Genomic DNA, 72089 nt, shown 5'->3' on the forward strand with positions numbered 1-72089 from the left:
ACAAGGGTGCTCAAAGCCTCCTCCAGCCTGACCTTGAACACTTGCAGAGATGGGCACCCACAACTTCTCCAATCAGTCTTTTCTAGTGCCTCACCACCCTCACAGTAAAGAATTTCTTCCATATATATTTTTTTAATATTAGCAGAACTTACTGATTTATTGCACAGACTTATTTTTACTGACATACTACTTAAAATAATTTGTATTAAGTATTCTGTTGGCCCTTTCTACACAGTATACTATCACATACAGCATATCTGATCTCAGGAAAAAGCTTTGTGTCAACATTTACAAGTACTTGTATAAGTCAATTAACATCAATACATCACAACTTGTGAATGACTTACAGGGGAAGGAAAGAAATCTGTCTTACAGAGTGGACAGCAATTTGCTGAAAGCATACTCAAAACTGAAAGAGTGAGTCAAGGCCAAGGTAAAAGTATCTACAGAAATTACTTTTCTGGAATTTCGAACTAAGGCTTGAGTCTGTATGAAACCCACTTATATTTATGTTATGACTTGAGTCAATATACTTCGCCCAATGAAAGCACAGCTTGTGGAAATGCATCCTGAGTACTAAGAAAATGCTTCTCAGAGACTAACAGAATAGAAAGAGCTCTTTTGAAATAGGGAGTGTATGTCTTTTCTGGCAGAGGTCTAACTTCTGTTGCCTATTCTAAGTTTCATAAACAAACCCCTAGCATTCATTGCGTGGCAAGTAAAATTTCAGGGTAACCAATGCAGAAATATGTAATCCCTACAGCTGTGGAAACCCTTAAGAAAATGATACACCTATAGGGTTTCAAAATGTTGTAAGATGCACCCTCACACAGGTGCAGAGATCTGCATTTTATCAGATATGTAAAAGGAATACCCTCTCTTGAACTCTGTCAACCAGATAAGCCCTCCTGCAGCAGCCCATTCCCATTGTTGCACATAACTGAAGCGTGCTCAAAATGCCTACAGCGAAATGGGTATTACACTGATTCTAACCTTTGGTGCTTCTCTCCTAGCATCCTTAGGGAGCAAGACCCAGAGTCAAGATTTTGATCCCATTAGGCACCCATTAGTCAAATTATTTTAGTTTTTATAACATATTTTATTTTCTACTCTTTTTCAGAATTCTCACACTCCCTTTACACAAGCCCAAACAATTGAAATATTTCTGTTGTCTTAGAAGAACAATTTCTTCACTTCTAATGGTCTCCAAGTTTTGCTTCTGACAGTACAATATAATAGTAATAATAGTAGTAGTCTTGAGAATGCAATCTCTACCTCTTACAGAACACCTGTGCTCCTGAAGAAAGCAACATCTAAATTCATATTACACATAGTTATAAATTCAAGTCTCAGAAGAGTTTCCTATGGGTTTCAGGTATAATTTCCACCAAGAGGTGCCCATAAAACATTGAACTAGTGCAATACAAGACTGGAAAACTTGACAGCTCTCCAAAAAAATGGGACAGTATTCCAAAAAAGTATACTGTGCTCTCCTGATTGACCAGCGTACTGACGTTCAAGTCTGAAGCCTCAACACAATCCTCAGTGCTCTCACTCAAGGAAGAGTGTAATAAGAACAAGTAATCCTAAATTAGTAATATAACTATAGGAATTGTTTTTTCTAATGTAAGAAGCCACAGCACACTTCAAGTTCATGTTGTCATTATATAATAATTTGGTCTTCCAGAATGTGCAAATACACATTCACCATCACAGAGTGCCTAGAAACTCACATGAAGGACTTCCATTCACTAGGAGTTCTACAATGCAACCAGGAGACATCCATCTCTGTTGTGATAGAGATGAAACTTAAAAGTATAAGTGGAAAATATGACAAACACAAAGGTACTGCTTGCAGATTATGGAAAATCATTTTCAAAAGCTGCCAAGGATTAAACATCTCCAGATGCTGAGGAAAGAGCCCATGCATGAGTGACTTGCTCAACATCACATACAGCACTCAGTAGCCTTGAGAGGTGAAACCAGACCTCCAAAAACCCCTTTGCTGGCCCTTTAGCATCAAGAACATCCCTTCTCTCCATTAATGTTCCAGGCTGTCATTTATTACACTTGGGTCACCCCATATTTTCAGCAGAGTGTGTCTCAAAACACTTTTTCACTAGATTAATTGTCATCATATTGTGTCTTACAAATCCTGTAGATGTAAGGCTACAAAAATAGAGGAAAAAGGTAATAACATGTAGCAAATACAACAAGATGAATGTTTCCTTTCCCCTCCCTTCCACAGAGACATTCTTTCATTTCCATGAAATGAAACTGACCTGATGCACTTATCCACAGGTTCATCAGTTTCTATGCAATTTTAAGACACACTTCATTATTCATTTGAGTCACTTGGCTGCCCTCTTGAAAACTGTCTGTAGTATTTGAATATTAATTCCATTTCCAAGAGTTCTATCCATGTTTTCTTCTCCCTTGTGTCTGCTTGGGCAGATCATTAATTAATGAATCACTACAGATAATACGTTTATATTTAAGTACTCAGTGATGCCGATGCCTGAATCTATTCATGAGGAAAGCCTACATTTTGCCTTTTTGCCTAGTGAATTTCACTAGGAAAGCCACTGTGCAGGCACAAAACAAATCAGGGTTGATTTTATTGCTTTTAATTTATTTCCATTCAGACTGAAGAAGTGTGAGACATCTGGTTAAACACAGGCATATGGAACAAAGGTGTAGTTACAAGCCTCAATAGACTTTTTACAGTAACATTCATAATTTGACAAGTAGTAAATAAAGCTTTAAGCAAGGCAGAAGATACTTTATCTGAAGGAGTACTCTAAGTTTATGCCAGTGGAATAGCATCAAATTTAACTCTCCTACTGCTCACACAATGAGCAGAATCAAATCCTAGATCTCAGAAGTAGGCCACTAAAGCCAAAGTCTTATTTACATCTTATCACAGTTCATTTTAAAAGGTCTCTGAATAGCAGCTTCTCTTGAAACATCAGTTATTTAGAACTTCAAAGGAAGTGAAATACTGAAAGTTTCAGATTACTGATATTAGTTCTCTGTCCATGACAGGAGCAGCAAAGCTGAATAAAGAAGCTGGAATATTCAATGCCAATTAAAAAAAAAAAAAAAAAAAAAAAAGAAACCACAAAAAAACAAAAAAAATCAGAACTAGGGCATGTTTGGACCTCCATTTGAACAATGTCAAGGCAGTAAAGTCTTATATCACCTAGAGGTTACAGAGAAACTGATTAGATATTCAAATTTCAGACTGGATACTGAAAAATAGAACAATTAATACTTCATTTTCTCTTTACTAAATGCAGTCATGGCCTGCCAATCTTAATTTCAAGCCCAAATGATTTTAGAACCATAACAAGAGAGCCCATAATGTATTTGATTTGTTTATACTTTAACAATTAAATGAGGGGTTTATTATTATTTTCAGCAGATTTCTAAAAATTATTTTGTTGATATATTGACAAGGGTGAAGAAATATTTAGAAAAACAAGATGTCTAAGCAAAGAAAAGTCAATTCCATTTCCTCATATTTTATGCAAACAAATTGCCATAGGTAAAACTTTTGGGATTTTTCTCTGTCCCAGGGGAACCAATGGATTAGTAACGCATGATATTGAAAACAGTCAACAGATAGTGAGCAGTAACTGTGAAACTGTGGAAAATCTCTTTGGTATTTTGCTCTTTAAATCAGATTTCACCCAGATGCTGGGTGCAATAGTACTGCTTAGTTATGTACAAGTCCTAAAGTAGTTCTAAATCCTGTGGGCTCTCTGATGAGAAGGCAGAGAGCTGTAATGTATTCTACATTCAAAGGTTTCAGTTCAGCTCAGGGTTTCAGGACACAAGATGTCCTGGCTACGTTTTCCTGGCTGTGAATGCAGCCCCTGCACTGACAGATAGGATGGGCAAGGAGGGACAGAGAGCAGGAGTCCAAGGGCACCCTTCAGTGATTACCAAGACAGAGTAAACAGGAGCAGTCAGGAGACTTGCAGCAAAAATACAGCTGTGAACCTAAGCAATGTGCAAAAATAGGTATGCCAAGGGCCAATGTCATCCAAATTTTTTCAGAGGACAGGAAAGCACTTCAAAATTTACACAGAAAAGTTTTTTTCCTGTGCCCTTGCTTTACCATTTTGACTCATTACAACCACAATTTTCAAAAGATGAACCAGTACACAGACTGTTGGGGTTTTTTAGTAATCCAGATACTGCCTTATCATTTAAATGGCATATGCTCAGATTAAAAAACAAATTACACAAAAAGAACAGCGTTAAGCTCTCTTCTTTTCAGCATCAGAATACAGATGCTCTCTATGAAAGTATATAAGAAGTTTTCCACTTCTTTTTTTGTTTGGCAAAGCAAAAAAAAGTTTTTTTGCTTTGCCAAACACCATTTTTATAAATTTCCCTGTACAATAGCCTTTTTCTAACAACTGAAAAAAACCCATACACACAAAGGTAGCACTACTTGACAGACCTTTTTCTTTTCCCTCAAACACAAATATAGGAACATATGGGATTTGCTACAGTAATACAAGGAGTAATTTTACCACTGCTTTCATTATATCTTCCTGGGCACAAGGGTATAAGAAGGAAATGGATGTAGCTGCAGAACACAGAAAAAGAAGTATTTTATTACTCACATTTTCATTTCACCTTTACTCTTACAAATCATTCAATAATATGAGATGTTTTTGCTAACCAGGCTGCCTAAAAGCCAAGAACTGGTTTCAATATTTTGTCTTGGATGAACAGCATTACCTATGTGCCATATAATTCAAGTCACAGAATCACAGAATTGTTAGGATTGGAAGGGGCCTTTTGGAGATCAAGTCCAACTCCCCTGCCAAGGCAGGGTGACCTAAAGCAGGCAACACAGGAACTCATCCAGGAGGGTTTTGAATGTCTCCAAAGAGGGAAACTCCACAACCTCCCTTCAACCTGTTCCAGTAATCTGACACACGCAGTGTGTAGAAGTTCCTCCTCATATTGAGGTGGACCTTTCTTAGTTTATGGCCATTGTTGTCATGGCCTGTCACTGGGCACCACTGAAGACAGTCTGGCACCAACCTCTTGGCTCCTGCCTTTGAGATATTTGCATGCATTAATGAGACCCCCTCTCTGTCTTCTCTTCTCCAGACTAAGCAGGCCCAGCTCCCTCTGCCTCTTCTCATTAGAGTGATGCTCCAGACCCCTCATCATCTTTTTGGCCCCTGCTGGAGCCTCTCCAGCAGCTCCTTGACTTTGCTGTACTGAGGAGCTCAGAATGGACACAGCACTGCAGATTTGGCCTCACCAGGGCTGAGAATAAGGGGAGGATCATCACCCTTCACCTGCTGGCCATGCTCTTCCCAATGCACCCCTGGATATCATTGGCCCTCCTGGGCCAAGGGCACTGCTGGCTCATGGCCAGCTTGTCATCCCTCAGGACTCCCAGGTCCTTCCCAGCAGAGCTGCTCTCTATCATGACAGCCCCCCAGACTGTGCTGGTGTTTGAGGTTCTACCTCCCCAGGTGCAGGACTCTGCACTTTCCCTCACTGAACCTCATCAAGTTTCTCCTCACCCAAGTCTCCAGCTGATCAAGGTCCCACTGAATAGCAGCAGAGCCTTCAGGTGGATCAGCCACCCACCCTTTTCAGAACAGCAACAAACTTGCTGAGGATGCTCTCTCTGCCTTCCTCCAGGTTTTTGGTGAGCAAGTTGAGTAAGACCAGATGCAGTGTTACTCCCTGGGGAAGGCCAATGACAACAGGCCTCCAAATGAATTCTACTGCACTGATCATGACCCTCTGAGCTCTGCCATCCAGTTCTTGATCCCCCTCACTCTCCATTCATCTACCCCATGTTTCCTGACCTGACCTATGAGGGTGTTGTGGGAGACAGTGTCAAAAGTCCAGGTAGACATCATCCACCGCTCTCATCGACCCACTCTGCCATGTCAGCACTGAAGGTTATGAGAAGTCAATTTACATAATAGCCAAATTCTGCTGCTATTACTACACTTCCACAGACACATATGGGACATAGCCTCTGATCCACACAGTTTGCAATCTTAAAAGACAATATGAATAAAGATAAGTCCTTCAAAATCATATGAAGGGAGAGAAATCAAGCTACAGATGTAAGAGTGTGCTGTATGAATGACTTAAAGCCGCTGATTTCTGCCCCTCTGCCAAAGAATAGCTACGCATAGCATAGCAATTAATATGTTTCTATTATCTGTTACTTTTTCTTTCTTTTTATTTTTTTGTTTTTACAAAATCTCTGTGTAAGTCTCCTTGCTTATAGTGAGAAGGATTTGTGCTTTCATGCCAGCAGCCTTCAACAAAATTGTCTGCTAGTGTGAGCTTTTAACAAATTTTAATAAGGATTCTTGTAATCAATGTTATCTTGACTAATATGACTGTAAGAAGATTTAATGGCAAAAAAAAAAAAAAGAAAAAAAGGGCTGGGTCAATTTGACATTTCATTTTCTACTCTGTTACCACTCCTTCAAAAATCTCCCTATCCAGACACTTCCTGATTATCACTTTTTCAGAAATAATAAGGATTAGGTAGAAACCTGAAAAAAAAAGACAAACATTGCAACTGCAGGGAAGGCTCTGTGTGCTAGGCAGAGTTTTTAATGAGAATTGACAAAAAAGCTCTCTAGAAATATTATAACCTGTCACTAATGGGAAAAAAAAACCTTCTTTATGTCCTTTATTTTTATTTTTTTTCTCCCCACAAAAAATTAAACCGTTCTAACACTCTTAAGAACATCTTCCATTAAAGAGACTAGGCATGTTAGGAACAATTTGCCAGGGCATGAAGCCCCAAAACCCACTTTAAGTCCTCCCTTTTGAGTATCTATTGTTTCTTTCCTTTTTAATTTTCCAATATTATCAGTGCTTCATTGTCTGAGTAGTACCTAGGATTTAGTAATTCCTCAGGCCTGTGGGATGCACACCCTAGATATTTCTAGGCTTCTGATGCAATTTGGCTGTAGAGTACTGTTAAGCCACATATAACCCAAAACAAAGCACCAGAGAAAGAGGTGCCTCCTTTCACATCCAGAAATCTTATTATTTGAGCATTTGCTTGGCACACAGGAGGCCAACGTGCTAATTCCTTTTTCTGCTTGATCTGTGACAGAAGTCTGTACTGAGGTCTGTGTCAGTGCTCTGAAGAAAAGCTCTCTCATGGTCTGCCTCTGAAGTTGTTCTGTTTTGTAGGAAACACGTGGTTACTCAGGGAGCAAGAGAGAAAGCAAAAGGAGAATTCTGTAGACTGGTTGTTAAGGCATTCACCAGAGAGACTCAACCCCTTATCTCTATTCTGATAAATATTTCAGGATCTTTTCTCTCTTGTTGAGTCTTGTCTACTTTGTATAAAATCCTTAAATATTATTTGAATTGGGATGAGTATCCAAGTATCTCAACTGTGCTTATCACCAGCTGCAGCAATATTATCTCTTCAGGCCAGTAAGTAGCTGACTGCTTACCCAAAGCAGAATATTCCCTACAAGAGGGGCTGAATGAGCCTAATTCTAAAGCCCTCATGGCCCCAAAGCTACAATGGTTTAAGAAAATAGATGCTTAATCACTTTGTTATAATATAGCCAAAAATGTTAAAAATTGTGGTATCGTACATTGGAAGTAGATGTTTGAGATAGAGACAAAAAAGAAATTTTCTCCTTTTTTCAGAAAAGTGCTGATTTGATCTAAATGGTATCAACATCACGAAAAAAAGAAAACTACTTAACAGGTGGAAATGGCACTTGTTTCTTAAGAAACAGAAGGCCCCAGGTCACATCTTGTCTCAGCCACTGCCACAGTTCCTTAAATCTATTTTCATACATGCTGCTGATAATTCTGCTTGCTGAAATACAATTGTCTATGCAATCGCATTCATTCATGTTTTAACAACAGTGGCTGGCTTGGTAAATAATGGAAGTGTGGGTATTGTCCCCATCAGCTTCAGCAAGGCTTTTGACACTGTTTCCCATTGTATCCTCACACAGAAGCTGATGTAGTATGAGTTAGATGTGCCTGTACTGAGTGAGGCTCAGAAAACTGGTTGAATGGCTGGCCCCAAAGGGTGATCAGTGGCATGAATTCTAGTTAGAGGCCACTAACTAGCAGTATAACCCAGGGGTCAGTGCTGGGTCTGATCCTTTTAAACACCTTCCTAAAATAACTGGATGACAAAGGCAAACTATACCCTCAGAGTGTTTGCTGATGATAGAAAACTGGGAGGACTGGCTCGTACACTAGAGAGTTCAGCCATCATCCAGGGGGACCCTGACAGGCTGGAGAAATGGAATTACAGGTATTTTGGGAAATTCAACAAGGAAAAGTACCAAGTCCTGCACCTGAGAAAGAACAATCCCAGGTAAATGCTTGGGAAAGGAACTTGGCAGAAAATGACCCAAAAGATGGGAAGGGGACTGGAGCTTATCTCCTGCAAAGAAAGACTGAGAGAGCTGGCAGAGCTCAGTCTGGAGAAAAGAAGGATCATGGTGGGATTTCAGCAATGTGTACAAATACCCACATGGAACCTGTGAAGAGGAACGGAGCCAGGCTCTTTCCAGTTGTGTCCAGGAGGCCAGATGACCAGAAGCAATGACCAAAACCTAGAAAACAGGTGGTCCCATCTGAACATCAGGTAACACTGTTTTACTGTGATGGTGACTAAGCATTGGCACAGGTTTCCAAGAGAGATTTTGAAGTCTTCCTCCTTGCAGATACTAAAAAAATATCTGGATGTAGTCCTGGGCAATCAGCTCTAGGTGGTCCAGCTTGAGCAGGAGGATTGGAGCCCATGAACCCCAGAGGTCCCTTCCAGTCTCAATCATTCATATGATTAAATACTATATGCTCATCATATGTAACAATGTTCTTAGGGTGCATTGGGCTCCTTATCACTGCATTGGCCTAAATCCCATAGCAGATGCCCTCTCAGGGATTTCTAGTGCATTCAAGTGCCTTGTGTAGCATCTCATTCTGAGATGTGGGGATGTCTTAATTGTCCATGTGAATTTTATATACAGTTTTCTACCCAAACGAGAAATCTTGTAGGAGTTCAAAATCCTTGTGTGCTTTTTACATTTTATTTATGAGTTTCCAATGTACTTACAGATCTGGGAACCAAATTTACAAATGACATAAAAACATCTATTCTCATAGCCCTGCCACTTTGCTAGCTGAGAAGTAACTACTGTCTCTAGGGAGTGCAAGGTCTTGTATCTAGCTCAGTGTCAATGACCACCTAAGACAACCTGACCAAGGTATCTGAAAGAAAGATACCCTTTAAAACACATGAAAAATACATAAATTCCTATCCTCTTGGAAGCTAATTTGTCACAAATTCAGAAAGAGCAACAAAACACTACATCTTCCATTAATGTTAAAAGAATTAATAAGATTTTGTAAATGTAGGTTTATCTACTGGGCAACTTTAAATGCAGATGTGTCTATCTATACTGACTCTCATTAAAACTCCTAAGAGAGCACTTCTGTTTCCCTCAGTAAATCAAATATTCACCAAGCTGGACTCACACTGTGAGCTGCAGAAGACTTTCAAGTCCTTCCCTTTGCTGTTCTCTGCATAGACACCAGCTTCAAGCATACTCTTGGTTCTTAAAGAGGAATAAATAATTAACATGATGAGTGAAGTATATCCACCTGGAAAAATAATTCTTAAAAATTAAAGATTTGGGAGAACAAAAATATACCAGACTTGCTGAAGGGTGCTTTTCAGAGGAGACTCAAAGCCAAATCCGAGCTGAATCCAAAGATTCAAATAATAAGTCTTTACCAACGTGAAGTAATGCCCTTATTCTGTCCAGTAGCGAGGTGACAGCCAGGATGAAAGTGAGTGCACTCTGTTTACAAATACTCAAAATCATTGTTCCACCATCAGCTCTTTTCTGTGTATCTGCACTTCTGAAAAGATCAAGTGTAGGTTCTCTAATCCTTCCTTTGGCTATTTGTGTCCAGGTTGAAAAAGGAATTAAAAGGCCATATTTAACCTGTCTCCTGCCTAGCCAGGCTTGACTTAAAGCTTCAGCCCCAAGAACCAACGCTGATGCATTTGCATTGCCTTGTAGGGAAATGTTGAGTCTGAGCAAGGGCACTCCCTCCTGCATTACCCCAGACTGGAGAGCTGGGCAGCTCTGAGAGCAGAGCCAAGTACAAGTCAGCATAAGTGTGGTGGGTCACTGGGTAGAGAGAGAGAATTCCAGTCCTGGAATATGCATGGACAGGACTCAGTATAGTTATTAGGCCCACAGCATGCAAATTCCTATTCCAGTGAGCCTAAATCATAGCAAGGAAGGCAATTAAGAAAACAGAGGAACTAAAGCAGACTCTCCCAGTAAAGAGCAGGGAAATAGAAGCAGAATAATGTGCAATAAAATTTTATATCATCAGACCTGCAGACTTTAAAACCAAATTTAAAAAAACCTCCTAAAACTTATTTGATGTTAAGCAGTGTTTCTACCAACACCAGTATTGCAGATACGTTTGTGAGATTTCTTTTTAAGCATATTCTCCCTGGAAATAAAATGTTCCTATGGCAAGAAGTGAAGTGAAGAGAGTAGGGTAATCTGACTTAAATATAACACTGGTGGGATTCAGTCCAGCCCAATGAGGGTCTGTCTTTGACATGCTCATAAATTCACCTGGATAGCTGCAGCCCACACTTGGGCAAAATAATTTTGCTGTCAGTTGCATTCCACAAGAGTTTCAGCATGGAACAACATTTTCCTGTCTCAGTAGAAGCTTCAATTAATGATTAATTCAAGGATACAAATATGCTCTATTTGGTAAGGACCAAATTGCTTCAGTGTTGGACAAAATACTATCCAGGAAATTAGGAAGAAATTTATAGAAATTTTAGGAAGGGCAGTCAAAGACTGGGAAACTAAGAACAACATCAAAGCCACCTCTGTGGATACTTTAAACTGTTACTGTTCAGGCAGCAAGAAGACACAGGCAGAAACCACAGCTGTGTTGAAAATTCCACGTGAAAGTAGATGAGGAGTAAAATATGGAATACTAACAATCTGTGAAAATTTCCTCCCCCCCCCCTTCCTCCTCCACACTCACATTTCTTTTAATCTTTTTTTGCATCTTTAAGTAAAAAAAGAAGTCACCTACTAGGTAGAGGTTTGCACTTGTAATTCAGTGCTCATTATTACATATTGATGGCATAAGGAAAACAGGAATTTTAACCATTATACAGTTCATTGCCCTATTAATTGTGAATCACAAATACACAGGGTTTAAATGTCCTTTTGTCCTATTGCAAATATGAATAAAGAAATAAAGAAAAATTTATCCCTCTCTAATTTGTCACTTGAGATCAAAAGACCAAATAGGAGAAATTTATTAGGGCAAATAATATATGTAGAATGAATTAATACTACAATAATTTGCCTTGTCTAAGAAATTGAATTATGGAAGCTGTGCCTTAATTTGTAAAAGAAACTGCAATAAATGATATGAAATCTAATGCATTGATCCACAGGAAAAAATTAATTTCTCCTTAATATTAAAAAATTTCAAAGGTTTTGTTGTAATTCTAGGCAAGGTAAAGAATGAATACTCCTGAAACTGAAGTAATTATGAATCATGTGCTGAAAGTCTTTAATGAGAATTTTAATGCACTTCGAGAAAAGAAAGAAATTGACTGAGACTTTGTTTCTTTAGAGAAATGCAGCTAAGATTTATGCATTAGGAATTGATGCATTTATCTGAAAGAGGATATTTTATTTTGAAAAACATAATGACCTTTAAAATGTTTTCCTGAAAGTGACATCAAGGAATCTACTCCTACCTGTTGATCATTGTCACCATGAAACCATAAGTTTATTGGTCACAGTCAGGGGTCAGCAGGCCATTGTCCCAAACAGTGGACAAGTGTTTCATGCTAATAGCACTTTATACACAGTTCAGCACCTCAGGCCATACATCAAGGTCAAACTCAGCCAAGCAATGGAACCCACCTTAATTTTGAATATGCACACCAGTATCTCCCAAATCAGTGGAGCACAGAACTAACTCCACTATGTCTTCTGTTTCTTTGTCTGATTCTAGTCTAAGTCCATTTTGTCCTCTATGTCTTCACAGCATGGTTAAATTCCAAAATAAATTTTTCCTTTCAGGTTCAAAGATATAAATTTTTAAAAGGATATTTAGCTAATTAAGGCCCAAGCCATTTGAATTAAAACATACTAGATCATTTGGAAATTAAGTATACTCACCTTTCTTTCTATTATAGTCCAGCCATAACTACATAATTCAGAATAGCAATATCATGAATATATATCATAAGTATCATTATTACAATTAGTAGAACCTAGTGACATATAGCTCTAATCTTATGAAATTTTTCATGTTTAATGCTTCTTTAAGAAATATCTCAAATAGCACTGCAGATTTCCACATAATTCCTGAACAATCCTTTTAATCCTGTTATGAAATAAGTATTTTATACATATTTATCTAACATCACAAACTTGTTTCACTTTCTTATTTTAGAATATATTCACAGACTTAAGATGCTATTCTAAACTCTTCCCAGAACCTTATGCTGTAGTGCTGCAGCAGAATGCAGTTAAGTTTCTGCAGTATGACTTCAGGGTCATCACACTGAGGCTGTTTCAAGTTAAAAGAGGAAAGACTTACAGAAACAACAGGCCCATATGCATTTGGTTCTACTTCATTTTTTCATATTCAGGGAGAAGTCCAACTCCAACTAGTCCATTCTGTCCATCTGTGCCATGCACAATGTGCTAGGATTGTGAAAAGAAAATCACCACCAGATTTAAAATCTTACCCACTTAAACTATTGGTGAGCTACTTCAGTACTTCATATATTTTTCTTAGAATCATATGTCACTCCCCACTTCATCAGAAATGCTGTGTTTTCTTCTAAATAGAACAACTAATTCTGGGATATGAAGTTCTTTATAGGTGAACTGTGCAAAAACACTGTCTATCATAAATATCCAGCCAGTAACCTGTATTTAAGTCTACAGCCTGTCTTTGTAAATTCTCTCCCCAGTTTTCAGTTTTACTGTCTTCAAAGTCTGCTTCTTCAGAGAGAAGCAAACTCAGTCAGCAATGGATATCTTCCCCAGAGAAGGGAACCATTCTTTCTCATCATTCAACAAAACAAATAAGAACTTGTCTAAAGAGTTTCCTCGTAAGGAGCAGGGGATGATGCATCTGAATGCAGATATGTACATTCTAGAAGAAAAGTAGAGGGAGATTAAGAACAATCATGCAATTTGGTACACACAGAAGTGACACTAAAAAGCTACATGAGCATATTTGTCACTTCAGGAAAAAACATACCAACAATTACAACAAAAGCTTAAGGGTATACATAAGGAATCTTTCAGGCTGTACCAAGAGATGTTTAGACATAGTTTCTATAATTGGTGTAGTAACTGCAGTTTCATAAATAAGCAAAATATATTATTTCTTAATGCAAATGAAATTGCTTATACTTTCGGGATCCTTCTGCCTCATGCACTTCAAAATATTTTTACATTATAGTTGCTTTTTACTTCCTTCCTCCTTGGTGATTCAGTCATACTCTTTCCATCCACCAATACAGCTGACAGATCATGACAGTTCTTGCTGCTGTTCCTCATGAACTGTTGGTTAAATGCTACTGGCTCCTCACTGATTTATAGATACTTTAAATTATTGAAGCATTCTTTTACTTGCTGCTTATTAAGTCTATTTCCTCATATTTCCAGGCCCTCATTCCCATTTATCTCACTTAGCTGACTCCCATATTCTTTCTCTTCTCCCTTTGTGTGGAAGACTGAAACAAAGTGGATGCTGAGAATGTTATCTATCTTCATGCAATCTATTATTTAGATTCTTCATTTTAAAGAGACTGGATGACTCAGGGGAATTTTAATTGGATAAAACTTTCCCTGCTTGGTTGCTGGGTCATGTCTATTATAGGTCACCAGTGACTGAAGACTGGCCTCTGCATAACAATCGGTGATTTCAGGTGTTCACAAAGATGATGGAGGAATAATTCAGTGCAGATCAAAAGTGTTCTGCTCAGTCAGACCACTTGCAGAAAATCTGAATGGAATTTCTAATCATATCAATATCAGGTGAATAAAAACTAGCCACATAGACAGAGCTAATTGTATTTTCACAATGGAAGGGTCTTGCTAAATGGAAACAGGAAATTAACTTTTCAAATAGGATGAGGGACATTCAGGCAGTATGTGGGTGATCAAACCAATATCATCTGTGTTGTATTTTTTTAATATATAAAAAAAAATATTTACAACAGCTGGAGGTCTGAAATCTTTGAAGTCTTTTGTACTAATTTTTAGAAAAAGTGAAAACAAGGTCTCATTGCAACACAAGGCAACACCATGACAACATTCAGTTAATACTAAAGTCCTTGGGACATACAGAAGAGATCTTTAAAGAGAATGTGAGATAAAGTTGGGCAGGTAATTACAGGTAGACAAATGCTGTGAGGCAGAATCACAAGAGGAGAGCACTCTGCATAAGAACACATATTCAAGCTTGGGGAGAGGAAGAATCCAGAAAGCCTGTTCTCAAATCTGGTTTTACTTACACATTTATTTGCATGATAATTTTTCATAAATTCAGTTTTGCTACTGAACTTTCAGGTAGCTATTTTCCCTGCAAAATATTATAACACTGAAATTCAAATATATTTGTTCTGTAACACTTTTGTTACATTGTCTTTGTTTCCCATACACACAGCAATAGCACACTCTTACTGTACACTGCTGTTTGAAAGCAGAGTGGAAGCAGCCTTGACCTCATCTCTTTTAAAAGTACAGAATCAGTGAAAAAAATTTACTCATCCCCCCCCCACACACACAAAAAGCCAAGACAACAACAAAAACTGAGATGACTGGAGATGACCACATGAGTTTTCTGAGACAGAATAAGTTTCATGAGTACCAATCAAGATATCATTCAAGAGGCATTTGTCTAGAAAGGTCAATGCAGGATGTTGAAAGTGCATTATTTAACAGTTAGAGTAAGAAATAGATATCATGTCAGTATATACTAACTTCTGTGACAGAAAAGCAAAACAATATTTGGTGAACAGATGCAGTGAAATTGCTAATGCTAAAAATGAGTGTACTATCATTGTACCCACTAGTCAATCTTTCTTAACATAGGAAATGGAGGATTTTTTTTTTTTTGAAAACAGATGTTTAATCCCTGCAGGAGAAATACCGTCTTTCACATGGGTTGCTCTTTACAAAATATTGTATGTCTTCTGCTAATAACAAATTTAGGCTTCTACTATAATAAATTTTTCTTTTAAAGTGCTTTAACTATGAGTATTTTCTCAAAGGATGTTACAAAGACTCTTATCTTTATGGCCATTCTAAAGGCAGGGGAACAAGGCATGAAAAGATGAAGCTCCATGGCCATTGTCCCCCATTGGTCATTTTAAAGTAAAGCTTTCTAGAACCTATACTCTCTTAAACATCACTTCTTTAGAAGAATTTTTCATTTCATTCCCATCAACTTTAGAAGCAAGATGGTGATTTTTTAAACATGTGTTTTACAGGAAAAAAAACCCACAGAAAAGGAACATAAATATCAAAAAAAGATAGCCTGGAGCAATGAACCCATCATCCACGAGTAATGACTTATTAAGAAGACAGCACAAGCACTTGTGCTTCCCCACAGCACAAGGATATTTATCCCCCAGAAAATCAGTTTTCAGTACTCATTCTGTTTCACAGGATGTTATGGTAACACCAGAGGATGCCTGCCCAGTTTGAGGAAGCAATTTGCAATGGAAGCTTTCAATTACCTCAGTCTTTGTAAAATTAGAACCTTTTGCAAGGTTTAAAGAAAATAAAAGTAGAAAGGATTTGGGTGAGATCAGAAGCAATGGCACAGTGAAAATGTGAAGCCAAGGCTGTGACTGGTTCTGTTTGTCATGCTTTCCTTGACAGCCTTTGTATAGTAATCCTGGCCAGAGCTCTAATTTAGATAATTACATTATTTTAGCTAAATTTCTCCCTCCAGTTTCAGTTGGCTGGGAATTTTCTTTCTTTCTAATATGAACCACATGCAGAGTTAAACTGAGTAGTGTTAAGCAGCTGCTGCATTTCATTCCAGGCAGGTTGCCATTGATGGATCTGGCTGTATGACATTGAGGACTGCTGAACTAAGATGTGAGTACATGGAGTCAATGTCCAACCCCAATGAATCAATAGCAGAACTTACTTACCTTAGCTACAGTTAAGGTAGGATTTCACAGTTCTGTGATTACTACATACTTTGAGCAAGTCACTGAACTTCCGTTTCCCTTTCTTATGCAATGTATATATTCCCTCTGGTACAAAAGCTTGTGCCTGTGTTGTGGTAATATTCTAATACAGATGGAGTCCAGATCTCAAATAAACATCAAGGCAAAAACAGATTGTGCCTATTGCACTGAATTACCAAGTCCAGAGAAATTCCTAAATTCAAATGTGGTTGTACACTATGATCCACTGAATATTTTGCCAGAGAATTCTTTAGAGTTCTCAGTCCTGCTGGACCATCAGAAAGGCAGAAAAACACAGTCAGTTGCTACCAGCAGTTAAGGTTAGCTTCCAAGACCCCATCAAAACCAAAATGATCCAAAGAAAAAATTGATGCAAGAGTCTTGCACTACCACAAGAAATCAAAGGGAACTCCATCTGTTTGGATGCACCTGCCAAATGGAGAATGTCCACTTTTAAAGACTCTGTGCTCTTTGGCCTGAGAGCAAGCAGCACACCAGGAGGCAAACGACACAGGATTCAGCTGGATGATATAACCAAGTGAACAGCAGGTAGATGAACACACTGCTGTGCAAAACAAAACACCAAAGCAAAGGCAAATATCAGCCTCCATAGTCATAAGACTATGGAAGAAGGGAAGCAACACAAGAACAGAATAGGCATATTTAGACTATTATTTAGTGCTTGTGATCGCGGGGTGCTATTTCAGGGACTTTAATCACCATTGAAAGAAGCTTGTAATCAAGCTAAGTCAAGTTAACAAGGGGACTTTGTTAACTTGAGTACTTGCCACTTTCACAAAGTCCTGCATTTTTTTCCAGGATTAGAAGGGTTCCAGGAAGGGAAAGGAAGCCCTCTGGGCTATAACTAAATCCCCTAGGGTTGTAAAACAATGAATTCATAAAATTATAAGGACTTTTAAAATCTCTAAACCTTGGGCATAGGAGGAAGAACAAGTTCACTGCCAGATCAGCTTCACTATCCAGGCTCAATTGAGAAAAGAGGGAAAGAAATGTATAAGTCTACTAGAAAAAGATTGGAAGTGAATGAAGCAGACTGATTGATTTAGCTTTTAGTGCGGCAGAGTGCTACAGTTGGGGCTTTCCCTCTTCCCTTCAGGCTTCAGATTGCAGCTACTTGTGTTAGTTGACTGCCTAAAAAGCAAACTTTCTAATTTAGTATGGATTGCTAAATTTATTATTTTTCTTTAATTTTCCTCTTTCATCCCTATTCATAAATCATTAGCCAGCCTTAATTGTTCCAACTTCTGCTAAAGCAGAATACAAGCATCTTTCATCCTCACTATATGAATTCATTTGGAAACACTGTGTATTTGCTAGTTTATTTTTGATCTTAATGCCTGCTCACCTCCTTACCTGTCTGTCTTGTACTATTCTCCCTCAGTGTAAACTTAGTATGTTGTTTCTAAAGGAATTTTATTATAAACAAAACAAACCAACAAACAACACTTCATAAAATATGTAAAGCTGTTCTAAAGATCAATAAAGTACTTATGCATTTATCCAAAGACAAACATAAGCAAGACTACATCACCAAATAGGAAGATGATTTCCAATGTCATCACCTTCACAAAAATAAGTTTGTCAAATTTTTCAAAACATATTGTTTTATCTATACTGAACACATGTAGTGAACAGTCTCTGGTATGGAAAACTACATTTGACATATGAAAGATGGTGGAAGGAATATTTTTCCTAAGGCTATTATTTGCAGAAAACCAAGAAACAAAGGCTTTCTTATGTCCAAGCGTTTAAATGAGCTCACAATTTTCCTATGCACAGTCTTCTATTTTCCTCAGAGACAAAGTCAATTAAACAGCTGTGTGAGACACTAATTAAAATGCCAAAAAGTGTCAATAATGACAGTCAGATGTAATACAACATGCAGAATCCTAGACAGTGCTTAGGAGTTCACTTCATCTCTTTATCAGAGAGGGCTCTATTTTTGAAAGAGAAATTACATGTGGGACTTTCTAAAAACACAGCTGTCTGGAGTGGGAGAGACTGCTCGTTTACAGCGTCCCTTCAGACAGAGGCTTTCACCCAGGGGGACCATGGGGAGGTGAAGGGTCCCAGGAGTGGCTACTGGAATGCACAGCCAGATTTGTACAGTCCCTTATGAATCCTTTGAGATAACTCCAAAATATTTTAAATTGTTCACTTGAAGTATGCTCTTTTTTGGTTTTTTTTAGAGCAGTAAGGATTGATTTTCAGCTATGCTAAATATGAAGATCAGTGCTGAATGTCAAGACTCCTTATCAGCTCCTAGAGCCAGGACATGATACATGGGTCTGAATTTACAACATCCAAAATGTCCTGTTGATTTCACCTGTATTTTCCTTCCATTCACTGGAAGGAAAAAGAACCAGGTTACATCTCCAAATAGTTCTTAGATGAGATTTTAAGCTCTGTGTTTTTTAGCTCATTGCCACCTAAAATTGTCAGCAACTAAGTCTTAAGGATGTGCAAGTCTGTTTGGAAAAGCTGCAGCACTATAAATCAATCTTTGATTATGTGGTTTGTGTACCAGGAATTTGTGCTTTTATTTAATTTGCAGGCAGTCTTCCAAATGTCCTAGCTTTCTCTCCCAAAATTTATGGGAGTTTTGAAAACCAGTTTGGCAACATTTTTCTAAGCTTCAAGGAAGAAAAAGTAATTATTTTTATACTTCTCTGAATGATCAGCAGAAGCCCAGAAGCATGAGGCTACTGTAATACACTGCCAAAACCCATGATTATCAAGTAATGAATAAATCTCTTACTTCTCACTGTGCACTGGATATTTTGGCCTTGTTTTTTCTTGCCATAAAAAAACATTGCAAAAAGCAAAGATTGATGTCCCTTTTCCTGTTCCCTTGGCATCAGAATGAATCATGACCTTTTTCAAATTTTGCACTCATCCAAGATAAGAATCTCATACAACTTAGAGCTTTCTCTCATGAAATTTTGATGTGACTAGTGGTCTCACAGGCCAAGATCATCCCCATAAAGCATGGGCAGCTCCCAAAATCCACATTTCATTGCAGTCTGCTTAAAGAGAGGCCCACACACTATACCCCACAGTAAGTGTTACCATCATTTTCACTAGGAACATGTTTCACAGCATTTTGCTGGCATAGTGCTTGTGGTAACCAACTCACAAGGTCTTCTAAAATTTAATTATTCCAGTATAATAAATCTAAAATCTTCAAAGGAGTAAAGTTTACTAACCTCATGCTTTGTCAGTCTATAATAACTATGTTAAGTCCTGAGAATGAATTTTTTTAAAATAAAAATTAAACTGGAATTACTGGGCTAGCTTGTACCCTCTAGACAGAAACACAGAAGAGACCTGTCAAGCAAAAATCAATGCTGTTGTTTTTTACTTCACTAGATATTAGGAGTATGAGATCCACACAGATAATGCCCGTGGATAATGGATTGCCTGAAGGCAAAAGAAAAATGCTGAAGTCAAAATTATAAGACCCAGTGAAGGCTTTGGTATGTTATGATTTGGCTGTACTAGTATGAACTTAACTGGAAAAACATCATAGACTGAGACTGCCTCAGTATTTTTGTTGGTGACCTATGCATTAAGGAACCTGCATAGACCCCCGAATTCTCAACAGTTGTAGCCACATGGAGAAGTGGAGAAAAAAGAAAGCCTGGGAGCAATGCAGCCAACAAAGCAGCTCAGCAGCTTCCCCAGACCCCATGGTGGGTGTAGCTAACTTGGTACAGAGTCAAGGCAATATCCATCCTCAGGTGGAAACTCAGTCTGAATGGAAGGAAAGGAAAATTTTACTGACGACTTGCTACCTGTTGCTACTCTTTCTGCTCCCTTAAAGCCAACCTTTAGAAGTGTGTAAAGAGAAGTCTGTCCTGATGTTTTCATAAAATGCTTTATACAAGATATATGGGTACATTTAGGAAGAAAAAAACATTTTTGCGTTAATTTCCAACACTAAACAACCTTACATGTTAAATGAAAAAACTAAACCACCCCTCAGGGAGATTTATCCACAATTAAGCAGGTAATTATTTTGGAGAGATAGTTGACTGTAAATGTAATGTATGCAAATTTCAAAAACATCACTGTTTGCCATATTATATAATATGACCTATTGCGTTACCAGATTTTTTTAAGCAGATTGTACAGTGCTTTTACCATCAGAGGTATCATTCACTGCTATTCATATCCTTAAATTCATTGTGCAGAGATGTCTGTCGGTCTATTTGATATAATACAGTGTTTCAAAATTTCCCATTGTTATTTTATGAGTATAAATTTTTTCTTAGAATCCATTAATTTCAATTATAATAATCCTTTAAAAAAAAAAGAGCAGTAGTTCCAAAATGTTTACCATCTTCATCTTAACTCCCTGAGTAGTCTATGCAATGAACCTTCAGAAGATCTTGTTTGAAAGATTATTAGGAATATAAAATTTCCACCTAATAATTTACATGGGTTTATAAAACAGAAGAAAAAAATAAACATTTTCTGGCACCATAGTTCTGAGTTGTCCTTAAAAAAATGCAAAACAATATGTCTTTTTAGAAAATCAAATTGGGTGAATTTAGCAAGTAATTCAGAAGGCCAGTTGCTCAAGACAGACCACTACCTTCTCATTTTCTTCATAGCAATATTAAGAATTCCCAGCTTGTCTCACTGATGATGATTTTATATGGTTGGAAAATGACCAATGTCTTCTGAGGAGTTGTGGAATGGGGAATGTTGTTGTGAATAATTACATTCCATACCTTTGCTGCAAAACATGGTGTCTTTTCTTTTTTGGTAGGAATAATTCATTAATATGCAAGACAGGTTTTAAGAAAATACTATACTTACTCCTTGTTCAATTGATTTATTTTTGGACACTTTAATAGCAGCCTGCATATATTCTTGCAACCTCAACATGATAAATTTGGTTTAAAGACTCTTAATAGACAGGTATTGCAACATTAATTGTCTTTGATACAATTCTATCAAGTCAAAAGGCTTTACCAAATCACTTTATAATTTAGAAAAGGAAATTAATTAATCAGAAACATATCAATGTAAGATCAATCAAAGAGAATTTCATGGTGGAAGCAAGAATTTGCCATGACAGAAATTTACTTCCTTCTTGATATCTCACCTAAATGTTCCCACTGTGCTTGATCAGTACAAAAGGAAATAATGCAGGAAAACTTGGTGACAACCAGGAAGGAAGACAGAAATTCACAGATCTATCCCCAAATGCTGGGTAACCTTACACTACATTCAGAATGATCACATTTAACATATTTAACATTCAATTTAAATACAAACTTGAAGAACATAATTAAGTTAAATGCACCACCGTTTAATATTCACAAAGACAATCTTTTTATTATACCAAAAAGCTTATGTTTTCAAAACCAAAGGCAATTATAAAAAGCTGGTTAGGCATTTTGAATAGCTAATAAATATTCATTCCATTCTTCCAAATTACTGAAATACTGCATCCTATTTATCAATTTTATGAAAATTATTTTAATGTGCAAAGAGATAAAGAAAACTTCAAATCTGAATTGTATTTAAATATTTTACTTAAAAGAAACAACATAGCTTTCAAAATAAGATGAAATTTCAACAACTGAAATAAAAGCTCATCTTTAAATCAGCTAAATTAAATCAATACAAAAAAATACTACTGGGATTTCATAAAGAGCTGTAAAGAGATGGCTGGTTATAAGCCCTAATGAAGATGTGATAGCAAACAATGAAATTCAGGATTTGAGGCAGATATCAAATATTTTACTTCAGAATAAGTCAATATGTGTTTTCTAAGTACTCAGAGCTATGCTGGCAGCAGCTCACTGCAGTTGTGCCTGCACTGCACTTTTGTCAGGGTGAATTCAGCATGCCAGTCATTCCATGAGATTTTGCTTGTAGATATATACAGACTTGACACCCACCATATCAAGACATCTAATTATTTGGGAGCCAACATGGACCTTCAAGAATACAAATACTTTAGATGTTCAAAGTCAAACTGGTCAACTCCAATAATTCTCATTTTTCATACAATATGAATACTTTCACAAAAATGAGATTGACCGTTAAATATGAAAACATGCATAACTCAGTCAAGAGAAGGGATGTTCTCTTGTGCCTTGCCAATGAAGAACATGCTGAGGGTCTCTATGGAAGAGAAATATGAGTCTCATGATTTTAGAGCTCTGGCTGAATTGACTTACCAAAAAGTACTTCAAGGCATGTAATTTCTTAGTGAAACAAGCAAATTAGTGCCTTGCACATCTTAAATAGCTCTCCAACTTTTTGTCAGAAGTAACCTGCTGGAAATGAAAGACCTTCATGTTTCCTAAGAAGTTGCAGAAGCCTGTATAAGAAACTATAAGGACACTGCATAAGGATTTGGAGTATGGCTGAGGCAGCCAAAATTCTGTCAATATCTGTGGAGTTCTCAGTGCCACAAAAGAATAATACTTCCATGCTGCCAACAGCATCTGCATTCAAACTGCTCCACCTTAAAGACCAGTCCAGTGCTGCATTCCTTTGGGTGACCACATACTTGAGCCAGAATGCCAGACTGACCCCATGAATCAAATTGAACCAGACATTTTGATGCAAAGTTGGACAAGGTAATTGGTTCTCCTCCAGTAAGATACTGGAAAGCACTTTCAAAGCAGGAAGATATTTCTAAACACAAAATAAAAAGTATTGGATAGCGGAATGACTTGCCCGTTCTAATCTAATAAACTCAAATATCTATTTTTTAATGACAAAAAGAAATCTTATCCCATTTTACCTTGTCTTTACAAGTTAGTCAACTAATTAGAAATTCTGCAGACATAAGCAAGTGAAAAAGATGATTTTAAACCTTCCGTTGTGACTTACTGAAGTCTGAAGCATGTCATCCTTAATTAGAGCCAGTTAGAGAAAGAAACCCTTAATTACTTTAGTATATAAACTTTTCAGTATCTGTAGACACACTTTAATAACATCTGAATTTTATCTTCTCTTAAAATCTGGAATGTGAAACCATATCTGAACATATGACATGGTCTTTTTCATATCAAAAACTAGTAATATGTCAAGGAGCTTACAGGAGTTTTGATCTCGGAAGCTTGCAGAAAGAGTAGGAGTATCTAGTAGCAGCCTAGATATTTCCAACACAGCCACTCTAAACCAGCCAGTCACTCATCATTAATGCTGCAGCAACCTGTACATCTCATGTTGACATATCAATCAGCAAAATAATTTGAGGAAATCTTATATTCATAAAATAAGGTATGAATCATACAACTTACTTTTTTTTTTAATCTTGAGAGGTAAAAGCTGCATTATAAGCTCATAACATGAGACCATATGAGAAATTAATTTTAAATAAATATAAGGTCCAAAATAAATTAGGTGCAATTAACCCTTTATAATATTTCCATTTATCTCTTTCTTTCACTTCTTTCCCAAGAATAGGGGATTTAATGTTGTGCCTTACCTGCCTTATTCTATTAAGAATTATTTGGTATGATGTGTCCCAAAATTGTACAACTATAATATCATACCAGGAGAATGCAATTCCCTCATCAATTAGATTGAAAGGTAGATCTTTCTGCCTGCCATTCAGTAAATCAAATTTGTAGTATCAGCTTCAGCTAATGATTTGGGACCTGAGGGTGGTATTGCTCTTTTACTTTAATTCTGTTTTTTGGTAAAGTCATGTTGCCCATTATGCAAAGGTACAAAACTTATTCTTTGTCTCTACAAAACTATTTCTTACATTTCACACTCACAATTTCTTTTTTACATTTTAAAACTCTTTCCCATGACTACTGAACCATTATGTTAAATTGCGTACGTGTCTTGCACATGATATTTGGTCTCTCAAAGACTTTGATTTTTTTCAGAAATAATTGCTTGACTTCACACCTGAATCTGACATATTTTTCAATGCCCTGTATTCCCTATTTGCAGCCTTTGCAGCACAGACACTAAAATCTGTTATTGGTTACAGAGATTTGGAAAATACTCAGACACAATGAATGATTCTGACCATGTAAAATTTTAAAATTCAGTGGTTTAGTGGTTTTGCATGTGCAGTTCAGTCTGCAGAAAAGATTTTATTATAGATAGTGAGTCTCACAGAATCATGGAATGGGCTGAGTTGGAAATGTCTCAAAGATCATCTAGTCCAAATCCCCTGCTGTGAATAGGGACACTTTCCACTAGACCAGGGTGCTCAAATCCTCATCAAACCTGGCCTTGGTTTGGTTCCAGGTATGGGGCATCCACCACTTTACTGGACAACCCGTTCCAGTGTGTCACCACCATCTGCGAAAATCCTTTCTTCCTAATAGCTAATCCAAATCTGCCCTCTTCCTGTTAAAAACGAATCCCCTTGTGTATCACCATGGGCCCATAGAAAAAGTTCCCCCATGGTTTGATAAGCCCTCTCTCAGCACTGGAAGGCCTCAGTGAGGTCTCCCCAGAACATTCTCCTCTGCAGGCTGAACCCTGGTGCTGCCTCATCCTGTCTTTGTTGGAGAAGTGTTCCAGGCCCCTCCTCTACTTCCAGGCCTCCTCTGGACTTGCACTAAGAGGTGTCAATCTTGGCTGTGCTCGGGATGCCCGAGCTGGATGCACACTGCAGGTGGGTCCCACAAGGACAGAGCTGGGGGCACAATGAGCTCTCTCACCTGCTGCCCACCCTGCTTTGGATGGGCTTGGCCTATGGGCTCTCACTGCCCGCTGCCAGGCCATGCCCACCTTTCCATCTGTGCAAACCTCCAAGTCCCACACCATTGCATTTATCATTTCCTCAAACATCTCTCAAACGTGCAAAGTGAGTTAAAATTAACAGCAAAATTCTTTACTGTTTATGCAGCACCACGTTAGACTGTAAGCAAGCTGAAAAGATGAAACTGAGACACAGATGGGCACTAAAAACCCAAATGCTATCTGAATCATCTGTTGCATGACAACATACAGGTGCATGTATGGAAAAGAATAACACTATGGTAAATATAAACCTACACAACCAATTTGTTTGGGTGAGATTTTTCAGAAAATGTTCAGAATGTCCTAATGTTCAGAAAATATTTCAGAATTTTTCTTTTCTTAAACATGCTTAAGATAGATTTTTTTTCCCCGTTCTTTAAAAAATTTTCAAGTCTATGCAGCAGCAATGACCTCAGGTAAGGGACAAAAACCTTACTGATGACTAAAAAATTCATTTATTTCATCATGCAATTCAACATTAAATAAACTGAACACAGGAACAAAAGCAGGCCCTGGTCCTGCATAGATTAATGACCTTTCTTAAATATAGGAATATGTGAACAGTCATTAGGGTTACTCACTTTAAGGTAATTGAGACATTTAAAATTTAGAGGCTTCTTTAATTTTTCCACAATTTAGTAATACTACTCATGTGTCTGCTTCAGACATTAATTTTTGCTGAAAAATAATTCCATGCCTATATCTTAAAACAAAATCTGATAAAAGTAGAAGGATCAGATCATGCCACAGACATTGCAGTGGGACTTCTGATCCAGTAAAAGTCCTTACTCAGAAATATAATACAATGAAAAAAATGTCATGCAAATAAAGTAGAAACTGATTTCTAGTCTTCTCCTTTAGCCCACTACAGATTTATGTTTTGGTTTTTTTCTTGAATTAAACACCTAACTAGAACAAAAATATTCATTTCTTTGCAAGAAGAACAAAAGACATAAATAACAGATATTATGTCCCTATAAATAAACTAGTCAAGTGGCAATTAGTTAATTTATCTTCACTACTGTGTACTGTAACAGCCTTGTGATTTAGCTTGCTCTGCAGGGCTCACAGAAGCTTGGTTTTCTGTCACCTCATGGAAAAGCAATGATATCTGAGTTCTTATCTGCTTTTTCCGGACTAGGTACATTCCAGCTTAAAGCCAGTTGTTTCATTTGGAACAAGGAAGATGGGATAGGATAAAGGATAAAGATTTCTTATGCTATGTTAATCTTTCAGTTTTAAAAATAAACCCAGGCTGTACCAGATGTCTATTTCTGTGTAACATGAGTTCATTTGTTTATGGGACATTTTTGCAGTCAGGACTTTCTTGAGCAGGAAACTGATCATTCTCAGCAAAGGGCTAGAAACCCATTCAAGATTTATTACTGAGAATGACTTCTCAGTTACACACCTTCATATAATCCAGATTTTGTATTCTGTGACGGAAGAAGCAGAAAGTGAATAGAACCTTTTGGTAGCTTAGTTCTTTTGCCTGGTTGCTCAGAAAAAGTCTCAAAATGTTAAATTTCCAGTCTCATGGGGTGACAAACCACCTCAGCCAGAAGTACAAGCTGAGCACTGGAAGGACTTCCTCTTCTCCAGTGTGTCCCTGGAGTAATGATAAACATTCATATTTTGAGCAAAAAGTCCCACAGCCATCCCGTCCCCTATGAATTCCTCTAGTCTTAATAAGACATTTTATGAGAAAACACCTCTATTTGGCCTAATCTATGACATTTCTGTCTATGAATTTCTGAAATTTTAAGTCCCATCCCAGCCTCTCTATGTTCACCCTCCAACTTTCTAGCAGATGTCCAGGGCTGTGAACTAAAGCCACAAAGGAACTTTAGTGGCTGATTGGTTTTCCTGAGAATTTGTTTAGGATTACCACCTGTAACACGTCTGGGTGCCAAAGCCCAAGGCTGCAAACAATTCTTATGCTAAGTAAGAATAAACAGCGAAGCAGGCAGGATGCTTCAGGTGTTTTTCTCACCCCTTTCTGGATTTCTCTTCTATCAAGCTGCTTATCATCACAAAGATAAAGGAAATTCTATACAGCACACTGCAGCGCTATAGGGCAAGAGTGATTTATTATGTAAGAAATTATTAAAGTTCCCATACTTTCTGAGTGTTCTCTCATTTGATAGTCATAGAATGATAGCAAGTTTTGAATTTCCCTTCCCAGTGAAAATTCTAGTTCATTATTTGTGATAAAACAAGCATAATGTTGCCATTCAGCAAAGATGATGAGAACATTTTAGTTTTGTTTACTTGTTCTATTTTTAAATTAGCACTGACATGCTACCATATACTGCAAAGCAACCGACATGCTGAGATAGCTTTGTACAGCAAAGCAGAAATCAGAGAATTGTACCTTCAAACTAAAACCAGCCAGCAGATGACACAGCATCATCATAAGTGGCTGAACTATGGATTAACTACAGCAGCTCCACTACTCCTTACCTTATGTCCAGAACTGTGCCTAAGATTACGATGCATCTATTTTGTAATAAAATTTTGGTTTCACACTAGAGCTTGGTTGAGAAAGATAAATCCATTTTATGGAGGAACTTGGTATTTCGCAATTTGATTTTGTCCCTATTAGCTCAAACCTACTGTCAGCATAACTGTCAGGGAACCTATAAAGGGAAATGTTAAAAAAAATCTAAAGACTATCTGAAGCCATCCCAGGAAAAACTATAAAATCATGTCTTCCCAACCAACAGAAAAATTTACTGCAGCCAAGCAGTTTTGCTCAGCAGAAACAGATGCAGCAGCAACAAAGAATTAAAAAAAAAATACTTCAGAGAGGAAAAACACCAAAAAGATAACGGTGAACAAAACAGACAAAAATAAACCCATGAGACTAATAAAGGAGCATAATGAAATCATTGAAATGTCAGTGCTAAATAAATCTAAAATATCAAAAGGCAATTTTAAATGATTGAGAACCAAAAATTCTGTATAGGTTATGTGTAGGTTAGCTCCTTGGAGTAAATAGTAACAGCTTCAATAATTAAGGAACAACCAAACTGTGCTCATTAACTAGGTTTTTTTTTGTTCTTGGAACAAAATAGGAGCCTGTATCGAGCTCATTTGCTGTCAATGACAGGACAAACAGATTACTGTCTGTAAGTGTACTTGGTAGGAAGCATTTTAAACACATTTCACAGCAAGTTGGATACAACTGTGTTGGATATTTTCTCATAAATTGATATAATTGTGATAGCTAGGAACTTTTTATATCACTAGTATTTCTTTAAAGTAATCCTGGAAAATGGAGACAGGTCCAGAAAATTGTAGGAGCACCATTCTCAAAAGGTGTAGGAGTATTAGGAAGCAATGAATATCAGTTAATGTTGTCTCAAAGAAATAAATTTAATCAAACATTGATGGCTTTTTTTAAGGATACTCAACAAAAGGTTATTGATTCATTATTTAGAATCACAGAATTATAGAAAGCTATAGGTGGGAAGGGACCTTAAAGATCATCTGTTTTCAAACCCCCGTCATGTGCAGGCGCACCCTTCACTAAACCAGGTTACTCAGAGCTCCATCACACCTGGCCTTAAACAACCCCAGTAATGGGGAGCCCACAATTCCTCTGTTGCAGACCTGTTGCAGCACCTCACCACCCTCACAGTAAAGAATTCCATTCTACTCTCTAATGTAAATCTACTCTCTTTCAGTTTGAAGTCATTCCCCTTCGTCCTATCACTACATGTCCTTGTGAAGGGTCTCTCCACAGCTTTCTTGTAAGCTCCCTTTGGGTACTGAAAGGGATTTGATTGCTCAGGTCTTCTTTGGTTATAGCAGATTTCCACAAGCCATTTGACTCATTATCACATGAATCTTGATTTTAAAAACCTGCATGGAATTTACAGAACAGCTATTAAAATGGTTTGAATACCAAAATCACTGACAGAATTTGAGACACTTTTAATAGGAAGATATTGATGTAAAAAAAATTTCAAGCATAACCTCAGAGGTTGTATCTACTATATGAGTACCTGTGCTTGTACTCAACTGTGTGTATCACAAAGTGTGCACATTTGTCCACCCTCTTTCCTCAGCACCTTTTCCTTTGCTGGAGCATGCTCCATCACACCAGCTATCTCACATACCTCTGTACCTCACCCCCAGACCCTTCTTGCAGACCTGTTCCAGGTCATGCTAAGTTCTGCTGTTGCTACTGAGCTCAGTGAGGAACTTCTTTTGGCCATATGCACCCCAGAGAAAGGATTAGATGAGCTAGAAACAAGTGCTCTGAGCAATAAAAAATCCATCTTCAATAATGGAGGAAATCACAGCCATCCTGAATGCCATGGAAATCAAGCTAGGCTTCAGCTGCTGTAGCAGCCAACACAACATCCAGCAAATTTTCTTTTAGGCGAGTATTGTTCCAGAGGAAGTTGCTTGGAAGCTACTGTTGAGACATTTTATTTGCTAGATATGAGATAAGAACAGTGAGAGGTCTCAGAATAAGGAATATACCTCTCAAAACATGTCCTACAATCTGATACCCTTCTCCCACTGGGAGCATTTTTGCTACAAGGCATCCTCCAGGGTATAAAATGAAATGAATCATGAGTTGCAGAAGTTTCTCCTTTGACTGTTTTCTAATACTAGCAGACATAATAACCCATTTGTGTGAGACAGTTCTCAGCCCTCAGAAGCATAGGGTGCCATCATGTCACATCCCAGGAAAGACTGTGCAAATGTGCAGATATACAGGAAAACTGGAGATCCCTTGGGAGAATTAGATTTTCCTCAAGTCTGCAGATGATAGACACCTGTCTTTGGATTCAAGGTTTTTTTTTTTTTTTTTCTGCCAGACTCAATTATGTTCAACATTAAGGGTATTTTTCTATCATTTTAATCTTGAAATATCATTCTATTACAGTAAAAGCTTTATTAGAAGGAAACCATAACCAATATTCAGGCTCAGATTGAACCAGTACTACTGCCAGAAATCCTAACTCCAATAGTCCCTGGGACATTTCAGGGACCCTGCATCTCTCTCTGATACATGAAATCCAAGGAACTCACAGAAACAAATTCAGGCTTTCTTAATTCATTTTTTACTGCTCTGTAAGCAACTAAACTCAAGAGAGGTCACTTTTGTGTGTCAAGCCTTACAAAAACATCAGAATATGGGCTCATGGGCTATTCTGCCAGAAAATAATAAATGAGGAAGGAATATATGAAAAAATTACAACTGGGAACAAAAATTCTTATTAATAGAAAGATTAAAAGCCTTCTAAAATGACCCAGACATATTTAAGATATATCTACTGATTTTTATGTGATTCAGTAGATTCTTATTATCTTTCTATTGATTTATTATCAGATATATATTTACAATTGTTACTTTAAGTATTCTCTTTGCAATGGTTGAAGATAAAAGCATGGCAAAAGTAAAAATTTTCTAACCTATATTGTACACATATTGAAACAAACACTCAGCTTTTATTTCTCAGTATCCACAGTTCAAAGGGTAAAACCTTGCAAATGCTAAGATTTACCATAACATTAAAAAACTTTAGGCATCCACAATAGGTATATAAAATATTGGGTTTATACTGGTAAAAGAGACTTTTCCTCACAGAAATTTCCTTTTCTTTATGCATAGCCAGTACCCAAACTTTATATCTCAAGCTGACTGGAATGACTAGGTAGATCATAAAGGAAGACAAATTATTTTTTTCCTTTTTTTTAAAGTAAATCATAAGGAAACGAGCAGCATAGATTACTCCATTTCCTGGCTAATATCATGCTGCAGGTACAAAAGCCATCATTATTGTGATGCTGATAAATTGCACTTCCTAGCCCAGAAGGTCCTTCCCTTTATGAAGGAGCACTTGATGAAGGGAGCCAAACCCTCACAGCCAGAAAGGCCACTCCACAATAATAATTTTGCCCATCAAACACAAGGCTCTGTCAGCTGCACTGAGCATCACCTGCAGTCTGATTGATCTCCATTAGCATTCCCCCTTGTTTTAATTTTCTGGCATTTTGGCTGCCTTAACCCTATCATGTAAAGCTTTTTTTTTGTCCCCCCAATTCACCCTGCTGGTCAGATAGCAACATAAATCAAAAGATATTTGTGAAACCTGTCAGAGCTTTGGCAGCTCGCACTTTCTCCTTACATTAAAATTGTTTACTTTGATTTTATAAAAGTTCACAATGACAGCTGCTACAAAAAGCCACTTTATATTTTCCTCATAATAATATTTTAACACACTAATAATATGCTACTGCAATAATATGATGGTTAGCATTTCCGGAGTGACTGACTGATGCCAAATTGAATATCCATCTAAATCTGATATGCCATGAAGTAAATTCACAATCCATAGTGAAAGGATCTCTTGTTGAAGGTCATCATATATTCTGTGCTCATACTGAACATCAGTATTGCTGTTTCAACACCTGCTGTGAAAGAAAGCCTAACAATCTCTATTTTACACACCTAAAGTTATCAATACCTGTTAGGAAAGTGTAAGTCAAAAATAGCTGTGATCATCTTTTGAGATTATTCTGAAATATATATATAAATGTACATATATACATACATTTTGCCAGTAATTAAATGAAGCAAATGTACTTCTAAAATCTTTTTATTCCCCCTCCCACATGTACAGATGTAATTTTTGTTCCTTTCTACCATGCTTCAACATGGAAAGAAAGTATGATTTAAAAAACTGAAAATTTGGACAAATGTCCCTAATATAAGAAGTTGACCAGTAATAGACACAGAGGCAACACAGCAGGCATTATATAATTATTTTTCAGAATAATTTTCAATTCTAAAGATCTGTAGCACAATTCCTCAAAGCTTTTTCTTCCTCAAGTCTGCCCAACCACTTTCAGATGTGAGTCACATTATAGCATCCACAGTCACTGTTGGCAAATAATTAACTATCCATGCAGTAGAATCTGCATACTACTTATTCTTTTTTGTCTTTTTTTTTTTTTTAACCTTAGCAGCTACTAGTTTCAATGGATAGTAGTAGGGGTTTGTACTGAAAGAGACAGAGAACAATTATTCCCAATTGCTCCAGATTTTATAAGCCTTCATATCCACTCAATACTTTCTGAGCCGGAGACACACTAGTTTATTTAATTAATCTTCAAACAGAAATTATTTAACCTCTCTGATAATTCTTATTTCCTCTTTGCATAACTTTATTTCTTTTTTCTTCAAAGAGTTTAATGAATAAACGCTTCTGAAAACGCCAGAAGACTGAAGACTGGTACAAATCTTTTATTCCTTTTTCAAAAAGTTCTGAAGTTTGAGCTAACATTTTTAGACTAAAATTCTTTTCTTTTAGCACCAGTGTGTATAAATTAAAAAAATATCCAGCTCTTAGATGTAATTGCAGAGTACGTAAGAACCTGTGACAAAGTTAAAATTAGCAGAGCCTTATTCACATCCTTGTACTCTAAACCTTTAGAATGAATTCCTTTTGGCTCTGGAAGTTCATGCACATAGCAGCAATAGACCTCTGCTTTGAGAACTTTCAGAAGAAAGAAAACTAACAGGCATCAAAATTAAATGGTCTGCCCAGGTCATATTGTGCCCAGGTCTGTGGCAAATTTAGGATTGAACTTCAACCTTCTTTGGGCCAAACTAGTAGCTTAACCAGGTCACCATCCTATCTGGACAATGTTGTAATAAATAAAAACCTGGCAGATTATCCAGATAAGAAATTATACAATTTCTGTGCTGAAGTCAAAATAGGTGCCAGTGACAAAATACATAGATGACTTAAAAGGCTGATCAGTGGTTAACATTCAAAACAATTTGCAATTCATACAGTTCTGCAAGTGACTTGCTGCTTATTGTCATTTCAGGACTTTATCTTCCTACTGTTACAAAAGGGATTACAAAATATAGTGAGAGGATTTTTCTCTAGAGCATGACACAGCAGAAAGCATCAGGACTCCATCAGAAGGATGTACAGGAGCGATTTATAATAGCAACACATTGCTTTTATAGTTTTTCAAGATATTTACATTTACTTAACTGTCGGGAGTTTAGTTCAAGCATGGCTTAAAGAAAAAGGCCATGAAGCCATGCAATTGACAGAAAAGTAACAGGTAGCTGTGAAGCAGTTCCAAAGCAGTTCCCAGACAGACTTCTATAAACAATTAGACTCTCTCAGGCATCATTGTATAAACAATAAGGTTCTCAGGCAGTCTTCCCATAACAAGTGTAACACCCTCTCTGGGAAAAGATGACACCCTGGGAACAGATGTGGAAGTTTTGGGAACTGTTCATATCACAGTGGGAACACTGGTTTTGTTTTGTGTAAGCAATTGTCGGTATTGTAAAACAAAAGGAGTGGTTAGAGTTTTCTCTGTTAGCCTATCGTAAACCTGGATTTTGGAATATGCATGAAGTTAATTAACACTGTTATTTAAAGTGACTGATCAATCAATAAATCTGAGTTCGATGCATTAAAGGATGGTCGTCTCCCCCTCACTTCAACACTTAACAGACACATTCACTGCCCATTGGCCATAAGAAAGAAACAAATTTCTCAATAGGTGAACAAGGAGCCACATCATTCTGTGAGCCAGCTAAAGTCCATATCTTTTAACTTTCTCTCTTCCATCACATTTGTCATAGTGATAGCCTTGGTGTCTTCCTCAAGAGAGATATGGGGCTTTCCTTATCTTCAGGAAGTCTTTGCTGGCTCACAAGAACAGCACAAAATGCCTTTCCTACAATGGGCAACAAAAAAATGCTGAATTTTTTTCAGATGTTGAAAAATACAAACTCACTCAAGTATTAAGTGCTTTGTGACAGTTACAGAAGGGCAAAATAATATTAAATATAAAGATGAAAACACTCTCAAAGGGAGATATTACTTGGGCAGTTACAACTTTATAGAGACTAGCTCACAGAAAGCAGTTGAATACCTGCTGCTGAGAGGTCATGAAATATCTACAAAATAATAAAATCTTCTATTTTTTTCCCAACATTTTTCATCAGTTAAACAACCCCCTGAATATAACCCTCTAAGAAAAAACAAAGAAAAACTCTGAAAGCTGTCTCAAGATAAAAACTCTATATTTAGCATCATAACTCTGGAAATAGTCTGCAGTAAAGCCATAGGCAAGACTTAAAATGCTTTGTTTGAGGGAGTCTTTCACTTACAGCTTCACTGAGCTACCACTCAAATGCAAGTGCAATATTCCTCTGCATATGTAACCTTTTATTTGCAACTCCAGGTGCAAGGGACTTTTTTAAACCTTTCGTGGGCATGCATCTGTTTGTTTTCCTGCATGTACACTGACAAGCCAGATTGGGTCTAACATTAAGTTCGCAATGTTCCAGGTGCTACTCTGACATCAATAATAAATTATTTCCAGAACAGAACGTCAGCCCTGGTGTTTTAAGTCAGGATCCTGCTTAAGGAACATACTGGCCTGGGAATCAGTAACCTTGCAGCCAGCTCAACACTCACACCAGGGAGCATCACCTCCCAGCCAAAGCCAAGCAACACCTCACCACAGCCCAAGCACCATTAGTCAACAGGACCCTTTCTCACACCTAATGCCTTCCCAAAACCAGTTTCAAAGCAGACATTTACATAAAGTAGCACAGTCTCCAAGCTTGTATTAACAGCAGTCCAGACAAGTGCGAGCTGTTTACTTCAGTGCAATTTATGATTACTGGCACTATAAAAATGCTGTAAATCTCTCTAAAGACTTTCTTATAATTTATCTCTATTCACTGTGATGTTTTTCAGATAACATCTTGGGACAAAAAAAGAGTAAAGACAGACATGTAAGAAAAAATATGGTACTAAAACAAAATACTGATTACAATTTCAGGCACACAATTCGGTTAAAATTTTGTTTCTATAGCAAGTGTCCTTAATTTAAAAGTTATTTAGCCTTCAGCCACATCAGTAGTTTAGGAGTTTGGGTTTATTTTAATACAAAGTATTATTTTGATTTGCCTCAGGATTAATCTAAGAGACATTACACAGAATTGTTGGCTCCTTCTATTTAGTCAAAAAATTTTATCCCCATACTAGTATTACTCCCACAGTTAATTAATGTTGGTTTTCCAAGAGAAAAAGCTTCAATTAATCCCCCCATATTTACTACTGACAGTGCCAACATTTCAGAGCCATTGTCAGGCCTAAATCAGAAGAAATATCAGGCTTAAAGGACTATTCACAATCTCTTTAATCTTTCTGCTTTTCTACCAACGTTATTAACAATAGTGCAAAATACCATGGTGATTTTGTAAACACAAAGTTGGCCATTAGATACTAAACCAGACTGTAACCATGGCCTTGAAATGGGAACAGGATTCAATATTGCATTAACTCAGACTGAGTTAAATTGAAGTGGAATGTACTAAAAAAAATATATATATCCAGTTCACCAAATGAACCATTCTTTCCAACCCTTCATTACACATTTATTTTCTAATATTTCTAACTTTTAATTCTATTAGCTGTTGAAAACTGTGGCCAAAGATCAGACTGTTGTTACTTTTTACATTAGGTTTAGGCTTCATTTTAAAAGGGAAAGTTATATTTCAAACCTTTTATGCCATAATTCCCTTCCTGATTTTTCAAAGGGGAATGTACTTACATAGCTTCTATTAAATTTTTAATAAATTTATGTCCCACAGGTAAAAAACATTTCTTTGGGAATTGGAATAATTTATGAGATAATTACAGACAGCAGAGATAATGTATTTTTCAGTCCACTAATTTTCAGATACTCAACGAAAGAGCAAAATAAAACTCAGTAAGGCAAGAAACTGCAAATGACAGGTGAAAAAGGCTTGAAATGTCAATATGTTTTGTTATGACTTATTCAATTCAGTCCATCTGCAGTAAGTGAATTATAATGGGAATCAAGAAGACACCAAGACTTTGAAAAGCTTGTTGAAAATGTGAGTTATCTTTTAAGCTTGTTCCCCCTATTAAAGGAAAGAGTAACCACTGGGGAAAGCGCTCTGCACAGCCACCTAAGCCTCCCTCTGAATCCTCTATGTGCCTATACACACTCCTGTTTATGAGCATGGTAGTCAACACTTTCCAAAGCAAAGTTAGTAAATTCACACCCAATCAGTACTCTGCTGCTCTGGGACTGATCCATGCAGGGGAGAGGCAGTCCATGTCTGCTCACACTGTTTGAGCAGGGGCAGCAGCACAGGCTGGCTGGAGGCCAGCTGGTGTGAGCTGGCTCATGTCCCACTCCCCAGCACTCATGGGCTCTGCAGTACAACTGCATAATGCTCCATCCAATTCTCCTCTGGGCCTTCAAAACAATTACTGTTTTGGTAATTTTCCATTTCAAAGTTCCCAAAATAATGAAACAGTACTTCAAACTTGACAGAGGATTGTTTTAGGAAGGTGCTGTTTTTTTCAATACTAATCTGATATTAAGGGTACTTGTTTTCTGCCCTAGAGCAAAGCAGGTAATGCACACATTTATTCAGCTTATTAGCCCTTCTTTGCAAAGTTAATTAGGTTCTGCTTGTTTAAAGCTAACTCAGATATAACTTTTCAGTCACAAGCTAGGCCACGTTGACAGAAATTAAAACAAGGGGAGAAGTTATTATCCTTCCTATCTTTTAGCACATATCTTGCACTGCAGAGACACTGGTTGCACATACAGGGCAGAAAATGAAGCCTTCTAGTACTGTACAACACTCCCTTTGGGCAATGGTTATTGCCAAAAATGGCCTTAGGGAAAGGCTTCTGTAGCATAGATCTGTATCTTGGCCTTCCTTCTACTGGGACACCTCTTCCCCATTTGTAGAAACAAGGTTATGACCTTCATTTACCCATTCTCCCATTTCAGTCTCTGAGGACCACCACAAGAAGAAACAAGCAAACAACCTCTGTTGTCTCAGAAGATTTCCAGACAAAAAAAGGGAGATAGGGAAAAAAAAAAAAAACAACAAAAACCTCCAAATGAAGCCAAGGGAATTCCTGCATCACAGCAAAAGTTGTAGTTAGGATGGCTATGATACACAGAGCATCACCATAAAATTTTAGAAGGCTTCAACCCATCCAGAGTAACACCATACCACATCAGAAAGCTTAAGCATCTGCTCATACAGAGTATCATACCACCTCAGACAACTGCAAATATGTGCCCTTCTTGTTCTTTAGCCCAACCTTTTATAATGCATCAACCCTCATGCTGATGCACGGCACCTGTGTGCCTCTGTTCCCTTTGTGGTTGGTCAGTGCCCCTGGGCCCTCCATGGCTCATTGCTGTCAGTGCTGCTCCCCTGCTGCTCACAGCTGTGCCCACTGGGGATGAGGCTCAGCCCAGCCCCATCCCAATCACCACAAACTGTGTGCTCACATCACTGCATGAAGGATTTTGGGTGAGGAGAAAAGGGAACCAGCCAACCAGCCTGCACAGCCTGTACTGTGTGGATGTGAAAGGAGGAACATCTCCAAGAAAAACAGAAGAAAATAGGAAAAGCTGCAATATGAATGTGTGAGTATGACCTTCCTCCTTTGTTCAGCCATCTGCTGATATAAGAAGTTTGGAAGTTCATGGTGATAAGGTCCCTATCTCTTCAAGAAATGTGACTGAACTACATTGGTGGAACTCAAGAATCTCCAAGATCCTTCTCACAGTACTGTTTCTAAGGGCATAGAAACTCAACCCAGAAGATTAAACTTGTTATTGTCTTTGCTAGTCCCTGAAAGTACAACTCTGTAATTCTTCCCGTTGTTCATAAATATCCTTTTTCTCCCTTTGAACTATTTATTATTTAGGATTTAGTTTATTTACTTACCTGCTGCAACCAATATTTTAGCCTTCAATATCATTGTTGTCTACTCAGAGAATTATGTGCAGGGAATATACCCAGAATTTATATAGGTGAATATGGTACCCTTTATCTGTGAGAGAAGGATCCCAGAAAACTCACTAATAGCAAAAGCCCTGGAAAGCTAGACTTTTCAACATATATTAAGGGAATGTGGAAGCTCATCTGTTTTAATGTGCTTAGAGACATACAAATGAGATAGGATACTTGAAATTCAGATACCATTAGAGTATTAAATAAATCCTAATTAAACTGGCGTGATTTGGAAGTAAATGCACTAAAATTAATATCACTATAGCAGAGCAACTGAAAACTGAAGCATATTTTCAATAATTACTGCCAAAAATTGCTTTCTCTGCATCTCATTTTGTACAGATTAGCCAAGCAGTGAAATACAGGAATCAAATATAATCAAATATATCCATTAACTGGCCTTCAGAAATTAGCATAATTGAACATGTGAGACATAACTGACCCTAAGCAATTTTTAAGCTTTACTAAGCTTATGTGCTTTCCATTTGGTCATGATTCTACTGCAATTCTGTTGAGGCAGACAGGTAAAGGTTGGCATCCCCAGATGATGCCAAAAGCAGTGCAGTATAATTCCACATGAGGAAAAAGTCATCACCCAAGTGAATACAAAGAAAGAAAAAGTGAAGATCTAAACAGTCAGGTGGAGGCAACTATCTTACACAGTGCTCAAAGCATGATAATCTAGGAATCACTTCCATTCTTTTGTTCAGGAGATTCTCTGTGTCATTCAGTGTGGAAACTGTACTTCAAATTTCCCTGAAAGGAGATCAATTACACAACAGCAAAGATTTATGATGCTTGATATCATAAATAAAGAAAAAAAAATCAGTTTTCACCAAGTAATACAAAGATAAACAGCTTCTAACTCACTTATGATGCCCAAGAAGTATCAGGATGCACAACACCCTGATAAAAGTAATTGTTTTGCTTTTAATTCTCTCAACAGGATTATTCTGTGGCACATCACTGCATAGCAGCAGTGTGCTGGTTTTGCAGAGAGAAAAGCAAGCAAGGTAAAGAGGTGACATGCCAAGGTTTTCTGCAAATAGCACTCTGTTTTTTGTCAAAATTCAATGGTGTTTGCTTGACATTTAATTAAAACCCAGGGACATTAAACTCAAAGGCCTAGCAATGTCACCACACTTAATTTGTTAGGAAACACACTTCTAGTGACTCTTCAGTTCAACGCTTTAAGAGAAGGATGGAAGATAAAAGGTCAACAGGGGGATTTTTTAAGATGTCTCTAACTTGTTGCCTTATCAATAAAAATAGCCATTCAGCTTTATAAATGGAATGCATGAAAAGCCATGGGCATGAAAATGCAATTACTCTCTTGTAAATTGGTAGCATATTAGTATGCTGGAAGGGAGAAAGTATAGCTTGGGCTTGGAGAGCCATGAGATTGATAGCCACCAGGAAAATGGTTGCTTTAATTAATTTTCTTCTGAAAATTATCCAGACCATTAAAACTTCTTTAATACTTGCATGGAGTGGGAGCTGGCTCTAGCTTATGAAAAGCTGATGAAACACGCAAGACAACACAGCAAGAAATTCTGAAGGCAAACTAATTAAAACAGTTTTTTAATAACCTTCTTACTAACAATAATTTTCTTAGGGTTTGGGGTTTTTTATTTGTTTTTTTTTTCTTTTGTTCCCTTCAGAATTCAGAAGCATAATTATGGGCAAATAGTAATTCTTTCCCTTTTTTGATGGAGCATTTTAGTGTGTTCAGTCACTGTCTAAAAAATAGCAAGAAATAAGAAATGTTTAAGTACTGGTGACTAACCTAAAGAAGTGAGAATTTTAGGGCTGATACCAGTATTTATTATAGAGTACATGGAGAACTCAAGCACTCCAGAAAATAGGCAGAATATCTATTCTCTGAATCCCAGTCAGGGTTTAGTAGGATCCAGGACCAACAACTCTGAGTACGCCTGGCAGCATAGCATTAGGCATCCAGGAAAATTTTATATTGATGAGGGAAAATTAGCTGTCCCCAGTATCAAATGAGTAGGGGGTTCCAAAAGGAATATTAAAAACTTAGCATGAGCAGGTTCTTAGTCAAGCCTTAGAGTAACTACTTTTTTTCCTTAATCACAAACCACAAAACAGAAATATTTTCAAAAATATAATTTACTAGATACAAGTTATAATTTAAGATGACTCATATATACCTGATTTTCACTTCAAAAGAGTCAATATGTCTAGTAGCAATTCTATAGGGAAAAAAGAAAATGTCACATCACAAGGGCAGCAGTCAAAAAACACTAAAAAATTGATAACTTGATCTTGCAACTCAATATGAAAAAGATGATCCAGCTCCTTTTCTAGTCTTATTGAGGTCTGTTCCCTATAAGGTGTTTTCTTTTTCTGAAACAAATCTTTCATATGACTCATATGGGAAACTGCCCAGACTGGGGTCTGGACTATGCTTTCTGTAACATGATAAGATATTTTCTTAAGGCCTATAGTTACTATTAGCTAGCAGATAAATAAAACTGTATAAATACAGCCCAGTAGTTCAGGTATCTCTGGTTTTGGTAACACACACTGCCTGGAAACATAAATCATGAAGTAAATTGTGCCCAAAATATTGCATATACTTTCCAGAGCTGGAGGCAGCATCCAAGATCTACAGCAAGGCATTAGTGCTGCTGCCTTTGGGCAGGGGCATTCTCCAGGCTCTTAAAGGAATTTGGAACTACCACTTCCATATCTAAGTGGCACAGAGTGATGCTGTGGATGACCTCTTCTCAAAAAACACCACTACACAGGGTTCTGCTGTTTGCTGGTTTCTGAACACTGCAGGTTGCCTAGTTTAAAGTCAATACAAGATGAAAATCTCTTTCTTTTACAAAATTAAGTTATACATTTGCCTTGCCTTGGTCATTGTGCCACTGAACACGCCTGGTTTGAACAGCAGAGCAGAGAGAAGCAGGGGACCTCTGTGAGGGGGAAGAACTTTGTGGCTGAGTAAAATTCAGCAATATCTGTCCTTTGTTCTCCACTGCAGTATGAGGCTTCGGGTCTGAAGAAAGATACATAAATAAGTAGTTTGAGAAAGCATGAAGCAGCTGCTGTGATCAGCTTGGCACTCCTGAGGAGTATCACTGGTTTGCTGCAGTACAAAGGTCAAAATATGGGAAGTGGGCCAGATCCCTGTCAGAAATAAAGCAGAAACTGCCTGTTTTGACCTGAGTGAAAGTTTCAGGGTAAGTGGCAAATTAGGTGTAAGGACTAGGAAGGTCAAATTTAAAATACAAATTTCCTTTTAAAATTTTTTAAATTATCAATTCTATTTACATCCAAAAGAGGATTTTCATTAAATGTCAAATTTTATTTATGTAAAAAATATGTAGCATAACAATTAAGTGATGTACTGTGTATTTTCTAATAAACATATAAATACGTGATGTAATAATGGGAGAGGAAACATGGTTTTAGTGCTTCAGATAAAGAACCGGGTACCCAAACAATTGCTTCCTGAAAAATTACAATCATAATTGTCAAGAATTATCCATTCATAGTCTGTCACTCTTGGGCAGAGCTGAAAGTGTCCCAAAGAAAGAGGGGTTCCATGTCCAATAGTACAGCAAAAAATGGTCTGCCTGACAGCCTGCTCTTGAGTGGCTGTGAATACTGTGTAAGGTTAGGAGCAACAGGTATTCACTGGCTTTAAAATATAAATCAGGATTTTACCAAACTCCTCACATTTAATAGGAGCTTAACAGATAAACAACTCAACCATTGTACCAGACACCCACAAGTACTTTTAATATAAAAGCAGACATCATGATATGTGGGCACTGTTAGCAAAACAGATAAGCATGTCTAATTCTCTCAATTTTAATCCTTTTCTTGCAGCTGTTTATAACTTCTCAAAATTGTTTGGACACAGTATTTCCCATGCCTTCTCTTTAATTTGGGCTATTTTGTTTTAATTTGAGGTTTGCTTTAATGTGCTTCAGCTGCTAAAGAATTTTGTTAGGGAAAGGGTATTGCTTTGGGGAATTTCTTCTGGAATGTAGATGTAGTCCTAGGGTGTACAAGCATTAGCTTTTTGGTTCAAATCCATAGTTATCTTTTTGAAATTAACACCCTATAGTTAGTGCCTTTATTTACATCAAGAAGTGGGCTTGATGTTCAAACTACACACACTTGTTTGAGATGAAAGTAAACCCAGAGAACAGTTTCCTGCAGGATACCTGATGCACTCCAACTGCTAAAGGTGTTTCACTACCCTGCACCTAGACAGGAATAATCCAACACAAATCCACTGAAACACTTCATGGAGACATCAGGTCTGCAGCACTATCTGTTTGACTCTCCAGATGCTCTTTGTCATTTGACACTACCCAAAGATGTGAGTCCACCCTAGCACAGAATTTGGCTCCCAGAGTGGTCGTGTTGACTCTTGCTGGATACACAGCAAAGCCTTTGTATCTCTCCCTGCCACACTGGTCAGGGAGAGAAAATATAACAAATGACTCATGGGTCAAGATAGGGACCCATGTGTGTCAGTGAGAGATCACTCACCAGTTACTGGCACAGGCGAAAAAGACTTAACTTAGGGAAATGAGTATAATTTATTACCAATCAGATCAGGATAGGAAAATGAGAAATAAACCCCAAATCTTAAATCACTTTTTTCCCCATTCTTCCCAGGCTTTATTCTTGATTCTCTACCTCCTCCCCTCAAGCATCAAGGGGACAGGAAATTGGACTTACAGTCAGTTCCTCACATGTTGTCTCTGCCATTTCTTCATCAGGGGCAGGAGTCCTTCCCCTGCTTAAGCAGGGCTCCCTCCCACAGGCAAAGTCCTCCATGAACTTCCCCAGTGTGACTCCTTCCCACAGGCCACACTTCAGGAGCTGCCCCAGCACGTGTCCCTCCCCAGGATGCAGTCCTTCAGGAGCAGGGGCTCTGCTGGGGTTCCCCATGAGGTCACAGGTCCTGCCAGCAAACCTGCTCCAGAGCGAGATTCTCTCTCGCAGGCTGAAGGCTGCTTCAGCACAGACTTTTCAGAAATTGAAATCTTAATACTGTAAAAGAGTGTCCAACTAATTTACACTCTGCAAGGACAAACTTAATATGTGTATGTTGGGATCTATCCACATAGAGTTTGTATAGGCTTTACTCAAATAAAGCTCCAAATGTTCACTTCAGAAAAATACTTACTAAGTATATTGGGTGCAGAATGTTCTTTCTTCATAAGAGATACTTTTGTGTCCTGGAGGATAAAAATGCTGAACTACAATAATACTATAGCACCTCCTATTCAGGTTATTAAAAAAACACAACTTAATTTTCTTTTTTTAACCAATTTTCCATACATTTCTATTATTTTCATAGAATTATTTCTAAAATTTAAAAAATAAGGCAAAAATAATTATACCAGGTTGGTCCACTAGCATGAATCTTTTTGGTTGCCTGTGTGCACATGAGCAGCCAAAGCTGTAAAAATGGTGAAAAATTGCAAGTGTGCATTTGGACAGTACTTTCAAACACTGCTCCAGACATATGCCTTCTCCAAAACTGTAACCCTCTTATAGCCTGAATCAACTGATGTCACAATCAGATTCATTGTTGAGACACAGGCAGGTCAGACTGAAGAGAGAGTAAAGCAGAGATAAATGGGGAAAGGGGGAAGCAGCATCCTCATTTCTACAAAGATGAGTCCAGCTGAAAAATCTGGCTATATTGCACTAGTGTCCTACATATAAATGTGGACCTGATAACATTTAATCTCTCAGAGTTAGTTCCTCTGTGTCCAAGAGTATGTCTTCATACCCTAATCACTTCTCTAAAAGCTCACTGGATGTATTTTTTTTTTTTGTTACAGTCCCTCTCAGAAAGGATGAAGATCAGTTTTAGCCTTTGCAACCAAAGTTAAATTTGGCTCAAATGCACAGTTTACAGATGTGATCCTGTGTTCAAGCTCCAACTTGAGATGACCTTAGAAGAAGGATTAGTGTGTGCCCAGGTGTGCAGTGGTTCATTTGCTGGCTATCTGCCCCACAGAATCATCCCTTACTGCATGAGTCTTTACTGTAAATGGCTCAGTGTAATCCACTGCAAGAACAAAAGGGATGTGTAGGTGTTCCAAGTTCACTGTGGATGGCAGCAGATAAATTATAGGCAGACTATTAAAAGCAATATGGACATGAAAAGATGGATGAGGGAGCACACTAACCTTGAACCCATTCTCTGACCAGGCAATTTAAGTTAAAGAGAGTGAATCTGTTAGACATTGAAGGTTCAAGTGCAAGTGTTGAGGCACAGCTCCACGTATTCACCAACACAGGTTCAACAACCCACACAGCTCCAGTGCCCAGATGGAATGAATTAATAAATGAATAGATGAAACCAAGCAAGACAGAGACAACCTTAGGGAGCAGAAGAAAGCCTTTGGGAGGGCACTAACAGCTCAAAGTCCTTTGGTTAAAATCATATGTCTATAATGAGTCACTTTAAATCCCCACTAACAGTAAGCCCTCCTGCTCTGAAGTCTGGTAGAAATAGCTTTCACCACTTCAATCATACTCACAGTAAAAGACAGGTCACTGTTTGTTCATTACTTCAACCCCTTCTGGCTGGAAAACTACAACATAATTACAGGTTAAGTAAAAATATCCATGTCTACAAAACAAGGTATGTGGAAATCCCAAACATAATAGGGATTTAAAACCCATCCTTGGCACCACAGATGGCAACAAGACCTGTAGGCCATTCCTTCTCTCTAAACCAGCTAAAATACAAGAACAAACATACAGTTAATTGTCAGCTATACTTAACACACTTTTACTAAATATTACCTGATATAAGACACTGAATTCTATTCAAGATATCACTAATGCAGAAATCTAAAATATTCCAGCCTAGAGCTTCTAAATCTAAATTATGCTACTGAATCTATCTTTCAAGCAGCTGTGATACTGCTTCACATCAAGTGAAGTGTGATGTATTAGATCTCTTTAACATCATCCCTAGAATTTAATGACAAAAAAGGTTTCTGTATTACCCTTGGAAGACAGCACACGTTTAAAATAAAGCTTACAACACAGATAAAACTTCATTCTTGTGCACCTCACTCCAAACTTTCAATTTAAAGCATGGTTGATATTCCAGTGATCATTTCTTTTGCCTTCCCTGGTTATAAGCTTTCTGGAAGAGTGGGTATCCTGAGCACAGAACTAATGCAGAGTGCATGACAGATCTCATTTGCACAACAGATCTGCAGTGCAAACAAAAGCCAAAAATCCTTCTCTATTCATTCTATAAAGGAAGAAGGATTCACTAGATGAATAAATACTGGAGAGGTTTTGCATTAACAAACATTGGATATATTTACCCATGTATTTTCTCATTCTACTGCCAAACACTTGCAGAATTCCTGATCTCATTGTAGTGATACTATTTAAAAAGGGACCAATGCAAATTTCTTCATCTGCGTACCACCAAGAATGCAAGCCTAGTATCCAGGAGACAATAAAGACTATTTTGAGAAACATTTTCATGTGACTGAAAGAAAAAAAACATGACAGGGAGAGGTAAAAGTATTCTACATAAAGACGAATCAAACAGGTATTTTGTTAGACACAAAACAAGATATTACTTTTATTTGCATTTGTCTGACTGAAGGTCCATTATCCACAAGTAGCCAGCATAATAGAAAATGCATACATCATTTGGAGGCAATACTTACGCAATAATATTTAGGTGAGATAAATAAAAATAATTTTTAAAAATTAGGGGAATAGCACATAGAATCCTAGAAAGGCTTGGGTTGGAAGGGCCTTAAAGATCATCTGGTTCTGCCATGGGCAGAGATGCCACCCACGAGATCAGGTTGTTTAAAGTCCCGTTTCACCTGGCCTTGAGCACTTCCATCCACATGGGGCATCCAGCTCCTCTCTGGGCAATCCCTACTGGTGCCTCACTACCCTCACATTGAAACATTTCCTCCTGGTATCTCATCTAAATGCCTCCTCTTTTAGTTTAAAACCATTCCCCCTTGCTCTATCACTACAAGCGTAAAAAGTTGCTCTCCCTCTTTTCTGTGAACCTCTGGAAAGTTCATAGAAAAGAGGAAGAGTTAGGTACTGGAAGGCAGCTTTAAAGTCTGGAGCCTTCAGCCTTCTCTCCTCCTGGCTGAACAGCCCCATCTCTCTCAGCCTGAGCTCCTTGAGGGTGCAGGCTCACAGCCCTCCTTGGGACCCATTCCAACAGCTACAGGTTTTTCCTGCTTTGAGGATGCCAGGCATGGACCCTGAATTTTTGAGAGCAGATTAAGGGGCAGTATCACTCCCCTCCACCCACCAGCCATGCTTCTTTAGAGCAGCCCAGCACAGAGGCAGTGTTCTGGCCTGTGGCCATGCATTGCCAGGTCACATCCAGCTTTTCAATCACCAGAACCCCCAAGCCCTTCTCCTCAGGGCTGTTTTCAGTGAGTTCTTGTCCCAGTCTGTGCCTGGGATTGCCCTGACCCAGATGCAGCACCCTGCACTTGGACTTTTTGAGCGTTATCAGGTTCTTGTGGGATGCAGACAACAAGAGAGACACTTGTGCCTCTTGCAAGCAGCAGGAAACTGCTCACGTAAACAGAGTAGTAATTAGCATCACCCATAATATAAAGGAAATAGACATCCTGAAGTGTCTTCATGGATAAGGCTAAATGCAAATATGCTCTACTCTGACCTCCACTCAAATACTGACCAGAGTTAACTTCTCTCTAAATTAAAAGACTACTTTCAATTTTATATATGAAAATATATTGTTTTAGTATGTGTCTAACTTAGCTACCCTCTACATTATTTCCCAAATGAATTTATCCAATTTCTAGCTCTGGTGCTTCTGTTTTACACCTCTATAATTTGTTATTGATTTTCTCTTTATTAATTCTGTCAGAGTATCATCTTCCTCTTGGTGACAGCCATAAACTAGAATAAATGAATGGGTGAGAGAAGAAGCCAGTGATTAAACGCTATCAAAAAATTATATATCTTTCAAGACATTGAAAGCTAGAGAAGCAGGGTAAGTAAGGGTTGTCTAAAGTGATGTAAGATAGAGCTTGTGGATAATTTACCTTTCTTCCCTCCTCTAAAACAAGTACCATGATATCTAAACTCAGCAGCACTTAGTGATGTGCAGTAGAAATTAATATCATATATGTGACTATGATTTCATATTTTTCATCCCAGCCCAAAAAAGCACTCTGCCTCTCAATGACTACAAGTGTACAGTTTGGGCTCCAGTCATACAGAAGTCATCATCTGATTCTGATTTATCACCCCAGAAGGAGAGAGATCATGTACAAGGTCCATGGATATTTAAACAGCAGCGAGCAGTCAGAGGTCTGGTAGAAAAAAGACTAAAAATTCCTTTTGGAGGAATAAAGGATTAAGAAAATGGGACAGCAGGGGATGAGAGAGGGCTAGGGAAATGGAAAAAGAAATAAGGAAGAACAACCTTTTTCATGTGAAATATTTCTAAGAGTAAAAGCAGAAACTGCTGAATTCAGTTTTCAGTGAGTCCAGCATACAGAAATAAAATTGTACAAGACCTGCACAAATAATTTTTCTATGATCCTCTTAGAGCTTCTGATCTTGGCCATATTTGGTTTGAGGTATTATTTTGATTTTTATTTCCACTTCTACTCACCTGTTTCCATAAATTTGGTAAAAATTTTCTTGCCAGCTATTTTCAATATCCAAGACAGACTTGTGTTAAGAATAGTTTCTAATATTAGTAAACACCAAATGCTGTTTCTTTGAGGTTTTGTAACATTTTCCAGGATCTAACAACCAAGCATTTTTCCTTCTGATTTTGATAGGTAAATATGATATGCTATGCTTGGTTTAATACAGTATGTTAAGGAAACCTTATCTGAAGAGCAGTCTTCAGTGGCTGATACTTACCAAGAAGAGTCCCAAACAGGCAGCATCGTAATTTCAAATATTATTCTAAATGTCTTAATATCATCATTGCACACTACCAGTAACATGTTAGGGAGAAAAAAATAACAGTGCTTAAAATTGTGTGTAGAGAGTATGAAGGATAAAAATCACAGTGGCAATGGTACTGATACACAAAACTTTATTCTCTTTCCAATAGATCTTGTCTTTTACCTTGGAGCATGAATAGGGCTAGCACAATTACTACAAATTCTCATCTTACTGGGAGTGTTAGTAGATCATAAAGCCAGATGGACAAGATAACTACCTAATTTCCCTTTGAGATAAAAGCAGCTATCATTATTCTTAGTAAAGGTCTCAGTGAAAGACATAGTACAATTAAACAGGGTGAATAGAAAAAGAAAAGTTGCACATTTTTCTACATCAGATGCAAAAAGTACTGTCATGTCATGCTCAAAGAAAATGTGATAGATGAGGAGAAACATGAATTTTACAGCTCAGTATGAGATGTAGTAAACAACATAGGAAGGAATTATGTTGCACCCCTAACAGGAGATTTAAACAGGTTATGTACAATGTCTAGAGAACTGCTGAGAGCTTACTCAGTATCTGCAACAGTGCATGAAAAGATGAAAAACCATGAAGTGACAGGAAAAAAGGCTCAACTGTGAAACTGCCAGGGAGAGCAGTTCTGCCATGTTGTAATAAGGAGGTTATTGGGACCTGCTGATTGAAGGATTTCTAGTTTAGTAGCTGTTACCTAACCTCCTTAATAACTGCAGGAAAACAAAGCATATTACATGACTGAGCTCCTTCCCTCTCTTCACCAGATACTTATTCAATGTATTTCAATATTCAATATTTATTGAACACCTCTGCCATTCCTGCATGCACATGATCAATTCCACTACTGCCATCCAGAAACATACTGATAAAATTGTCAGGATTTATTTTGTTCTTCATATATCTAATCCACTTATTTTTCTTATTTCTGCTGACTATAAATGTCATCTTCTGTCCTTCCCTTATCAGTTCTGTGCAATTTCCACGTTTTGATTTACATTATTTAAGTCTTCTTTCATCTATTTTTTACATACACTTATTATTCATAATACCATTTGCATCCCCACAGAGTCACTTTCTAATCAGTGTGACTCATATTCTGCTATGGATTTTTGGACATTTAGTAAAGTGAACATTTACCGATTGCCATTGCTATTTTCAGTCATCAGTGTTTTCTATTTGCTGCAACTGTTCCTTCCAGGGCATGAGGACACAGGCATTTAACATCCAGTCCAAAGCAAATGACATCCATTTGGACCAAACTACCAAGAGATTCTAAGAGGCTGATGAATTCTATGATACAGCAAAGGGTAAGCCTCAAACTTTGCATAACACTTTGAGTTAAGAAATAACTTGATTTATTCTGTTACAGCAAGATTCAACACTGATTGTGGAAAATCATCATCTGCAATTTCATAAATTCAAAGATTTCAGGGTTGGCAGGATGGCCCATCTGCACAAATTCAGATGGATGTCAATCACCATAATTCAGGTGAGACATCACACACTCTATTGGGACATACAGAATAGAAAAGCACAATAAAGAAGGTAAGCAAGCAGCCAAGCTTTTATTTTTGTTCACATTTTTCTGGTCCCTAGGCAGTTTCAAGTCCAGTGAAGAAACAGTATTTTCATTTTAAATCCAGTTAGACCTTGCCATTTACAGAAAGCAGAGTTTAAGGAACCTGACAGAGAGGTATCTTCACTAAGCTGCCATCTGTAACTACACATAGGTGCAAACAGACCCCAGTCATGGGCACGTTCTGAGATATGATTGCCTCTGACAGGTACTATAGGTATAATTTAGCTACATCTTTTATCCTTACTCATACTCTTCCCACAGTAAATCTGATCTTTCTACCTTAAATCAAACGTTTGTTACTGTAATCATTGTGTCTTTTGCCTGCCTACCTCACAGGACATCTCCAGATACATTCATGTCATGTTTAGAAAACAAAGGAAAATTCTGGCCACCTAAAAGTCTCAAAATGTAACAAAATAAACAAAATAAAGAGGAGGTTAGGAAAGTAAAAATAGGATGTTTTCTTTAAAATGTTGATTTTCTGAAGCTTGCAGCAGTGGGAATCTGTATCATACAGGGCAGAAGAGAAGCCAGACCAACAAAAACCTATTCTAGGATGATAAATGTATTTAATCAGAAGACACTATGAAACTTGGTTTTGCAGGCAAACATAATATATTTATCTTCATCTAGGTACATCAAAAAGTTGTCAAGAAAAAATAACATTTCACTTTATTGGGAAACTGTCATTAAATGTGGCATAGGCAATGAAGTTCTACTGTAATACTAGACCTGAAACTCAATAAAACCTAAAACATTGAGAGGATATGAGAAAAGGATTTATTTTAAAACACCTGATTCTATGGAAATTGTATGAAAATCCTTAGATGCACAGAATGGTGGTTTCAGAGGAAGAATATTGCTTTCATATTATTTCAGATTAAATGCATATATGCATACACAAACACACACTCAGAGGCGTGCCTCCTTCCCAGTTCTGCTGCTGCTTTTTAAGTAAAATTGTTTAAATATGTGGGTTTGACAGTAGAGTCAATAGATTGATTTGTTTTGACTATTTCTAATTTAGTAGAAGTGTTGTCTAAAATTAGTTTAACTTGTAAAATGTTTCAAAGCTTGATTTAAAAGACCTTTATATATGGAATCTTACCAATCAAGAACTTCAGCTGCTGTTCCTAACAACCAAGTTTCCTACCTATCTGCAATACTCTCATCAATCAGAGGAATGAAATAACTGGTTTTACCTTTTGAGTAACACTCAAACATTTTAAAAAGTCTTTAGGTATTTAAAGTAGCAGAAAATTTCAAATTCTAATTGTCAAGAAGAAGTGCACCTTTCAGTTACTCTTAAATTATGAATAATTTTGAGAAATATTAAGAAGGGATGGCTCTATTGCTGACCTTATAATTGCAAGCCTAAAGAATCCTAAAACAAGTTGATTAGTAAAACAAGGCTTTGCTATTTAAATACATCCTTTCAGATATCATTCCAGTTTCCATGCCCCCTTATGATAAGACAATCTAGATTTTTTAGCACTATGGACAGACAGAAACAACTGAGAGATTTCACCTTCCTGTGGAACATTAGGAAAAGTAAAATCACACCCTATAACTAAGCTAGGCTAAAGAAAGCCAAAATGTATGAAATTATCTCCATTCGTTGCCAGAAGTATATTTTATATTGTTTGTCTCTAAAAAGAACAGAACTTTTCTCTTTCTTTAGTAGAATATCCCAAGTAATCATTTACTCATTTCAGAATTTAGAGGTGCCAAGCCTTTCCCACTCCAAACCTGCCAATCACAGTAGCAGAGGCAATAGCTTGCCTGTCGTGGGTTTGAGATTTTTTTTGTTTTCCCTCAGCATGTCTGAAGATCTACCTTATTATATATATACAAATTAGGCAAATATAACTTGGTCTTGTCATAGACTTCATTTGATGCTATTTCCATAAGGAACCACATTAACTCTTGCCACAGAACAGGTCCAGTTTGGTCCCTGCTTTGTGTTAGTAAGCACTTCAGGCAACACAGATGGAAACTGAGCCACTTACCATTCCTTTTGACAGGCGCACCATTGTCTACTACAACTCTCGTCTTCATAATAGCACACCTGCACTCTCCCTACTGGGATTTCAGCCACAGGTTTGGATTTTCAGACTTATATTTCTGCTTTCTTGGCAATTATGTTTTTTCAAATACTTATATTCACTAGAGCTTGACCTCATATCAATGCACAAATTGTATGGAATGAGCTTTAAAATAGTTTATAGGAATGTTTCCAATCTTCAGATGCAGCAACAAAATATTACTTCCCAGAAGCATATCTACAGCATCATTCATCTTTAAAAAGAGAGCATGTAGACATTTTTCAAATGTCTATATTGTTACATAATTCTTCCTGGTATTCCTAACTATCTGGCCATACAACCATAAATTTGACCATAGCCTCATCTACCACCATATATTGGCACCAGTTTATCTCTTTAACCAGGCCATTATCCAGTTAGTGATGAACAGAAGATGTTCTAGCCTTTGTACATAAATATAATTATCACAAGTTTAAAACTTGAAACTAATGAGTTGCCCTGTTCTTCTAAGTCTTCTGATGTTTACATTATTGTAATGGACTCTCTCATGCACTTCCATGTAAATAATATAATGTTTTTACATTCCTTTCTGGAGAAGGAAAAATTTGAAGGACTGTTGGTTTGTCCAGTGTCGTTGGAGAGGTGTCACTTTCATCCCCCAATTCTCTATCACTTTCAAAACTCTATAAATGCTGGAGTCAGGAAATAAACTTCCCTTCTTCTTACCTTGCAGTTCCAGCGTCCATGTCATTTTGTTTTATGTCCTATTGGGAGACTAATGCATTTAGTGTTTCGTAAAATTTTGCTTTTAAATGCTGAAATAACAAATAAATATATGAATAAAGGATTTTAAATCCCACAGATCTCAAAGGTATTACAAACCTCCCACATTTTTCAAAATTAACTATGTGTGATTTCCTGAAGCTTTATCTTTCAAAGATTTTGGCATTTTAAAAAACACAATTTCCAAATGAATCTGTTCCCAGCACAGGACATAAAAGGAATCTGCATGGATAGATTGTTTGACATTTTGTAATACCTATTGGCACATTTTTAGAATTTTCCTTTTTTACCTGACTGCCTATTTTCACAAGCTTTTACTACACACACAAATTTGGAGGTTTTTTTAGGAGGTATGTACTTCTACCAATATGCACTGAAATTATTCAGTAAATTCAGTAACTTTAGAAATTTTTAAATTGGTAAACTAAGAGAAACAGATTTGCCTGTTCAAATTCACATACACAGATAGTCTGATTGCTTAAAGTCACATATCCATAGAAGAATGAACTTGAAAAGCAGCAAAGAATGAAGGAATTCAAAACATCTCTCTAGGTGTTCAGCATAGTGCACTAGGGGAAAACTCAGCTTCACTGCAAGTCCAGACCTCTGTGCCCTTTGAGGAACTCATTATACACACTAGCATGCAGACTTCCATGTTTTGTATTACTTCTCGAGCTAACTCAGTTACTGGTAGCAGTCTAATTACAGAAGCATGGAGTTCACACTTCACCATCCATAAAATTATCCTTCTTCCTAAAGCTGAATTAGCTCATTTAAATGCAGCTTGGATAACCTCAGGATCAGGATGAACTGAAACACCTCTTTAGCTGTTGGTAAAGAAGCAGAGTAAATTAATCAGAGAAGCCTGGGATTTCAGTCACTTAGGAGGTTGCATGGTTTTCTAAGTGAATCCTACAATGACCTCTATTTCTCAGAAATTTCTAGAAACTTACAGAAGAAACACACCAAAATGGTCAATACCTCTGACTTAGTCCACAGTGCCAGATACAGAAGAATGACTCTGTAGAACTGCATCACAAATTGCATTTAGAAAAGTACCACACAAAGGGCTGGATTGTGACTCTCCTCCACTACATTCAAACTTTAGAAAATACAGATAGATACTTATATATAAAGATAGTTCATTTTTCATGGGCAATATGGGTAACAGCTGATGCTAGGAAATCCTACCTTCTTAAAGATCCAGTCAGGAGTGAGACTCCAGAGCTGGCTGATGCTGCCTGATGCTGCCTGCTGCAGGGGCTGAGGGCAGGAGTACGAAAGCATGGACTGATCCATGGCAGCTGCCATGGCCCAGGACTGTGTTCAAACAACACCACAGCATCTCCTCACTTAGCCCACAGCCCTTTTCCTGCAATCCTGCCAAATAAATACACGGCTGCCTCTGCACAGATAAAGCAGATGCAGTCTAGGATTGCTGAGAGACTGCTCTTCTCATGCCCACAGTTTAGTTGTCCAAACTGGGGGATGACACACTAATATGCTAGCAAACTGTCACTCTGATGTGTTACTGAGAAGAAAGTCACCATTTTCACGAGGAGTCTGTCTGGTTTGCCTTACTCACATGGTCAAGCTTTGCAAAGTTTTCACATGTTCTATTTGGGGAATATCTTTTCCCATCTACACGATATGTACCCCACCAAGGCTAGAGAAGGAGTGGGAGAAAATACCTTCTTCTTCAATAGAGTAACTGCCAGAGTTATCTAGATATATTTCGCTCTTATTCTTCGTACCATTAAAAGGACTTATAAACTTTAACATTGAGTTTAATTTCCTAGGTGCCACAGTTCTGAAATTTAAGGTAAGGAGCTCAAAACTTGAAAGCCCAGATTACATGATTCAATAGTCTCTTTCATACTTTAAAAGGCATGCATATTCATATTCTTCACTGAATGTTTTGGAACTGCTTTTATCTGTAGAAACTATAATACTTCACACAAAGAAGCTACATTTCTATATTTAATTTTCATCAGCATATTAAGTACAACCCTCTGATAACACACCACAAAAATGGTAAACATATGCTCTGAGGTAGCATCTGAGGTAGCTACTCCTGTGATTTACTCAGTGTCCTGAAGACTAACATTACAGTTTCCATCTCCCAGCTGGAGTTGTTTGTTGTTGTGCTTTTTCCTTCCCATTCCAGACACTCTACCTGTGCCATCTCTTCTCAACAAGGTCTCCTAGTGTGCTCCCATCTTAGAGCAGTGCCTGCTGATTTCCCTAGACCATCAATCACCAACAGCTCAGACTACTAACAGGAAACTCATCCTATCAACCTCTCTAGGCACCAGTGCTAGAACCCTGTTTTAAGGAAAAAAACATGCTTTTATTCATTGGTATACCAGCAGGCCTATCATTAGCCTTTCTCTAGGCAGCTATTCTGCAGCCTGCTCTGATACTGTCTGGCAGCCTGAGAAAGAAGTTCCACCCATGATGAAAGCCCTTTTCTGATTTTGAATTCATACTGACTCAAATGTTGCTGCTTTTGTTTCAGAGCGGAAGGGCTCTTTTTACAGATGCACCTGTTCGTGTAATAGACATTATCTCCTTCCACAGACTTTGCCTGTCCTTGAATAAACAAATACCAAGTATTTCAACTTCACAAAAATCTTGGTGAGAGCTTTAAGTGACTGAGTCAAACACAGATTAGCAAATACATTTTAAATTCTAAAATGTATCAGATGAAACTGTCTAACAGAAGGTGGACAAGCAGAGTTTTCAGAGTAACACAAATGGTGTGAGATCACCCCTTGTGCCTGTGAAAACAAAATAAAATGCAAAAAGGAATCAATTTAACACTCTTTGTTGAAAAAAGTATCTTCAATAAAGCTATCTTTTAAGATATATCTATATCTTTTAAGATGTAATAGACAAATCAATGATAAAAGTTGCATGTTTATTAATCATTCCAGCATCCATTCTGGATGTTCAAGATTCTTCTAGTCACTATGAGGTACAGTCATATCCCATAGTGCTCTTAGTGCTTTCAGGCTGTCCCACAGCATGAGCTCAGGAAAGGGTCAGGATCCCCTGGGGAGTGCACAATCTCCAGTGAACAAACTCAGACTCACATCTGACTCCTTGGCTGACATCAGGTACTGTCTCTGTCCCTGCATCCTCTCTTCATGAATTAATGGGAATATTGAAAAATAAGTGCTGCTAATTTCTCTTTATTTTATTCTGGAAACTATAGTATTAACATTCCCCTTTATCACCATCTCATCTTTTAACATCTGCATTGCAGGAAATGCAAGCCCTAACAGAAGATGTGTATATATTACTCTTATATGTTCAATTAAATGTTGACTATATAAAACTTTGGCTCATAATCAGTTTAGAGGGATTTTAAAAAACTTAGGTGTCACTCTATTCTTTCTGAAGTGCTCAGAGTTGTGTATATGTAATATAATGTTGAAGCACAACTGAAAGTCAATATAATGAAAAATAATTGCACATCTCAAGGGCAACTTGGATACTATTATTGGAGAGTGAAGTCAGAATTAATATGTTCTCCTGACCAGGAATAAGAGCTTGTCTATTAAAATCAAAGGAAAACACATCTGAAGCACTGAAAAACACAGAAAACAAAATTCTTTCTTTCACCTGTTTGTTAAGTTAGGATTAAATGATTTTGAGTTTTTAGCCAAACACAAAGGCAGTACTAAACATGAATGCAGCAGAAATAGGGCAAAAGAAATGTAAAAATTCCTTAAAGGAAATACCAAATCACCATCAACTTTGTCAGTACATGAATTAAAGCAATAGTTTTAAATATATATCTGCAAGATATATGTATACACACATATATAATGTGTATATATACAGCTATTAAATCTGGAAATGAATGAACACAAGTTTGGACTTTGAATGGCTAGTTGGAAGAGTAGATTCTATTCATACATAATCTATATTTGAAAGCTATTACTAGTCCTCTCAGCTGTTCTGGATGATGTTTTCTGTCACCAAATATTTTCACTTTCCAACCCTGAACAGAATAGGATATAAAATTATCTCAGATCTGGCAAATAGACATTCAGGTTAAGCACTCACTTCCTCATGGTAACCCTGGTATGAATAGGTGATGGCAGGACGCAAATCATGACAGCAATGCAAGAAATACAATATTCTACATAAAATTACAACAAATGAAAAAAAAAAAAAAAACAGAAGCATAATAATTCAAAGGTCATTCTACTATAAAGGAAATCTGGTTTCACTAAAAGAGACTACTCACCTCTTAATTTATATATAACAAATTGGATGTATAAAGTCAGACATTAATATAGTGAGAAAGCAACACCATACTATCATAGGTAACTGATACTTGATTAAATTTATATGTTCTTCCATTACACTAAAACATGCCAGCAGACACCAAAAATGTCTGCACTTTTAGGGGTCTCTAATTTTGAACTAATTACTTAACATCTCACTTTTTTGTCTATTCCTATTGTGAACAAACACTTAGTGGTTCTCACAGCAACCAATATGTAGTTAATAATGTAGCAGAAGGACTTATTAGACCTACATTAAAAGCATTTGATACATGCACTAGCCCATAATAATAATAGTTTCTGATTAAATTAGTCAGGTTGGTACAGAAAAGACTTGAATCACAGAATCTCATACATGAGAGAAATAAAAAGCCATTATTTCATTTAGTACATCTATCTACTAATGCATAATTTATCTCAAGATACATTTTGAAATTTTCATCTAACTCAGTTTTAAATTTCTCCAATAATGATACTTTCATTGCTTTTCTGAAAAGCTTAGCAAATATTTTTAAGCGAAATGTTTTTTCAAATGATGATTAACTGAACTAACCTAAAATATTATTTTATAATAATATTTATGGGTTTCATTTATTTACTTGTTTCATTTATAATCATTAGGTATTAATACATAGGGTGGTAGGAAAACTAGGTTGTATAATAATAGCTGTGATTTTCTTTTTTAGGAATGTCAATAAATTTTATTGGTTTTTTGCCAATCAATTTTACTGTAATTTCTGAAGTAAAAGACTATATCCCCAAAATAAACAAAACAAAAAAAAAAAAAAAAAAAAAAACAAAACCTGCCAATGTAAAAATCTAGACATTAAGATCACTGCAAGAAACTCATATATTGTCCTTATTCAATGTTAAAGGAAACAGTACAGGCAGAGCAGGTCATCCTGCTTCCAAAATCCAGCAAGAGCTCACTCCAGTTTGGTCCTACCCAGGAGAGGAAGTCTTGATGTCCCTTTGAGCTTAATCCCCACCTCCATGAGACCATGGAGTCTCATCAGAGAGCTAAGCTTGCACTTCCCATTTCAAAATGCACATCATGGGTGGCTCACCCAAAGCTGTAAACTTTTATGGATCCCATCTGAAGGGCCTGCCCTTAGCCCATAGATTTCACCATTCAGACATTCAGCTCAGGCCTGTGGGTGCCACTCTGAGAAGCAGCTTGTCATGGTTTGACCCGGAAACAGGATTTCTGGGATGCTGTGGATGGGGCCAATGAGTGCTCAGATTTGAATATTGCCATCTGGCCCAACCACTGGGCATTGGATCCACCTCTGAGAACACAGGGTGAAAGCAGGGCTCTCCCCCTGGCAGTTTCCCTTTGGGTTTCCAGCGGGAAGGAGTTGGGTCTCTCCCCCGGCCCAGCTGCTGGCTGGGCGGGGGCAGGGGAAAAGCCATGCGGCCCGGCCCGGGAGAGGTAGGCCTGGCCCCCCCAAGGGTGGAAGGAAGAAGTAAAGAAATGCCGGGAAGCAATGTGCAGCCTGTTCCCCCCCTTGGAGACAGACAGAGAGAGAGTGCAGCCTGTGTTTGTGGCCGTTACCTTGAAATTTAGTAAACATGTGCTGGCAGCAGGCAGCCCGGCTGAGGAGATTGGGGGGGAAGGGGGGGGTGTGCAGCCAGGAGTCCAGCCGCTTGGAGGAGTTTTTAACCCTTCATGAAGGTCTGGACCAGAGAGAGAGAGAGAGTGAGAGATGTTGGAAGAATGGAGAAGATGGAGTGGCATTTTATGCTGGACTCTTTTGTGTAGCCATGGACAGAGCCATGTTTCCGTGAGATACAGAGACTGAGTCCAGGGGGAGAAATGTCCCAGAGCCAGAGAAGATTCAGTGTGGGTACCCCTCGGCACCAGGGGGTATATATAAAATATGGGGGGTACAGATGTCCCAAAGGTGAGATACTCTGCTTTTCTGGAACTGGACAAAGCATCCTTAAAAAGACAACCCTGGAAGCAGCCCTGATCCCTGTTCGGTGGTGAGAGCACCGGAACAAGGACAGAAAAGGCCACCACAACACACGGAAGGACTCCCTCTCCTCTTGAGGAACTGAAAGTTTGAGCATTCTAAAGGGTGGTGCTGGACCCAGAACTGGTGATTTTGGAAGACGTACTGTATTGGGAATTTAGGGGGGAGGAGGAGGAGAGTGTTTTTGTGAAGTTTCATTTTCCTTGTGTTTTCTTTTCTTTTGTGTGTAATTTAGTAATTGTTTTTGTAGTTTAGTTAATAAATTTTTCTTTTTTTCAAATGGGAGCCTGCTTTGTTTATTCCTGGTCAAAATCTCACAGCAGACACCAGAGAAAGTGTATTTTCGTGGGGGCATTTGGCCTTGTGCCAGTGTCAAAACTTTGACACAGCTAAAAGTAAAGCATCAAACATCACATGCAACATTTCTTTCTGCCTTAATTCCAAGGTCTTTACTACAACTAATGCTGAAATCTCACCCTAGGTATGGCCAAATGACAAGGAGATAGTCTCTCTTGCTGCACTACAGTAATTGGTAATTACATGCTCATTACCAGGAATCCTGCCCTCCAATACAATTAATTAAAACGTTTGTGGAGAGGAGTTAATAATAATACAGGGACTCACGACCAGGTTTGATACAGATAGATAAAAGTCAGGACAGAAAGAAAGAATTGTACAACCCAGATTCTGTTTGAAAAGATGAAAATTAAAAAAATAACCCTCTCCTCCAGCAGAAACTTTCTGCTTGTAATTGAGAAGATCTAAACTGCAAGATAATAAATCTGAAACAAAATCAATATAACCTTATAGTGTGATTTATAATGAGGCACTTTTCAAAGGAAACTGGCACTTTATAAGCCAGGCTGTTCTCTCTGATTGAAGGTTTTCACCATGAAAATGTCTGGCTAAGAAATGGCAGATTTACAGGGTAGGCAGAAATTGCTCATTAGGTGAAAGCAAAACTTAATCCAAAATTACTTTCTCAGATTTTTTATATAGCCCATTTGAAACAAGTTTTTGGGGCTTCCTATCAAGGGTATTCTTGTGCACAGAATAGGAACAGCAATCTTAGTTTAAGCAAATGTTTCTCTTAGTAGCTGTCTAAACAGTTTCTTGAACGCAGATGTTAATATTGTAGGAAAAAATATTAAAAAGTGCATCCTGCATATTATTATTTATTTATTTATTATACAAATAAAAGGAGAAAAAAAATCCATGTTTCTAGGTGGGCTGACTCTTACATGAAACTTAATAACATTTTATTAAATAATTCAGAAGGTTAAAATTCCAGGGTTTTTTTGGTTTAGATGTTTTTTTTTTCCTGCAAAGGATATAAATAACAAAAATATCTGTTATAATTAACAGGTGGCTCTTTATAGCAAAAACACTAAAACAGAAGTAGCAACAGCTGTGAAGGAGGATATCAAAATCAAGAATATTAAGATGAAGCATCATTTGTTTTTATAAAGAGATGTTTATTTTGTGATAATGGATGCAATTAATACCAGCATATGCTAGAGTGTTCATGGAATCAGTAATTAATGTAGCATTAATTTCAATGGGTTTTTAAGTGCATTTGCAACGCCACACATATTCAGATCTCTCATCAAACACAAATCAATTTGCTTAATAAATCAACAGCTCAAACATATTTTCTATAACATGAATGTTACAAGTATGTCAGTTAAGATTTGATTTAAATATTGATAACAGAAGGAAGTATTTTGTGCTCCTAATTGAATAGTTCAGGCATTTAAAATATTGATCACAGGGAGTGAGTGGTAATTATTTAAGCTAAGAGCAGCTGTGAACAGACATCATTAATGTTCATCTACCATAATTTATGCTTGTAGCAATATGCCTCTTTTCAGCAAAATTTAAATTAAAGAAAGCTAGATTTGAATTTGAAAGTGAAGATTGTTGCATGAAAAATTATACCATACTGAGCTATAAATGGCATAACCTCACCATAATTATTGGAGCCTTTAACTCTAGACCTCTCAGGTAGCAGAGTGAGGATAATTAAACCTGCATCCATCTAACAATAATTAAGGCTCTTTCCTTCTGTTATGCACTTATTAAATGGTCTCAGTGGTCTTTCCAAACATTAATGAATGAATTGAAACACATTGTGAGGTGCAGTAGGTTAGTAAGGATTTGTTCCCATCATAGGGGTGAGAAAACTCAGCAATATATGCAGCACAGGGTGGTCTGAAAATTAATAAATTGATAAGTGGCTACAAGTGGCTACAAAGCAGTATAATATCTAGTGACTTGACATTTATTGGGTGTGCAAAACACATGCAATCCACACCAGCTTTATATTCTGTAGAAGCCAAAATCAGATCCTGCTATAAACAAAAGCATTTCTCTGGAGAAATATTTGCACTCTATCTAGACTAATGTCAGTGAATTATGTGGGGCATTTGTTCTTTTTTACTTTTGAAAAAAAGACTCCTGTCAGATTTCACCACTCCTGTGGCCTGTCATGTGTCTTTAACTGCAAAGTAAATGACTGAAAACAATCCATACTGCAAAACACTCACTCTGCAGACCATGCAATGTGGCCTTATTTATCAGCAGCCCAAACAAGAATTTGGGAATCTATTTTTAAAAGTCTGTCTCTGTGTGTTGAAGATTCCTTCCCTATAGCCAGTTTCCTCCCTGCCTCTCCAAAACCACAAACCTTCCTCTTTCTCCATCCTGTCACACAGGGTTGCCTGCTAAGAGCAGTGGTAAGGCTCCTGCCAGTGAAGGTAAGTGAAGGGAAAAAGAGCAGAAAGGTGCCCTGAAGAATCAAAATAAACCCCCACTCTTGAATCCAACCCCCAAATTATTATACAGGGCAGACTGCTTAGACTGCCTACAGGGCACCTGTGTGTTTGAGAAGTGTCTTGAATTAGATTCTGAAATTCTGTCAGAAAGAAAGGGCCCATTCACACTTTGCACCTCGACAGGCCTGGGACATACCATGCATGAGCAAACCAACTATGGTGAAATCCTGCCCACAGCAGACATCCTGAGCTCACATTTTCCCAATAGTACAACCAGGATAATTTTAAACAGATGTCATTTCTAGCTTCTACAGCCAGGGACCATGATACATCCTTAACCTGGCAGTAAAGGTATGGCCCAGCTCTTCAGAGCTGCCTACGCACACAGGCATCATCTCATGGAGTTTTGACCATTGTGAGAATTAGATAGAGTGGGAAAAAGGAAGCTTGAGTTGCTCTGTGGCTGGTCTGATAGGGTTGAAGTAGTTCATGAATCCCAAATTATTTCATTTTAAGAGTCTCTTCCCTAAGACTGCAGCTGGGGAGCCATTTCCTGATGTATCGTTGTAATAACTCACACTAAATGCTTTCTTACTCCCAGGGAGGCAACAGACACAGAGAATTATGCTTTTTTCCCCAGCAAGACATTTTCAGCATGGAAAAGATATTTTCTTAAATTTCTTAAAAGTGATGAGGTATTCTGATTCAGAAGCTTCAATGACTCAGGAATTTAAACTGCGAGAAGTTAATAAGTTCCTTTTCTCTCTGACACAAACTGCATTTTCCCCCTGTTTTGGGGGGTTTATTTGGTTGTGTTTTTTCTTTCTCTTGTGAATAAGAGAAAGATAATTTATTACCTTAAATCTTACATTGCAAGAATTGAACAATAGTTATGGAACTACAGAGCCATTACCAGAAGCTTCTGGCTCAGAAATATTTCAGGCAGGCAGCAGATATTGTATGAGTATCCCAAAAGCTCTTCTTTGTCTATATGGAAATTTAGCACATTTTAAGGTTGAGACACTCGGACAGAATTGCATGTACTTGAGGTTGTGAGGCAAGAAATGAAACTCAACCACTAAATTCAGCAGTAAACCAGACTGGGTTTTGATAGCATAGACAAGTAAGTTGTTCATTGCAGCCAGTTAAAGAAAGAATCACATTAAAAATGTGAAATTATTTTCAAATTTTATCCTGTTCTCAAGTTTTTTGTGGGTTTGAGTATATACTTTTCCAAGATCATACAATATGCAATGTTTGAATGAGAACTACATTAGCCATGGACTTATCTGTATAAATGTTTAACATTTCCATGTTCTCTTGGAAACTAAATGCCAATGAAGTCATAAAATTTCTGGAATGGCTCAATGTGCATCATTAGATAAGGGAAAATGTCCATTCTTTTATGTTTATGGAAAAATATGGTTATTACCTATTATCATTACTATAGTTTCATTTTGAGATGAGGTTCACCTGAACAAATATAAATGTTTGAACAGAAACTTCTGAAATATTTGTCTTCACTTTATTTGTAGAAAGCAACTAGACATTTCAAGGATACACTTGTGAGAGAGGTTTGAATTGCCTGAGGCAGACCAGCCCTGGATAAAGGAGCAATCAGCAAGATTTGGCATTTACTTCAGATGTTTGCTTTGGAATATGAAAGGAAGGGACAGAGCTCCTGAGAGGGGCACGTGTGACAGCACTGTCCTTGCTGCCTCTGTGCCATCATGCTATGTTGCTATTTGTACTCTGTGGACAATGGCAGGAGAGATGAAAGAATTCCCCCCAGAATATCATCTGAAAATACCATTGCTCACTACCACTGACCAACACCCAACCTGTCCCACAGCAGCAATTGGACCCTCCCAGCCAGTTCCCTCCACCTTATATACTGAACATGACAATCTCTGGTACTGAATATCCCTTGGCCAGTTCAGGTCACCTTGTCCCCCCCAGCTTCTCGTGCACCTCTTCACTGCAGAACCTGAAAAGTTCTTTACTTAAGGTAAGGACTTTGGTGGTGGCCCTATTTAGCCACAACCAAAACATCAGTATGTTATCAACATTATTCTCATAAAAGATTCAAAACACAGCTCTGGACCTGCTGCTAAGGAGAAAATGAACTCTATGCCAGCTGAAACCAGGGCAGACATGCATTTGTAGCTGTCAAACCCTGAGGTCTAAGCATGCATCTATTCTTGTGCAACAGCAAAACCCTTGTGGCTGTGAGTCAACCCAGAACTGTAGACTTGCCATTTCATGAATAACATCAAATAAGAGAAATCACCACTGAAAACTCTAAATCATGGACAAATGGATAGATAGATGATAGATAGATAGATAGATAGATAGATAGATAGATAGATAGATAGATAGATAGATAGATAGATACATACATACATACATACATACATACATGCATACATGCATACATACACACATAGATCAGGGAGTAAAAGCAGCTGTTGGCTTTAGTGAGGGAGAGACTTTTTCAGAGACAATTCAGTCTGGAAGCCCTTTTTTCTCTGTTATAAAGATAATAGAAATATAAAGAAAATGTGTGGAGGTAATGATTTGTAAGCAGTTTCTTCCACAATTTAAGCATAATGACAAGCTACAATGGGGGGGTTGGTTTTTGCTGCCTGTATCTCAGCATCTGCCACTGTCCCAAAAAGGAGTATATAAGAGCCAAACCACCACAGGCTATTCAAATTCCACACACTGATGTGGTTCCTACATTGCTCTCAACTTTATACATACTGAGAATTTCATTCAAGGTCTCTTCAAGCTTGCGAGGTGAACCATGAATTGTACTTCCCTGTGAACAAAGCTCTCTTCACACATATCTAGATATCAATCATCTTTCTTTAAATGAAAACCAGCTTTTTGGTGGATAAAAATGACTGCAGATAGAACTGCCTGCACACATTAAGAATTTAATCTAGTAGGCCTAGACCCCAATCCATGCAGATGTAATTGAAAGATTAGGGTCATAAAACATGACCACAGTACCTTCCAGAGTCTCTTTTGTATGAAGATGATTCAATGGCTTCTTTTCCTAGATTCTAGTTTCCTTGACTTAAAACAGTTTCTTATTGAAAGCTGTAAGTAGTTGATAGTCTTTATTAAATAACAAAAAGAAAAAAATTGTATTACTTATTACTATAAACTATCTATTAAAAAGAGATATTTCAAGATTAGAGATAGCCTTTTGCTAATAATCTTATTAAAAAGTAACTTCCATTCAACAATATGAGAACAATAGAGATTATTTTTTTATTTCCTTGTGATGGAATTTCAATGTCATGTATTTGAATCCATCAAAATATTTCCCCTTTTTTGCCTTAAAAGTCTTGATTCTTTTATGCTCTGATAATCTTTAAAAACAATTGGGCTATCATTTATCTCCAAATAGCCCAAGAATCAGGGAGACTAGGGCCTACAAAAGCCTGAGAATCCTGCTCCATTTAGATACTTGCACCATACTACATCACAAAAAAATTAGTAGATTTTCAGCATCTATTTTAATCTTACCAGAAATGTCAGCATTAAACTTTTCCCACCACATGAATCCTTCTTTTGCCTTGTCTCATTAAATTCTGAACTTTCTGAGGAGAAATAATGTTTTTACTGGTCTTTTACTGTCTTTACCTATCTACCATTTTTAGCAGGAAGTAATTTTGCTGACAAATGAGTGTTTTGATTCATGTCTTTGCTTTAATACAGATACAAACTTACAGGCAGAATAAGTGCTTTATTCATTTTTTCACTCTTAGTGATTCTTTCAAATGTGAGGACACTTACTGATCATTCAGCTTACTGAAAACATGATAAAAAACACCTGATATAAAACACAACGTGATAAAAGCCCCACAACAGAGGCACATCAGCAGCTGCAGCACGTGTTCAATTACTGCCAGTGACCAGAATCAAACTGGGCTTTGCAGTTCTCACACTTTCAAAAGCAGATGTTCTTTTTCAGCATTAGTAATACCTAAGCCTTTTTCTCAGTAAACAGCTGGTATTTTATCATGGATTCCTCTTCACATTACAATGCTTCCAATGCTACACACAATCACTTGCAGCAGGTCTTCTCCATGGAAAAAATGTCACATTTTATACCAGGCAGATGACAAAACACAGCACAGGTCACCTAGAGATGTGAAGTCTAGCTCTTGTTTAAAAGCCACCTGGGCATTTTCCCCAGCAATGGAGTCTAGGAGGCCCTGTTAGCAGTAATATCTTGTACCAGGACAACATCCAGAGGTCCCTCCCAATCTCAGCCACTCTGCGATGGGCAATATTTCCCATTATCATTTTCTACATTGTTTTCAACAGGTGAATGTACAGTTCTCCTTCATGTGGGCTGCACAGGAACAGGAACAGGCCGCATATGAAGTCAGGAACTTGTGTGCTGTGAATGTGGCTCCAGGAAAACCTCCAAGATCAGCCAAAGCCAAACTTTTCCTGAAGCAATTGAGCCACAAAGATGTTAAGGCAAAACTAATCATTTTACAGCCAAGCCTCTTAAAGCCTGTATTGGATTTACCTCCCCAGGAGCTTATTAGATAGTTAATCTAAAGACAACAAAAAACCTCCATTTGATGTCAGGAAGCTTTGCCTCAGCTTTCTGGTTGTCTCATCTGCACAGCCCTCAGAAAAGCTGGGCAAGACATCACTGCAAACATGAATTACACAAATCAAGAAGCTTTTGAAAAAACTAATCAGCTTTGTGAAGGATCTGTACTGCAAACATCCACCAGGTTGGTTATGGTAGGAGTATAAGGACAGATGAGAGGTGAAGGCAAAGAGTGTTTCTCATATATCTTCCTCTTTAAAGGTGGCTATTCTTCCTCTTTTTCAAAGGGAATCTTTTATTTTCCTCTGATTTGGTTTTTTTTGTTATCTCTGAAACACCCTCACTAACCCTCTTGCCTTTCACAGATCATTTTTGTGCACAGACAATTGCTTGCTTTGACTTTTTGATAGCAGCTTATTAGACATTTCAAAGTTTGTCATAAGCTGCAGCCACTGATGCTGTATTATTTGGGTTTTTTCACACTTAAGCCTCCATGTTTATAAGTTCATCAGCCTTTGCTATGTATTATTTAGGCTGAACTATTAACAGGAAATAATATTCATAAATGCTTGACTCATCCTTCCTCTCTCCTCTTCCAGCCTTCCCAACCGGAGCAAGGAAGTAAAACTGAGTTTAAGCAACAACTAATTTAATATACTTCCTGATTTTCAAAAAGAGTGTCTTTACCTCTGCCTTCCTCCCACAGATACTGCAATCTCTTCTGCCCAAGGGTCCATTTCTTGGCCTGAAAGTAGTTACACAAAAGTCAAACAAAAAACATGATGACCCACAACTCAATTTTGTTAAATAGCACAAAGGAAAAGTAAAAGAAAACCACTATTCAAAGGCACATTCGCTTGACTAATCTACAGAAGTAACAGAGACCCTGAGTGGAAGCTTCTGGTTCAAATAACTTCTTTTATCAAAAAACCTCAGAACCATCAACACGTTTTGCTCATTCTTCCTAAATTTTGTCAAATAGCTGAAAGAGAGAAAACAAAATTAAGACAACAAAATGTCCTAGATTGTTGAGTACTTTCTATGTTTCAGTTATAACTACACTTCTAACATTTCTTTCAACTCAGTAATCAAGAAAACCCACAAGGAAATCTATACCAGAAAAAATGTGCTGAAATCCAAATGACAGCTCTCTCTAGGGGATGAAGATAATACCTCATTCAACATAAAACAATACTTTTTGGGTCTTCTAAATTATTCAATAAAGAAAGCTGTTAAATTGCCCTTGGCTGTTAACTATGGTACCAACAAACAAAAGTTTATCATGATTAAACACGAAGTAACTTTGGGGAAAAAACGTGTCCAATGAGCTTATATAAAAGATGAAGAGTAGTTAGTTATTCATTTTACTTGTCAGGCTTTTTTCCTATCATCAAATGTCCAAGACAAATCTCTGAAGGAAGTGCAGTGTATTTAAGGTATTGTATTTTTCCCATTATTTAAACCTAAATTTCATTAAAATGTTTCCTCTCTTCATAGGTTTAACTCTGAAAAAAAGTGCAGAGTGGAAACTGTGCACTTGTTGCATCTGTATTTAAGTAGAGATGTTTTGATATAATTGAATAAATAAAGTTAATAATAAAGGGTCATTTTGGAGATATGAGCAAATGACATTTTACAGTAATGCCACCATTATAAAAATCACACAGTTGGTTTGTGCAATATCCATGTTTCTGATTCAGGAGTTTCTTACTGTCTTGAGTAATGCCCAGTGCCTGTAGAACTTTTTCACTCATTCTAACTGCAGTTGTTCACACTGTCTATACAGAATTACAGTACCTGTTTAAGCAGTCAGGACTGACGATTTTCTCCTTTGTCAGTCTATTTCAACCATGTTTCCTAAACAGTTCAGAGACCCTGAGTAGATTTTAGCATTCCCTGCTGCTTATTATTCTTAAGAAAGAAAGCAAACCACAGATCTAGATCCAAAACCACTATGAGTTTGTGATCCTGCTGGTATCAAAACATCCAGCTCTGACAGCAACCAAAGGGATTACAGATGGCAAAAGAAAGTGTTGCTGGTGTACTTTCACCATCATATTTAATGAATGCAGTTCTGAAGCCAGAAGTAATTTCATTGAGCTGGGCAATATAACCATTAGATTTGGAAAAAATCCATGGATTTTCATCCTTGGTGCATCTTTTGGCATCCAAATACCTTTGTAACTCAGTTCTTCGAGCTGAAATAAAACCCAGCCCATTTTGATAGGTTTTGCCTGGCTGAAGTGAAATAGTATTTTAAGACAATCACCATCTTAATGCTGTATGAGATTTATTTCTCCAAAGATACCCTTTTTGCAAGGTGCAAAGCTTAGCTAGGTACTGCTAGCTGTGAAATAATTCTCTAACAGTTTCATTTCTGTGGAAGATCGTACTCTTGATTTTACCTATATTTGTCTTCATAAAAATAGCAAAGACTGTTTTTGTCAATATCCTTGCAGTAAGTAAACTCCAATCTTTTAAAAGTTCTTATATCTCGCAAAATGTTGTTTGTTTACTGGTACAAAGTAGAGAAATTATTCAATGTGAGAAAATGGCTGTTTTATTTAAGAGTTACAAGAGATAAAGTACTGTCAAGGAATCTGACAGCTGTATTAATAATTTATGCTTCTTTTTCCCTTTTGAAAACACAGAGACAATCTCTGCAACTCTATGAATCATTCCTTTATTTCTTACCATGAAACTAAATAAGTTAAATTCAAACACTCTACTGTGCAAGGTAGCAAATTGCAGTTGTTCAAAATCAGAAGCATTTTGAACCTTTTTTTCACCACAGGCCTAATGAGGGAGAGAATTTCTATTACTATGAAGTAATAAAATATACTCATTTTTAGTAATAACAGCAATTCAGATATACCAGGTGTCAAAGCACAAATAAAGACTGGTGGTGGGTTTTGCCTATTTTTCCACCTAGCCTAGCATGGCAGTGACCTAGAAGGAATAAGAAGGAATCTCATCATCATCTAGGCTGTGAGGCCCTTGAATATCAAACCAGGTTACATATTTTCAACCTGATTTTATGCCAACACGTAGTCTTCAACACAAGGCCAGACTTCTAAGATTTGTTTTGACCCTTGAGTGACTTACATGGTTCACTCAGATGCTGCAAATAATCAGTTTCCATAAGCTGTTAATGTACTGTACCATTGTCTGTGTCAGACACCACACTGTACGTGAATGAAATACAATTTCCACACAGGTGACAAAAAAAGTAATTATTAGATCCATGCTTTACAATTATTCTAACAGCACGCAGTCAAAATTCCTCTCTTTGTGAAAATAGTCAACAATTATGCAGAGTGCCCCATCAATACAGTAATAAAATAGAGATGTTGAACAAAATTACAACTACATTATTGAAAAAAATTCATAATATTATACTACCCAACCAAACAATTCTATTGAAATATACCTTGGAAAAGCATAACTTGACTCTGAAACAGTAACAGTATCCATTCTGTGGAGTAATTCTAAACAGCTTTTAGAAATACTTAAGTAAAGACACTATTTTGGAGAAATGGCTATTCTTAGTAAATGCAGATGATCCACTCTGTCATATAATTTCTTTCTCCATCTCACAAAAAAAAAATGTATTCAGATTATATTCTTAGTGTACAGCAGAAATCCTTGCTTCAGTCCTACATTTATTCCTCTGGAAAAAAGCACCATTTTCATAGATTTTGTTTTCTGTTTCAGGAAAAAGCATACTAATTCAAAATGGAGCACAATCATTAAGTAACTGCAGACATTAAAAGGGCTCTGTACAGTATTTGGGTAAATATAAATAGGTTTTTCTTCAGTATTGTGCTATAGAAAAGATGGCTCTTCAGATGAACTGTGAACCTGGAGAAATGCTCACTGATTCTTGGTTTCTGTATATGTTTGTTTTACCAAGTGTTAATCTTTCTTGAATTCTGTTGCCACCAGGTTCTGAGGTATAAAAGCAAAAAATTATGAGTCAAATCAATTCTGGAACATTTAGGTCTTTTTTCCATTTGTTTTGCTTGGGAGTGTTGGGGTTTGATTGTTTATTTGCCTTTGTGGGGGTTTGGAGTTTTTGTAGAAACAGAATGCTTAAGAGTTTTCTTGGGTAACAATACTTATACTTAACATAACAATACTTATACTAAATAATGACCCTGCTAAGTTTATTTTTACAGGCAGAGCAAGGATTAGTTTTCCACTAGTTTGCATTTGACTTTCCCCTTTAACTCATTATTTCCTTTTAGAGGAAAAGTTTTATATCTCTGTATAAAAAACAATGTTTTACTTTGGATTCTTTTTTTTTCCAGACCACCTGCATACTATTGCACGGACTTAATGAGATTCTTATGCAAAAGAGAATACTTCCTGGGCAGAGTAAAAGTGGTGCACTGCAGATATCCACAAAATCATGCTATTATTTTCAGAAAGCTATTATTATTTTTGCAGGCAATACTTTTTGAGATTTTTTTAACTGAAAGAGAGTAAATACTATAATTCAGCACAGCCACTTACTTTCTCCCCTCCTCACTGTAGGATAGGGAACTGAATATGATGAACAGAAGTGAGAAAAACTTGTGGGTCCAGTTAAAAATAATTTAATAAGTGAAGGAAAGAGGGGGAAAAAAGCCCCCACAAGTCCTGATCACTCAGGTCCTCCCACAAACAGTCTGATGCCCAGCTAGTCTCTGAGCAAAGACTAGTTGGTTGAAACTACACCCTCAGTTTGTATTGCAAAGCACGACATTAAACAGTCTGGAATTTTCCTTTGGCCATGTGGGGTCACCTGGTCCAGCTGGGCTCCCTCACAATACCTTTCCCTCTGCATTTCTACTTGTGGGGCACAAGCAGAGTGAGGAACAGAGAAGGTGTTGATGCTGTGTTAGCACCTGTAACAGTCAAAACGTTGTGTAGTTATCAATACTGGTTCAGTCATAAAGCTAAAACACAGCCACATATGGTCTCCTCCAATGAAAATTAGCTCTGTCCCAGCCAGACACCAATACCCCTTTGCAGCAGGGAAGAAAAAGCAGATGGACAGGTTCATGTTAACTCAGTTTTAGAACTTAAAATTACTAATCTCAAAAAGTTAGGAGCAAGTACTAATGCTGTCTGGGTTAATTTTACTTGTAGGGGCTATCAATATAAATTTCTGGGTTAGCTATTGTTTTTATTTGCTCATTACAAAGGAAGAAAGAAATTATTTCTGACTCCAGTTTGACTACTTGGACAATAACTAATATATTTGTACTATACAATACATGCTATTTTATTTCACTTATCAAAGTAGAAAATAATCATATTTTATTGAATTTCCTTTCTCAAAACAGAATTATTACCAATAATGGATCTTTGCCTGACTTATTTAACCTGTTTTTCGATGTCTTCACTATGGGAATTCCATCAATGTCTTTCAGAAAAGGAAATGTTTTAGAGAAACTGGGGTAACAAAAATTTTTTTAGGGTTAATTTAAGTTTGAGTGTAATTCCATGATTCTTTGACTAATTTTATAGTTCTGAGTTTATTTTCTCTGCTTACTCATAGTCATCCAGTTCCACATGTCACTGACAGCTTTTCTATGTAATTCTATTTGTTCTGCTTTTATAAAATAGAAGATGGACGCGTTTCTCACCATTTGAGAGACCTGATCAAGAGGCTTACAGAAATGCACTCTGGTCTCATTACTGGTCTCATTCCACTTTTGTAGGGTTTCCAGCAGTACTTTGTACTGTTTGACGAAATGTAAAATTATTTTCATTGCTGATTTCTTCTTCTTTTATCAAGAGGAAGAGATTAAAAGAACGTTATGCATTTTAACATGGCTGCAGATAGATATACAGTATTTAAAGCCAGGCTTCTGCAGCACGAAACCTGTGGTACTTTAAGTCATTCTTGCATAGTCTAATCCCCTTTGCATAGAATGCTCTGGGGAATAACAATCTCCAACCTTATTTTCTCCGTATCACAGGCTGCCAGATGCCACTCGTGGATGCTACACTTGGTTCCTGCTATAAAGGTTTACTTTGTGGAGATGCTGCTTGAAATGAGCCGTGGCATATTACATTCTTGAGGAGCAGAGGAACTCTGCCTGCTTCTTTCTGTCATACCACAGCTGAAGTCACAGAAGAAACAGCAGAGGAGTCATTAATGGATTCAAAGC

The 72089-nt window shown here is 37.4% G+C and overlaps 1 long non-coding RNA gene across 1 annotated transcript; it reads left to right on the forward strand.

Moving 5' to 3' along the window:
* The first annotated feature begins 37464 nt into the window (after window positions 1-37464).
* Window positions 37465-41152, forward strand: LOC132074133 (uncharacterized). Its single transcript, XR_009418588.1, has 3 exons — window positions 37465-37540; window positions 38857-38923; window positions 40924-41152. It is a non-coding gene; the product is annotated as an uncharacterized LOC132074133 (long non-coding RNA).
* Window positions 41153-72089: the final 30937 nt, after the last annotated feature.

The sequence above is a fragment of the Ammospiza nelsoni genome, chromosome 6 (genome assembly GCF_027579445.1).
Source record: "Ammospiza nelsoni isolate bAmmNel1 chromosome 6, bAmmNel1.pri, whole genome shotgun sequence".
NCBI lineage: Eukaryota > Metazoa > Chordata > Aves > Passeriformes > Passerellidae > Ammospiza > Ammospiza nelsoni.